General features: G+C 43.2%; 4 protein-coding genes across 6 annotated transcripts; 2 read left to right on the plus strand and 2 right to left on the minus strand.

The window, feature by feature from the left end:
* Window positions 1–229: 229 nt before the first annotated feature.
* ACOD1 (aconitate decarboxylase 1) lies at window positions 230–7958 on the plus strand. Its single transcript, XM_056329123.1, has 5 exons — window positions 230–652; window positions 2269–2430; window positions 3512–3601; window positions 5451–5656; window positions 6493–7958. Exons 1-5 carry the CDS (start codon window positions 641–643, stop codon window positions 7445–7447), a joined length of 1425 nt encoding a protein of 474 aa, XP_056185098.1. The 5' UTR covers window positions 230–640; the 3' UTR covers window positions 7448–7958.
* A 1169-nt stretch (window positions 7959–9127) lies between these two features.
* On the minus strand, window positions 9128–17868 carry LOC130144888 (glutamine amidotransferase-like class 1 domain-containing protein 3, mitochondrial). 2 transcript variants are annotated; one of them, XM_056329124.1, is made up of 6 exons: window positions 17813–17868; window positions 16512–16523; window positions 15782–15905; window positions 12853–13024; window positions 10735–10939; window positions 9128–9422 (listed from the first exon to the last, which is right to left on the minus strand). In XM_056329124.1, exons 1-6 carry the CDS (start codon window positions 17866–17868, stop codon window positions 9230–9232), a joined length of 762 nt encoding a protein of 253 aa, XP_056185099.1. In that variant the 3' UTR covers window positions 9128–9229. The 2 variants fall into 2 exon arrangements, with proteins under 2 accessions (XP_056185099.1, XP_056185100.1); XM_056329125.1 differs by lacking the exons at window positions 15782–15905; window positions 16512–16523; window positions 17813–17868 and adding an exon at window positions 14342–14523.
* A 3019-nt stretch (window positions 17869–20887) lies between these two features.
* On the plus strand, window positions 20888–28240 carry CLN5 (CLN5 intracellular trafficking protein). Its single transcript, XM_056327614.1, has 4 exons — window positions 20888–21046; window positions 22990–23155; window positions 24288–24513; window positions 27059–28240. Exons 1-4 carry the CDS (start codon window positions 20943–20945, stop codon window positions 27568–27570), a joined length of 1008 nt encoding a protein of 335 aa, XP_056183589.1. The 5' UTR covers window positions 20888–20942; the 3' UTR covers window positions 27571–28240.
* Window positions 28241–33827: 5587 nt separating this feature from the next.
* Window positions 33828–53418, minus strand: FBXL3 (F-box and leucine rich repeat protein 3). Of its 2 annotated transcripts, none has more exons than XM_056327612.1 (5): window positions 53278–53418; window positions 48751–49114; window positions 46252–46374; window positions 42773–42944; window positions 33828–36390 (listed from the first exon to the last, which is right to left on the minus strand). In XM_056327612.1, the coding sequence occupies exons 2-5, from the start codon at window positions 49111–49113 to the stop codon at window positions 35747–35749; spliced, it is 1302 nt and encodes a 433-aa protein (XP_056183587.1). In that variant the 5' UTR covers window position 49114; window positions 53278–53418; the 3' UTR covers window positions 33828–35746. The 2 variants fall into 2 exon arrangements, with proteins under 2 accessions (XP_056183587.1, XP_056183588.1); XM_056327613.1 differs by lacking the exon at window positions 53278–53418 and adding an exon at window positions 52854–53172.
* Window positions 53419–59638: the final 6220 nt, after the last annotated feature.

The raw sequence follows: 59638 nt of genomic DNA on the forward strand, positions 1-59638 counted from the left end.
AGAAATCATGGCCTCACATAGTGATTCACACTGTTAAAACACTACTAAATGCCAAGAGCTGCCTTAATGCAACTTATGGTCTGAAATTCACATTTCCTATGTCTGAATTGTATGTATTATAGAGGACACATACAGTGAAAGAAGAAAAAAAACCCAAACCAAAACAAGAGGTTGTTTAAGTTAAAACAGCCTTTGCCATCCTGTACTGGGTTGACAGCTCTTCCAGCCAGTGGAGTTATCCAGGGACTACTGCCATTCCCCAAGGTCAGCCTGACACACCTGATCACCTCTTCTCTCCATGCTACCAAATGTGAGACACTTAAATTAATAGATCAGCTTCTATCTGGTAATAAAATATCACATATATCCATTTACATGACATGTGAACCTGACTGACGGAATCCTATCACATGTGTCCCAGCAGTTTGTAGTACAGTTAGTCAGAGGAAAATTGAAAGTGAAGAAAAAGGAACATTTCCAGGCTGAGGAGGAAATGGGTAAGATGTTGAGCAAGAAAAAAGGCCTAATATTTCTTCCCCCGCCCCAGACATATGCACATAAATAAAGAGCGATTTCCCCTGCTCACTGGCTGTCACTTGCCTGCTGCATCTCTCTTGGGACCTCGAGCCATCCCTCCAAGATGTGGGCAAAGGTACTGTCTTGTTTCTTTGCACTGTAAGATGCACTTTTCTGCTTAAGCTTTTGTATCATCACTCTGTATGTTTCAGCAGGTGTACATCACACCATGGGATGTGTGGTTCACCTGCTTTAAACAACTTGTGTTCCTCAAGATAGTCCTAATGCTTTAGTACAAAGCTGAGTGAGAAACTTCTCTGAAATAAAGGGTACAATTCTGGTCACCATTGTTAGAAAAGAGTAATCCAATGTGAAAAACACAATGAAAAGCTACTGGCATAGTGGGGGTGAACCTGTATAATAAAGGAGGAGAGAGCAGCACAGCTTGTTTAACTTAGCAAAATTAAGGCCAAGCGTAAATATCATCACTCTGTGTGGATATGTGCAGGGGAGTAGAGGAAGGGGAAGGACAAGGGGAAATGGAAGGAGAGAATTTCCAAAGAGAGGGGGACGTTCAGAGCTATGTTCAGTAATGCCAGTATAAAAAAAAAAAAGCAAGTGTGTGTATAGACTGGTTGAAAATAATATATACTTTATAGGGGAAAGTTTCTAACGGTCAGAGAAGGGAAGGTCTAGATTAGTTTCTAATAGAGATATTAACAGCAGCTAACAACTGCAGCCAAGAAGCAGACTGAATCTGAATAATCATAGCATAGAATGGTTTGGGTTGGAAAGGACCTTAAAGATCACCTAGTTCCAATACACTGCCACGGGCAGGGACACCTTCCACCAGACCAGGTTGCTCAAAGTCCCATCCAGCCTGGCCTTGAGCACTGCCAGGGATGGGGCATCCACAGCTTCTTTGGGCAGCCTGTGCCAGTGCTTCACCACCCTCACAGTGAAGGATTTCTTCCTAATAACTAATCTAAATCTAAATCTAATGGGTCAATGCTCAACAGGAAAGCAAAAATAAAAAATTAGAAATATAATTCCCAGATCAGTGGGAGCCAGGAACAAGGAGCCACTGCTTTTCAAAGAGGTGAGAGCTCGTCTTGGAGAAAAGCTCAAACTCCAGCTGAGCATGAATTCTATGGGAGCTGGGAGATAGGAGCAAGGGGTGCAAGGTAGAGCTGCCAAGCTCAGCAAGATTTGGGGTAGTAAGTCTGCTACTCAGGGAAATTAAATCTTGCCTCCTTGTGTGGTAGTGGCTGCACTGGATTGAAATGACACTTTCCCACTGATTTCAATAGCAATAAATAGGTGCCATGGAAAGCTAGATTTTTTTGCTTCTCTTTTTTTTATATATGTGTGTGCGTGTGTGTGTAGAGATATAGCTATAAATACAGTTACAGATATCTTGTGGTGTTACATCACCTGCAGTGCTTACCCTCAAGGACTCAAGTCAGGGAGGAAGCAGCAGAAATACAGAACAGGCAAGGACACTGATGAAAGTATAAATAAAATATAAATAACTGTGGTATTTCTGGGAATAAAAAGAGGAAGAATGTAAAACTTAGTTTTGCTGATGCAATTCATGTAAGCAGGGGCAGGGCAACAGAAATGGCCAGCATGCTAAGCAGTAGCCCAAAAGTGAAAGAAAAAGAAAAAAAAAAAAAAGGGAAAAAAAGAGTTTTCTTTACATGAAGAGAAATATCTACTTCCTCTTTTGTTGGTTTTTTTTCCCCCTCCCAGACAATTACGGGAAATTTTGCTAATGTCATTTATGGTTTGAATGCAAACCACTTCACAGACCAAGTCATTCAGAGAAGTAAGCGAATGATTCTGGATACTCTTGGAGTGGGGCTTCTGGGTACCAGCACTGAGGTCTGCCACAAAGTGACACAGTACAGCAAGGTAAGTGTGACAATCATAGCTTACCCTAAGGTTTAGCTTTCAGAAAAGCAAGGGAAAACTTAGGTTATAAGGGGAAACTTTGTCATGGTGAAATTCTTTTGGAGATGGGAAGAGAGAGACAGTGTTATTCCCACTGGAGACAGGGAAACTTCATTGCTCGAGTTACTTTTCACTCTGGATGGGAAGAAGTCTGTGTAAGAGACTGGATGCTAAGATCCCCCACTGCAAACACAGTTAATTAAGGATGCTTTCTTTTCTTTCACCTGTAAGATTTTATTAAAAACATCCACATAGTAAACATCCCATATCACCAGACTTTCAAAATTAAGGAACTGTTAAAAGGATGGAGAGTTAGTAGCGGGTTACTTCCAATCCATAAAACATAATTGTTTTCTGATGTACATTGATCATATTTCCCCTCCACTCTTGCTCTCTTTAAGTTAGAGAAGTACTTGACCCTGAGAAGAAGCCTTCCCAACACAGTGCATCAATGAAGAGTTCATCCCACTGTTTTATCGGTCAGATCTGCCCGGTTGCACTCAGGCTCCAGAGCTCTGTGCACTAGTAAGACTCTGCACAGAGATTCCCCCCTTCCCAAACCCTGGTAGTTTATGCCCTTTTATTTCATTCCTTAAAGATCCCTTCATTGGCTAGAAGATCTGCTCAGCAAAAGGAAAGGAACAGCACCCTTTAGAGCGTGGAGATACCAGTTCTAGGAGGCCATGTATCATTTAATCATGGTCTTAGTAAAATGTAGAAAAGCAGAACCATTAACTGGAGATCTTCCCCAAGAAGGTGATGACAGTTCTGAGGGAACTGCTGATGGGTGGTGAGAAGGCCAGAGGCTGTGTGAAGGTATTGAATGGCCAGATGGATGGTGTTGGTCTGTCCCCTGAGGTCTGTTTGGGCAGAAAGGGACATAAGCCAACAGGAAACCAAATTTCTTTTCATACTTTCTGAAAGAACAATATAACATTTGGGTCCCAAGAGGGTATGGTCTGATCTGAGTTACATCAGGTATACAGCGCACATTTATTCTTGGGTTCAGGACTTTGAATTAATTGATGTCAATTTGTTTCAGATCTACAGCTCAGATATATCCAGTACCATCTGGGGCCACTTGGATTTCCGACTGCCTCCTCTGTATGCAGCCTTTGTGAATGGAGTGGCTGTAAGGGATGCTCTTTCATTTGCTCTTAAATCACACTAACTGATGCCATTCTTGCTCTAGAGAGAACAGAATGCTCCTAAAATCTTAGTTTGCTTTATTCTTCTGCCTGAAGCCTGCTACAAAATTTTCCTAGACTGTTCTCTTAATGTGTTTCAACTTTCTCCCAATGAGGCCAAGCTCAAGGTATGATATACATCTGATCCAACTCAACAGCATCCCTTACCTTAAATGTGGGACATGGGGCTGTTTTCAAAGGTCAGAACTCTACAGCTTGTTACAACTTTGCTACAGCTGCATTACAAAGAGGTACTCTTGCTCTCACTGATTTCACTGGGATCCAAATTTCATGCCAGCTGGCGAAGTATAGTTACAGAAAAACACAGATATAGACAGACGCACATATATATACATACACACATACAATATCAGAAGGCAATTTAATCTTCAGTTACACAGTTTTCAAAAGCCAATTATATATTTTGGACACATACTTTGTCATTAAAGCAATAGCTGACTCCCCAGGCATTTGTCTAAATTCTAAAAGCTGAAACCATTTGAAATTGAAAGATGCACAAGAGGTGGGGTAGACAAATTTGGCAATTATGCAAAACTAGGGAAGGTGACCAACCAAGGAAATGCTAATATTAAGCCTATCTAAATTAGTGTGACAACAGGATCAGAGGTCCAATTTGACACCTCATTTCCAATGTAGAGAAAATTACCTTGGAAATGAGATCTGGTACCTCTCAGCTCCTAGCAGTCCATGTAATATTCAAATCTGGCTGTTAGCATGTATATGATCATCTCAGTTTATGTCTCAGTCACACATCAATTCTAAGCACTTATTGATGACACCAGGAATGCAGCTTACCCAGTATTGGGCACAACTTTTGTCATCCTGCAGTGCAGAACAGCTTCCCAGCTGGCATCAAAGTTTTTCAAGGCAGGGACTGGGGAGCCTGACCACCTTCCCAGTTTGCTCTGAAGTAAGACATGGGTGAACAGGCATGAAAGTTCAGCTTTTGAAGCTTTATTGTATTATTAAAAATGCTGTCTGTCCCTGATGTTCTCAAGTTCTTGGGGGTTCTCGAAACTTGGCAGGGGGGAGGGTGGTATTGGCACAGTGTGACCAGCAGTACATTGCAGACACTCACTGGACTGCTGGGAGCAGTCTTCTATCAAAACAGCAGCTCTATGCCATGCAGGGAATGCCCAAAATCTGCCTGAGCACCTGGGCTCTGGGCATGGGAAGGAGGCAGCATCTCTCTGGATACTCTCAAGGGCTAATCAGCTTGTCCCAGTTTTAAGAATGTAGTTTTCTCCTATTCCCAGCAACCCCAGGGACTCTAGTTCCTCATATGATAGGTCTTGTTCCAATGTGCTGAAAATTCAGGATAAAGCCTTGTGTACATTGGCAGGCTGGTGCCTTCTGCCAGTGGATGGTTGCACTAGAGAAGTTCTGATGATACAGCTTTCAGTTAGCAGTAGGGATTCGACTGCTACAGTTTTAATGGTGGGAGCCCAAACAGCAGCATCAGTTGCAGTGCTGGGGAAGTGATTTCATTATGTTACACATAGTAAACATATACTGTTGTGGGTGAAGTGAAAATTCACTTGAAATAGAATGATACTCCTTTGAGGCAAGATTTGTATTGCATCGCTGCATCTCACGGAGCCATGTTAGCAGTAAAGGTCTTAAAAAGAAAAACTTTTGAAGTTTTGTTTTCTAAGGAATATCTAGTTCTTCAGTCCTTTTTCATACCAGTTACAGGAGTTTCATTTGGCTGAGCCAATCTTGCCATGTCAGAGTTTATTTCTGATGACAAGTCAAGGCTTCTCTTTCCATTAGGTACACTCAATGGATTTTGATGACACGTGGCACCCAGCCACACACCCATCTGGGGCTGTGCTCCCTGCCGTGATTGCACTCGCCGAGGCCTTCCCTCCGAAGAAAAAAATCTCAGGTCTTGATCTGCTCTTAGCTTTCAACGTGGGAATCGAAGTGCAAGGCAGGCTGCTGCACTTCTCCAATGAAGCCAGGAATATTCCAAAAAGGTACATAGAAATGCTTCAAGTAGAAAGCCGAGTGGAAGGGTTTTTTTCTTGGTGTTAGTACACTTAATTAAGTGCCAGTTAAAATATAAATGGCACAGTTAATCATATTTTCTGTTGTCTGCAAAATTAGGTTCATCTTAAATATAGATTTACATGACTGCTTAAGGCTTAGCTAATAAATTTGTGAAAGCATTGATCATTTTACAAGAAGGAGGTGATTACCTTCCTATTTACTAAAAATACTAAAAACAGCAGCAAAAGGGCAACGTTTAACAGCAGATACAATCATGTGTCACTTGCAAACTGGCTTGCTCTCGGCAGACAGGCGTCACTGGTGCTGGGCCCAGAGCAGAGCCCAAGACGATGGGGTGTGCTTAGGGGAAAGCCTAGAAGTGTGGGATTGGCTAGATGTCTTCTTGCTATTTTCTGTGCATTCCTTCTACCAGTTTTGCAAAACTAGTTCAGAATTAGAAAACTTGCCTCCCCTAACGTGTAATTTATAGATGGCTGTAGATTATTTACAGATAATTTACAGACGACTATGAACTGTGGTGGTTTTGCCACTATTCTGTTCAGTATGCCTTGAACTATGAGCAGTTCTAACATTTCAGTTGCTTTCTGCGGAGGAACTATGGTAAGCAGCGCTATTGCAGTTTAACTTGCTCCTGGGGAAAAGCAACATCTTTTTGTGTTAGGACCACACATGAATTCGGGATGTATGTTTCTTTATGATCCAATCTGTCTTCCACAGCAGTGGAAGGAAATGTGAGCTTGTGTATATACTGAATTCAGATGACTTTTTGAAATATGGTAAGGAAGATATTTTGTTTCCTCAGGTTCCACCCACCGACTGTGGTTGGTACAATGGGGAGTGCAGCAGCTTGTGCCAAACTGCTAGCTCTTGACCAGCTGAAATGTAAAAACGCCTTGGCTATTGCTGCCTCCTATGCAGGTGCCCCACTGGCTAATGCAGCAACCCAAACGAAGCCACTCCATGTTGGCAATGCTGCCAAGCATGGACTGGAAGCAGCTTGCTTGGCATCACAGGGCCTTCAAGGAAACAAACAGATCTTGGACATGGAGTCAGGGATAGGGGCCTTTTATACAGATTACAACCCACAGACTCTGCCAACCTTGCAGTCCTATCCCTGGCTGTTGGGCCAGCAAGATGTGGCCATCAAACGCTTTCCTGCTCATCTTGGAACGCACTGGGTGGCTGATGCAGCATCTTCTGTTAGGAGGAAGCTTGTGGAGAGCAGTGACAACTTGCTCCCCCTTGATAAAATAGAGAAAGTCACTCTCAAAGTCCCAGAAGTCAAATATGTGAACAGACCCAGCCCTACTTCAGAGCATGAAGCTCGACACTCCTTCCAGTTTGTTGCATGCTCTGCTTTGCTAGATGGCACCATGTCAGTCCAGTCCTTCACCAGTGAGAACATTCACCGGCCAGCCTTGCAGGAGCTCCTCTGCAAAACACAGCTGGAGCACCCTTCTGATAACACACCTAGCTTTGAGAGTCTTTACTGCGAAGTGAGTGTCACGCTTCGGGACAACACCACGATCAGTGACCGCTGCAATACATTCTACGGACACTGGAGGAAACCTCTGAAAAAGGAGGACTTGGAGAAAAAGTTTCAATCCAATGCCTCCACTGTCCTGCCTGCAGAAGCCACAGAAGGCATTATAGAGACTGTGTACAATCTGGAGAAAGTAGAGGACTGTTCTGTATTAAGTAGATTTTTATCAGGACAGTCAGCTAGAGAGCCTTCGCAGAAGCTGTGCTTCCTTTGAATGTTCCGACAGCTGGATGCTGTTCACAAAGCAGACACCAAACTCAGGACAAACTCTTACTTAGCGACTCAAGCACTTTTAATTGGACTACTGTAACACAAGAGCCATGTTCAGTCCAGTATTGTGGGTTTTGACTAAGTAAATACCTTAGCAATTATGTGCACAGCACAGGCTGAACAGAAGATCCATACTGGCACAGACGACTTGGATTATCTTTATACCTCTAGAAACAGAGCACTGCTTCCACGCAACACAAAAATTTCCCTGCTCTTCTGCCAAAAATATCTGTATGTCCTGCTTCCACTAATTAACTCCACAAAGAAAATCCAAATTCTGGAGGAGTATGGAAATGCTGTCTCCATCACTGTGAGAAGGCCAGCAAATATAAGTTTTTATATATTTACCTCTGTAGATTTAGCTCTGAAGCCTCCTTGAAGATGACACCCGCTACGTCTGAGCTTTGAAGTTTGTGCTAAAATAAATGTGTGCTAAAATAAATGTGCCACACAGAGCCGTAGCACTTGATATTCTGTAACATGTCAGATTTTGCTGTAAGGATTGGTCTGGCATTGATGAGGTAAAGGTTAGCGCCCTTCCTGATCATGCCAGCTGCTGAGCAAGAGGGAAAACTCAACACTCCCCATCATAAAAGCAGTTATGTCACAGTTCCATCTTTTCACTGCTCTGTGGTACAGGTTTGTTCCTGCTGTATTCCTGCTCCAGTTACAAGGCACTCGCTCAGCAAGACATGATTAGCACTAACGAGCAATGACACGTTCAGATTATTACTTCAGGCACTGCAAAGCATGAGCTACAGTACACTCGTGATGAGTGACAGAGACCTGTGAGCATCAGAATGCTTCTTACGGGGAGACAATTAAGTGTCCAAAGTGACAATCAACGTACCTTGATAATGAATTCTGGGAAATTTTAGTTCCTTCAGGAGTACAAAGCTGTGCCAGACTGCGCTTCTAAGAAAGGCTGACAACCTTTGTTTACATTTGGAAGATCACAGCACGTGTTCTAACATACATAAAACATACCTCCCTTAGGGCACCAAATTACATACGCAAAAGATCACAAAATAAAGATAATTCATTTTACTAAAAACTCACATTATTTATTAGAGCAAACCTGTGTATTTTCCACATACAAGGTATCCATTTGTGCTTAAGCCTCTGACTCTTGGTTTACAAAAAGTTGGTTTACCTAGAGGGCTCTGCAAAAATTTCAGAAGTCCATTAGTTACACTTGCTTAAAGATTTGCAAGGGAAGGAAAAAAAAAAACCAAACAACAAACCAACTAATAACCACATTCTTTTCTTTTTCCCTTCTGATTAGAAAGTAGAATTTAATTACCTATACTGAAGGTATACAGACTCATTTACAGCTATTTCATCTGTAATTATAGCTGGATAGGTAACACCAAATGTGAATTACTGATAACCATTAGTGATGTGATAAAACCCCATTGGACAAGGAGCGTTGCTGCACTATTTTATCAAGACTGAATATATTCAGATTCATGAGAAAAAAAAAGCAGAACACGCCCACCACAGCAACCTTCAACACATGCTTTCTATTTTAAAAGAGAAATAAATAGGATAAACTTAGCAATAACCATTTGAAGTACTACAGATTAAAAAAAAAAAACAAAACCAGAAAACCACACCAAGAACCGTGAATTTTAGCAGTTGCATTATTTTATTAATACAATCAAAGGAAGCTAAAAGCTTACGCTTAGTTAATTTGATTTCCTCATAGAAGTCTGTACTCTTCCAGTCAGGCAAGTTTCAGGACTTCTTGCACCATTGTTCCAATTCCATCAAAGATTTCATGCAGAGGAGCCTTGCACATGAAAGCACAGGTAGTAACTATTTTATTGGCTTTATCCACATGGGATTCATTTACATTTTTGCAAATGTGCTTACATCCAAGCTCTGCTATAGCAGATGCCGTTTCAGCATCAGGAAATCTGTAAATAAAAAGACTGTAATTAACATAAAGAGATGATACGGTCATAAAGTTCTGCCAACATAACTTGAATGAGAGAACTATAGTAATATTTAAGTGACTCTTTAGTTGAAGGTGACAAAGGAGTCAGACTGCCACTGTCAGGTTCTCCCATCCCCTACGGACACAAGTGATCTGATCTCTTTGAAAACAAGGTCTGAAATGCAAAGCCACGGTAATTCAGAAAGTACATTTCTGGTTTTAACCTTTCAGTAAGTTTACAAGATGATACCAAGTGCAGCCATAGCTGATCCTCAGAAGTCTGAGATATGTCAGCTGAACTTGCAGAAATGTTAGACCTTTTCCAACACCAGAATTCCACTGGGATTCTGCAGAGATTTTTTTATTTTTTTTTCCTGAGGATAAGGGAGGAACAAATGCGATCCCTCACTACTGCTGTTGCTATGAAATTCCACTCAGGAGTTACCAGGAGTGTACAATCCTTGAAGCAGCACTGACTTCTGCCAGGCCCTTTTCTCACCTGCCTCCCCTAAACTGGCCCCAAACCACTACCACCAGAAAAACTTCATTAAAACACCCTGAGCTGACAAAAGCCCACAGATGCAAGCTAAACAACCACTCAAATTACCACAAATTTTTGAATGCCAGCCGGACAGATGCCTGTTCTTCATTTGCACGTTTGTAATATGAACCATGGCCTTCAAAGGCACTGGGTAAGCAAATTCTGTATCTCACTTAGTGTAAGCTAAAATCTATCACTTAATTACCATGAATGTAATGTGAAAAAATAACTTTATATCCTTGGTCACCGGTGCATTTGCACAGCAGTGATTCTGTAAAAGTCACTTTGTTCTGTCACTTTTAGGGCTGACAGATGCCACATCCAGTGACTCATTAGCACACACACTGTACAATAAAGCCAGTGCAGGAACCCATGTCACCTTTGGCGGCTCAGAGCAATGGCTTAGGCAAGAGATAAGGCTATCTAAAATTTTCAGACTATTAGTTGTACTGTGTCTGTGTCTGTTGGTATTATACAACATATCACAGACCAATATATTTCTGAATTTAGGGATAAACTGTTCCTGTGTACTAGCACATAAGTCACCTGACCTCATGGATTCTGTCTGCCTGCCCTAAGAGCTCTGTGCCTACCACTATTATGCAAGTGAAAACTTGACGTAAGTGAAAAATGTCACTAATAAGTTACCCAAGGTTTACTGGCACCAGAGACCTCAGACTTTTGCACAGAAGACTGGCCATTTCCTAATCCTAATTCCCATATAAATTATCTTCATCCATTTTCTTCTTACCTTCCATCTACATTTTTATCTTGGCCGACTGTAACTTCACAACCAGGAAAGACTTTAGCTGCCAGAACTGGTGATATACAGCACAAACCAATGGGCTTTTTAGCACTGTGGAAAGCTTGGAGTGTGGAGTTTACATGTTCATTGACAGTACAGTTCTTGCCATCTGTAGCCCAGGAACACAGGTTCTTTGCTACACCAAAACCACCTAAAAAAAAAACAACCAAAAACCCATACCAAAAACAGAACAACCCCAAAAGCTCAAATGTAAGACATCACTAAAACGCATCACATTCAATATCAGACACAAGTTCTCATTTTTTTACAACATAATCTTGGCAGACGTAGGAATGTTAAGTTGCTATACTGACGGTTTTCAGCACGTGAAACATGATGAGTTTACGACGTTAAAAGTTCAACTGCACACTTTCTATACCACGTATGCTACACAGGCCAGAAAGCTTAATCTTGCTTCAATAACCAACAAACAGACAAATAGAAAACCTCACATCCATTTGCTAGTCACTGGAAAAGCTGCACCATCTGATATGCACCCCTCAATAAGCAAGAGAGAGGTAAGAAGAAAGACCAATGATAACTGAAAGTGATAACAAAAAGTATAAGAGCGTAATTCATGAGGCTAATGCAAACAGTGATTTGACCCTCTACAGTAATTCATTCTCAAGTTTTAGTTCTATACTTCAGCAATTAATAGAGTTTTTTTCCTCCCCTCAAATGATTTATGGACTTAAAAAAAAAGCCCCAAAAGTTTAACACAATAAGAACAAAATGGATATTACATAAAAAGGCAATGATAACATGCGATATTCTGAGACATACCACTCGTGAATGGTAACATAATTTCCTATTAAAAATAATGCTGGATGTGTCTTCCTAGAAATTAGTTATAACAATCCTTTACTTGCATTTAATCTTCATTTAAATGTACAAGCATATTATATTTTACAGCACCTGCATTTGCTGGATTTATAACCATCAAAATAGTCAAATTAAGAAGGTTATTAGTGTAACCATCCATTATACTTGATTCCTTACGGAATGTGCACAACATCAACTTTTCTACAATAAACAAACAGAAATTTCCACAAGTACTTCAATGAACAACATCAAGAAGCTTTGCATTTTTAATATTTTTCCTTTCACTCTTTGCTCACTTTCAAGTGTTATCTGGAATCTCTGAGGTAAGATTTTAATTTTCAAACTTAATAGGTTTCATTTCCCTCTAACAGTTATTACAGCAACCCCCCTGAGCCTGGGTTATAACAGCATGAAATTAACGTGGAAAATATTTGCTAGGCTCTACTCCCTGATCAGCTCTGATGTCACCCACGCGTTTTAGTGCTGGAAGTGTTTCTCCACGTTATACAGCCACCCTCTGCTGGCCTTACAACAAAAGACAGCGTAACAAAATTAACAGCGGGCACAGCCGTGAAGGCCGTCTTCAGCAGTACTATGAATACTCTGGAAACTGGTCTTCAGCGTCACAGTTGCCTCGTAACGCTTTGGCTTCTTCATTTCTAAAGTGATTACAATTACCTCTGTCTGAAAGGCAATTTTGTGGTCTATAAATAAAAAATTATCCATAAACATGTTTAGTATAACTTAATCAGCAGCAAACCAGATACATAATTAAAACAAAATGTACTCACATCTGACAGCGAATATAATCTATTTGGCAACCTGCTATACTGCCAACAATTTCAGAGGCCCTAAAACTAAGACACTGCCATGTCATATCAGGTTTGGGCCCTACTTTTGTACTCTGGTCAGTGTTCTTGTCCACAAAGAGGCACTGAAGTTTTCACAATCCTTAGAAAGAAGGAATAGTGTGATGTATAATTTGACACCACAAGAACGCTCTGGCATTTTAAATTAATAAACTATAAATTAATAAATAAACTGAGATGACCTGCCAGCCCATAAGAGCTTCCTAAAACATCTTCTCATCCTCAAAAGAAAGTAAAAGAAAACACCCACATACATCTCAAATTCAAGATGTAATTTATTCTCCAAATCGATTTAAAAATAAAAAAATAGCAGAAGCAAACCAGTTATTTGCAATTGAAAAAAACCCCACAATTTTCTTTTAAAAGCACCTACCAGGGAAAATGACTGCATCAAATTCACTAGCTTTCAGTTCAGCCAAATCCTGAATATTTCCTCTTGCCAATCTCGCACTTTCAACTAACACATTTCTCTTCTCTTCTGTTGGACTTCCTTTCAGGTGATTGACTACATCCTTTTGCTCAATATTGGGGGCAAATATCTTCACCTAGAACACAGAGACGAAGCAATTTTGTGAGTTTAAACAGAACTCATGCAGCCTGGTCACAAGAAAGATCATTTAATGAAATCAGGTTTTGTTCCTGAAGTCTCTTATCCAAGAGAAGTGGATTCCACAGGATGGATCTATCACATTAAATATCTGAAGTGACAGGTGGCATATTAGGACAGGTAAATCTAGTCATCCTCCCCATCCTATTCCTACAGCCTTTAGACAGAACTGCATTCTTGGCCAGCATTAAGCTTACCGACTTTGCTATGGCCTGCATTCCCTCTGCAGGTAACCCCAAGGACAAACAGAGCACTGTAATTTGTACCAGCAGCCTGACTGGACACACAGCTGAGTCTGAAGAAAGGCTACTCTTAACTATTATGGGACCAGAGTGCTAAAAAAGTTTTACAAAAAAAGTTTAAAAGATACAGATGCAAACCTTACAGCCATTTCCAGTGCAGACATTAGAGCTACTCGCTTTCCTAAGACACTGGTAGCAGGAAGGAAGAGCAAAACACGGAATAACATATTTTGATTAGGCACAATAGGGGAAAGCTGCATTAAAATGTCAAGCAAGCTCTGTGAAAGCTGTACCGCAAAGGCTGTCTTCACGTATCTGTTTTAAAGTTTGCCTGGCAGGCTTCTCAGCGCTCGCCACTTTAGTTCTCTTTAGAGAGGGCAGTTTCGTGCTAAATGTGGAGGTGCCGTTGTTACCGTCAGACACCCCTGTGCCGCTACACCCAGACACCCGCAGCCACGGGCACGACCCAGGCACACCCCACACCCTGGTCCGGGCTTCCCAGGGACTCCCCGTTACCGAAAAAGCCCAGAAACAGCTGGCACAAAACAAGCAGGTGAACCCGAGCGAGGGCGAGCGCCGGCCTTCCGCAGAACCGGCTGGACAGCAGAGCCGGCACGTTAACCGGGCCCCATCCCCGGCTCGGCGCAGCCTGGGGCGGGGGCGGGCAGCGGGCTGGGCCTCCTGCCGCTCCGCACGGCCGGCTGCCGCCCGCCGCCCCTGCCCGGGGACACTCACGTCTCGGGGAGGGGTATAAATACAGAAAAGGGAGGGGGTAAGATAAGGAGGGAGAGTACGGCTGAACAGACTTAGTGGCGTGCAGTGGTGAGAAGCGGGAGGAGCTCGGGTCCCACAAACCGTGGCCAGCGCCGGGCTTCGGCACAGGGCCTCGGCGGGGAGGGACGCAAAGAGATGGGGAGACGAACCCGGCCGCCCGCCGGGGAGCCTGTCGCACCCGGCTCCGCACAGCCGCCGCAGGGGGGCCGGGAGCCGGGCCCCGCCTGGCCGCCCCCTACCTCCGCGCCGCCGCGGCTGAGGTGCACCAGCGCCGCCGCGGCCTCGTGAATCTCGCTGCCATCGAAGACGCCGCAGCCGGCCAGAACCACGGCCACCCGCTTGCCCATGGCGGCCGCTGCCGAGCCCGGCTGCAGCCTGCTCACGCCACCGAACCCGGGCACCGCAGCACCCTCCCTCCTCCTCCTTCCTCCTGCTGCGCCTGCGCCGCTGGGCCCTGGCCCGGGCTCCGCGGCCTGCCCCCGGGCTGGCGGGGCCGCAGCCGCACCGTCCGCGGGCAGTTTTTCACGAGGTGCTCTCCCTCCTGCTTACAAAATGTGGGTGGGAATGAGTTTTAAACGTCGCAGAAATCTGGGGGGAAAAAGCATGAGACCTGCCTTTAGTTTTAAACGATGCAGGCTCAGGAGTCTTTTTTGGTCTCGTTTCTCGCCCGGCCCTCGAAGTGCTGTTATCTACCCATTGCGTTCCTGCAGCTTGTCTGAGGGCTGCTGTGCCACCAGCAGGGCCTTGCAGAGCCTCAGTGGTGTACCCCTGCAGCTGGTTCTTTGTTTTACACATAGGACTATAATGGTGTAATGAATATACTTTGAAAGCCAAGTGAAGTGGAGTGTGGGTAGAGGCCAGCGGTACTGATGGGCCCTGATGCTGTTTGTTTCCATGATAACCTTACTCGACAGACCCACACACATCTTTTGGCTCCCTTAACCTCATACTGCGTTGTGGGGAGCAGCTTCGTTTTACCAGGAAAACCAGTTTCTTTGGAAAACCAGCCTGCCTTTTCACCTGCTCCCAGCTTAGTCATCAAGGCATTGGCCTAGGAAATCAAGAGTTTCCTTGGCCCAAGGCAGCATTCACCTGTAGTCCCCTTCTTACACACACATGCCACGCCAGAGACCAGTTCTAGTCAATTTTAGCAAGATCTCTCAGCTCTCGGTCCTTCATTTTTCGTGGGCTGCTTCTCTTACAAGAAGAAACTTGGGCTTAATAATGAAAACATACACTTTTACGGGACCAGAGGGCTGAAAAGCTAGATTTTGTAGAAAAATGAGAGTGTCTTCAAAAAATCTGGAGCATGAGGGTTCTGCAGGGGACCCAACAGTGCATCAGCTGGGAAGCGCAAAAATGGCATATGAAAGCAAAGTCTCTGTAGCAAAATGCATTCAGCTATATACTGAGAGGTCAGGAGGCTGTGTGGGATAATGGATAGGGAGACTCTTGGACAGGAAAGGGCCAAGATAGGGAAACTCCCTGCTTAAAGGCAGACTGCTGTCTGCTGGGCAATCTTTGCTCCAAATGAATGTAGGGCTACAGCTCGGACTCCACCACAGCTCGCACTCTGTCTCTCAGGATTAAGAGCTGGACTGCAGTGCAGCTGCAGTTCATAATGCCCACAAGTGCTCAAAATGCTTGAGTTAGAGCTCTGTACAGCACCAAATCTTCACCTTACTCTCCAGATTGAGTAGGACCCCAGGGAAATTCCAGTGGAGCCATCTCAACCCAGAGAAATACAAAATATGTTTGGTGAGAGTGGAGTGGCAGTTCAGCATTCTTACTGGCATGGGACTCCTTAGGCGCATATGTAGGAGAGTGGGAAGGCTGGGTTGGGGATCAGGGACCTGAGAGTCTCCAGAATCCCACTAGAGTCCTCCTCAAGCTTGAATGCTAGGAGGATGCTGCTGTCTGGAAGGAGCTTCATTTCAGTGCATGTTTGGAGATACGAGCAGAGTCCCAGACTCCCCTGTGTGTTAGAGCCAGGGTTAATGTTAGAGCTAGGGAACTGAGCACCTTCAGAGCTAGAATTCCCCGCTTCTTTCTGTCCTGACTTACTGGCTAGTACTGTTCCTGGGTGGATCTGAATTGTCAGTAACCTCATCTCTAGCCTTGCTTCTGGTCCTGTCCCTTGGGTGGACCTCAGACTCACATTACAGGTAGCCCTTTTTCCTGGATGGACCTTGGACTTGATTGGGATTCCAATTCCCATCCCACTTCAGGTTCCCCCATGTCACATCTCTGTGACACCTCCATAACTGACCTGGCTCTGTTCCATGGTCTAGCTCCAGCTTGCTTATGCCATCTCCTGGCTTTGTGATCTTATCATGGCCCTCTGTATCTGCCTTAGGTCCATATTTTCATCCCAGGTCATGGCACATCCTTGCCCTGGCTCTGCATCACCCTGAAGTAGCCCTGTGATGACTCTTCTCTGGCCTGGGCCCACAAAAGCAAGTAGCAACAGGAGCATTTCACAAGCAGTACACCTCTGAAACCAGATCTTTGCAAGGTGAGAGTACAAACCCTGATGGGAGAAGAAGCTGCTGTGAAGGCCCAGAGTGCACTAGTAGCCCTATGATTACGCAGGCTAGCCTCAGCTGTGGCCTCCACCCGCACACCCTCTGGCCACAAACCCATGGGCTGCATGTAAACTTAGGCCTGGATGTCTGGAGATGGTACGAGATATGCTGTAGATGTGCATGTCCAGTCCTGTTTCTTGTCGTCCTGACACACAGGTCTTCCTGCACAGACCGTGAACCTGTGCTACAGGTAGTATTCTGCCTCCTGGATGGAACTTGGACACATCATAGGTAGCCCTGGGCTTGATTCTACCTTGCTGTTTCTGGGGCTGTTGCTGGATCCAGCCACTACTACATACCTGTTCCCATTGAGAAACTGCAGGACTGCAGTGTGGTCATTGATGTCACTGCCCTTGCCTGCACCATGGTCACCTCTGCTCCTGGGTTGTCCTCTCTTGCAAAGCAGCCCTACTCCTGCTGCTCCCTGACACCCCCAGAGATAGCATAAATGACAAAAGTTGCTGCCTGACTTCAGATAAACATCTGGGGAGTGGGGAAGAGGATCCACTGCTATGCAATGTGGCAGCATCAGAGTTAGGGTGCCAGGGCATGGTGAGGGCTGGCTGCTCTCCATGGGGAGCCTAGCATGATAAAAGGACAAGTGGAGGCTCAGTCCCACCCTCCCTGAGCAAGGTGAGCAGGGCAGCTCTGGTGATGGCAATGAAGTTCCACCAAGAGTCCAATCACTAGGCAAGTCCATAGTGATGAGGCAGATCCAAGGCCAAGCTGGGATGTCAGATGCATGAGTCAGGGTCTGCACCCATGGGGGTACATGTCTGGGCCCAGGCGTGGCTGCAGCATAGCTCAGGTGGGAGGCAAGAACCTTAGCTTAAAAGCAGCTCCCCATGAAAGGAGTAGGGAGACCCTGCTGAGGTGTCTCAGCAGAGCAGAAGCAATTTCTGGCTGTCCACACAACAGTTCTTGTCAGACTTTGAGCAACCAGCTACACACCCTGAAGGGGAGAAAGCATGTACTGTTCCCTTCAGGTTTCAAAGGGTTGAATTACAGCTCTGTCCTGGACCCCAAGCCTTTTCCTGCGGCTCAGGATTTGAGAAAGATATTTTCTCTAGTGGAAATCCTGCTCTGAAGGGCCTTAGTTGCCTAACAACATATTCTCATATTGGCTTAAATTTGACTTGAATAGTTCTTTGTATTTCACAGACTGCATCTGGTTGACTCATAAATTTACTGATCTCTACCCTGCAGCAGATACCAGAGAGTCCCTCCTAGCACAAAACTCATGATGAACTTCATTTGCATCCTTATTCCAGCCCTCATTCTATCTCTCAGGCTTCAGCAGAGCCCTCTGGAATTCCAGCTTGGAAATAAATAATTTCCCTCATTTGTCCCCTAAGCTGCTAGACAAAGCAGAAGCTGCCCTGCAGTTCCAAATGCTCACTGAGCTGCACACCTCTCCTGAAGCACAGTCCTCATCCTAGCTCTCAGGGTTAAGGAGGACATGAGGGGAACCCTTAGCCCTACCTTACATAGTCACAAAGCCCAGCCGTTCTCCTTTTCTGTAGAGAAAGACACGGCTTTCACCCCAACTCACAGTTCAGGTTGCATCTCAGGCTATATAGCAGAGCATAGGTGCAGAGGAGTCCTGTGAATAGCTCCTTTTTTCAAGATTTCTTTCATACTCCTCAAAGGCAAGAGGGTGGACCTCAGACTGATGAACTCCTGTCTTTCAGACTGGCTTCAATATGACTTCAGGTGACGTTTGTATTTCTCAGTGTGCATCCAGCTGACTCAATTGCTAACATACACCATTGTGAATATATATTAAAAAAACCCCACCAAGCTGCAAGCAGTAAAACTGCCAGCTGCGTAGTTTTGTTTGCTGTGATCCGTATATATAACTGTAATTTTCTGACTGAATGGCATATTGCTAGAATATAGGCTGGCAGATGTGCAGCTGAGCATGTAAACACCATCCAGAGGAGCCCATTTTTGTGAGATAGGAGCTGTTACTTCAGGTTCGCCAGCATCTTTGCTGTGACTATTACAGTGTGATGACTCACGTAGATGTTCAAACCCAAAGTAGCTGTTCAAAAATACAACTTTGGGCTGCAGCAGCAGGGTTGGTTTTCCCCTTTCCCTCTGTTCCTTCCATCCTGTCGCTTTCAAGGGCAGAGGTGGAGAAGGTACTGTTTTATAATGGGAAATCTCCAAGAGTCTTCTTCATTGTTTCAGGAAAATATTTGGTTTTCACTAATCAAAAGGAAATACTCCGGGAAATAAGAAAAAATTTAGGAATCTTGTCAAATCCAGACGTTGATCTTTGTAGCCAGTCTCAATCTTTCCTCTAAGCCTGCTAGTGGACAGAGACGCAGATCATCTCTGTGAGTTTATAAAGGGCACTTTGACATGTTTCTGGATAATAAACGAGACAGCCGCTGACTCAGAAATTGCTGATGTGAGCTTTTTAGCTGAAGTACATTTATTCACAAATCTATTAGTTGTTAATTTTCCATGTTAAAATATGGTTCACAACAAAACCTAGATTCTACGAGAAGAAAAAAAAAACAGTACTGTGCTGCAAAAATTTTGTATGGGATGCAATGAAGTGAGATATAAAAATGCTACTAAAATGAAAAAAAAAAATAAAATCAATAGCTTTACCATCTTAGTTATTTGACCTGACACCTTCAGCAACCACAGCAGTGCCTGCATGAGACTTAATAGTCCAAATTGTAAACTGAGCCAGGGCTAAGAACCAGTTCATAGTGTATTTCCAGTTTGGCTACTGAGCAGTTACAGTACCTTCATTATGTCATTTCACTTCCCTACATCTTGGTTTCATAGCAGGGATAAATTATGCTTCCATTATTTCATAAAGCACTTCTAGAGTTACACATCAAAATCTCTGAAACTAGGAGTTACGGATATATTCCACAGAAACACATACCTTTTTGAACAGATGAAAGAGCTGGCATCTTGTGCTACGCTCAAGCTAGGAAACACACATGAGTAATAGCACATGCTGTTTTATAAAGAACAAAACCAGAGCTTTACTTTAAAACAGACAGAAATAACCTGGATGAGATTGAATTGAAATATGGGAATATAGGTATGCGTAGATCATGCATACATGCATTAATATATAATGCTGAATGGCATGGATTTTAAATATAAGCAGTATAGAATCAGGCAGGAATGAAGTGAGATACAGAAATATTGCTGAAATGAAGGATTTTAATAGCTGTGCCATCTTATGGTTTTCTGAACACCTTTAGTACCTCCACCATTACCAAAACTGATATTCAGCAGCCTATCCTGCATTTTTATGTAGGATGCAGGGTTCTCCACCTCCAATTTTGTTTGAATACAGCCTAGCATGTAGTGCTGACTAGAGAACTGATTGTTCTTTAGGGGCTCGTATGCAATGAGTAGGGATATTTCTCTGGCTCCTGATAGCCAAAAGTCCACAGCACAGTTATTATTTACCCAGTGAAGAGCAAACGGCAGTGCTTTCACTGCAGATCCCAACCACCAAACTTAGCCTCCTGGACTCTGATGCCAGTGTAGCTGGTTTTGAACTCTGCAGAGCTGGAAAAAGCTGTGCTTATTCCAGGGATGATGCTGGCAAACTGGTCCTCACCGTTTCCCTTAGCCAGAGTTCATCTGCAAGATAGTTCTCGCTGTTGCCATAAAACCAAGAGAACAAACTGCTATATAATCCCCATAACGTTAAGTTTTTACAGACTGAATTTCAATTCTGAAATAGGTGGCAGGTATACAAGCTTGGCTTGGAAGCCCTGAAAAGCTTCAGACAAGACTTCTGGGCGGCCCAAAGGGGCTCAGGACTACGGGGTTCATGGCAGCAAAAGCCTTTCTGCCACGGGCGAGGCCGCACCTCTCCGTCCCGGGACCCAGGCCATCCCTCTCGGCGGGTTCTGGTTGTAAGGGCGGACATTTGCTGTGTGTTTTACGGTGGCTCTAAGGCAATGCTCATAACAACGTACTGGGCTGCTAACAAACGCTTCAGCTAAATTAAAAGAACGCGCAGCTGTCCGGGTCGCCAGAAAACTGAATTCGTAGTTCAGTGCAGTGATGTTTTTCAGGGATGAGTCACCCCACGCTCGCTTTTCCTCGGGAGGAGGAAGACACCCCGCGCCGGGCCAGGCCCCGCCGCGCAGCGCCGCCCTCCCGCCCGGGCTGGCCGCGCCACGGCCGAGCTCGCCGGGCCCCGTGGGCGGGCGCGGGGGCGGCCCCTTCCCGCCCAGCCTCCCGCAGCCCCGCAGGCCGCGCCGCCATGGGCTGCCGGCCGCTCCTCCTGCTGCTGCTGGCGGCGGCTTGCGGGCCCTGCTTCCCGGAGGGGCTCCGCGCCCCTCAGCGGCGGTGGCCGGTGCCTTACAGGTGAGTGGCCGGGGAGGGGGCCCGGCCGGCGGGGGAGGCACGTCCCCCCGGCCGCCCGCGCCTAACCGCCCGCCTCTTCCAAGGGCCGCCACCTTTCCCTTTGTTTTGTTTGTTTAATGTTTAGACTAAAAAGGCTGTGCATAGTTTTCTCTTTTTCATCACGGGGGTATTTGTCGCTGTAGGGTGTTTGGTGTACTTCGCTCGCAGGTGTGGGGGAACGGGCGTGCCGGGCCTAGGGCAGCGCCCGCGCTGCCGGCGGTGGGATTGCAGCCCCCGGGAGTGACGGCCCTCGCTTGGAAGGTGCGCCTTTAATTCCCGTTCTAGCAGAAAGCTGCGATCAGGAAGTTGGGCTAGGATTTATTTTAGTTTATTAAATCTAAATTTCATACTTCTGTTCGTGATACGAACTGGTATAAATCCCGTTTGCTGCTCCGGAGCTGCCTCAGCCCCAAGGGCCTGGTGGCGCTGGGGAAGGCACAGGCGGGGACGCTGCCACGTTTTCCTGAGGCGAATCGCTCAGGCTTTGGCAGTGCTGGGGAGAAGGGCCCCCTCAGGAGAAGGGCTAGGCTTGTGCGTGTATTTTGTGCAGGCTTGCTGTTTGCCAAGGGAGGTGTTAGCAGTGTTTAACTGCTATCGAGTGCAAGCCTGAAGTTTAGAGAGCCTGTTGCATAATTCCCAGCAGTTAGATTTTTATCTGGGGGTGCCTGAAGGAGCTGATCTTGCAGTCCGGAATCGTCTGGATTTTCCAGCAAATTCAGTAGTTGCAAGGCTGGGTCTCAGGTTCGTCAAAATTGGAGCCTGTTAGTGTGAAACACTCGGAAATGTGGCATTTTAATGCTTCTTAATGTGCTTGTTATTTTCTTGTCACAGGCAAGGTGCAGTGGGAGGGGAAATTGAAAATGAAAGGTGTGCAATTAAGAAACAGGACTTAAATGTGTGGCTGGCATAAGTCTTTGTTTTCTATAACTGTGTGTCCTTTTTCCAGCCATACTGGGTTTTTTTTTTTTTTCTTTCACACCACCCCAGGCAAAATAAAGGCAGATACACTGAAGTACCAGCAAGCCTGGAGAAGTCCACAGGCAAAATAAATCTCATCAGGGCTACTGGCCTCACTATGGCTCAGGGAGTCATGTGTCCTTGAGTCATCTCATGGCTTGAGTACATTTGCCATTGAGTAGCCCTGCACGAGTGAGTGTGTTAGACTCTGAGGCTGTGCTCTGGGCAAGCTGTGTAAGCCAAGCTGTCTTGGTAACAGGAACATAAGAACCTTGTTTTAAGTGACATACAGTGAGTCAGTCTGAAGGAAGTTGGGAAAGGAAGACTTGTCAGAAAGGTCTTTTGCTGTTTGTATATAGTATGATATGTAAGCTGTTCAGTTTTTGAGGTTTAATAGGAGTGATGAATGGAAACAGTGATCCTAGCTAGGTTCTTAGACCTCTTTATCTAAAGTAGCATAGAGGAACAGCATATTTTTTCCCTGATGTTGGCAGTGTTCTAGAGTAAAAATAGCTCCATCTGGGGAGCTTGTACTGTGGAATAGTTTCCCAGAGCAAACCAGTCAATCCTTGTGTAGAGAAACCACTAGGAGAATGTTTTTGAGGCAGATCTCAAACTGTCCTCTACCCACCATCTATGTGTCTCTCATGTTGTGACTGTAAGTGACCCTTTGTAATATGCATCATTTCTGCACCTTCACTACCCAGTACTGTGTACAACACGACTTGCATTTTTGTGTCATTAAGTCCTGTTTCTACAAATGTGCACCTTGGCAGCCTTACGAACTTACATACACTGAGTGTTGCAGTGTCTGGATCACACAATCTGTCTTTGGTGGTGGCTGGACACTTGAGTTCTCCCACTCAGGCCCTTAGGAAGCCATGAGACAGTTACTCCAGCCATGAAGCTGTACTTAAAATTCTCAGTGCTTCTCTTTCTCAACGCAGGCGCTTTGATTACCGTCCAAAAACTGATCCTTACTGCCAAGCTCGTTACACCTTCTGTCCCACTGGCTCTGCCATTCCAGTTATGAAAGAAGAGGATGTCATTGAAGTGTATCGGTTACAGGCTCCAGTATGGGAATTCAAATACGGGGACCTGCTAGGACATTTGGTGAGGTGATGCTTTTGTTTAACAAAGTTATACTGGCAAATTCAGCTGAATTCAACAGCAGTTGTCAAGAATGGGTGCTGTAAGGTTGGGATATGCCTGTATGGAGGAGTATTGGAGCACACAAGCTAGGCTATCTATAGGAAAGATATCCAAAGAGCAGTAAGTTTCAAACAAAAGTAACAGAATTTAGCTCAGCTAAAGAAAAGAACATAACCAGCACTGTCAGTGGGTTTGAATGTGTTCCCTTATGAAGCTGCGTATTGGAGTGTTTTGTACACACATACCACTATGTTTTGGGTGTCTTTTTTTTCTGCACTAAGACTGCATCAAGGACATATATTTATTTGTCTCCTACTATCAGATGAAATGCTTGCTTAGTGTATTAACTCTGCTGTTGTCAAACACATAAATTTTCATGAACGTGGTTATCTGTCAGGAGTGGATAGCTAGCTGGTCAGAACTGTGGGTGATGGGGAGTTGGTTGCTTTCTTGAATGTTGTGATAAGCCTCCATTCATGGAGTCATGCAAACATGAAAGACTGTCAGCTTTAGTAATATTTATAACTGTAGCAGCATAATTAAGCTTCAAAGCATGATCCCTAATGAATAAAGAAATACTAATGTACATGAAATAGGAACATCAAAACCAAGCACATAGACTGAAAACTAGAAATAGCTTCAAATATCATTGTTTCTGTTGTTAAACTAAGGTTGAATTTATGTATTTGCTATGCAGTTTTTCCAAAGAAATACTTCCATTCCTTTTGTGGATTTCATTACTAAGATCTGTTTTCAGTAATTCAGTTCTGCTCTTTATTTCTTTGATGCCCCTGTGAGGTTAAGCAAGCTTGAGTTTTGGTGATGAGCTCCCACTGAGTACCTGTCTCCAAATAAATGAATTTACAATGGGTGGATAGACAATCACTGAGACAGTGTGACTCTGATAAAAGTGTGATACAATCTAGTATGTTGTCCATCAATGCTGCTGAATCCAAGATGTTACAGAAACCTCTTCCTTTTTTCTCGCCCTGTTACACAACAGCTCCCAAGTGTCTTATCTTCTGTACAAGTCAAACTGAAGTAATTTTTATGGTAAAGGTTTTTTGTGGTGTTTTTATTTTTTCTTTTCCAGAAAATTATGCATGATGCTGTGGGTTTCAAGAGCTCTCTAACGGGCAAAAACTACACAATGGAGTGGTATGAGCTCTTCCAGCTTGGGAACTGCACATTTCCACATCTCCGGCCTGACATGGATGCACCGTTCTGGTGTAACCAGGGAGCTGCCTGCTTTTATGAGGGAATAGATGATGCACACTGGAAGGAAAACGGAACGTTAGTTCTTGTGACCACAATATCAGGTAGATTTCAGATGCTTTGGATAGTGCTAAATACATTGAAATATAGAGTCAGCCTTGTCTTCATGTAAAGCAGAATCTTTTAATTTATGTTTTGTAGGTTATTCGCAATGTTAGTCGCAGATGCTGATTTCTTTCAAACTGAAATTCTATCCCTGCACACTCTTTAATACAGAAAGTGATATGAGGCTGCTGGCTTTTGATCAACACACACTGGAGAGTTGTTAAATGAGAGTCATTTGGTGTTGCTGTACAAAACCACTTGAGTCTCTTGAGTGTAAAAATAGCAAAACAGCTTATACAGAACCATTATGCACTCTTTTGACATGGCTTCACCAAAACAAAACCTTCTATTGTGAAGTGGCAGATGACTGCTGAGATAGAAAAACTGCCGAAAATGTGTAAATTGCTGAGCAAACAAGGCGTATTTAGAAATAGTCTCAAATATAAAAATAATAATCTCTATTTCCGTCTCCCCCGCTGTGTCATAAAAACTGTGCAGATGTCCCCAGTAATAGGTCTGTCTCGTATGTTGTAGAACAAAACCAGGATTTACACCGCTAAATACATGGGTGATCACCAGAATAGCTTCCTGGTGTACACTGAACACTGAAATGCTAAAATAAAGAGGTCATTTAAATACAGTGAATGACTTATGAACAGTCTGCTGAGGACTTGGAGAGTTGCATTTTGTGTGACCAAACCCCCTTACTCTTGGAAGCTGGCATAATGTAAAAGGCACAATGGAGAGTCAGATTGCAGCTGGTGTGGTGTGGTGCTTTATGTTTGCCCACTTCTACCTTTAGCAGCTTTGCTGGACTCAGTCTCTAGACAATCTGTGCAGGGCTGCTATGAAATTCTAGGCTGTTCTTTAAGCAATGAAATAGCAGAGCTGCTTTCCTGTTTATGACTGAAGTCTTTGATGCCTGATATGATTGGATTCTTTTGTACAAATACCAAGTTCAATATTTTCATGGAGTTGTGGAAATTTTAATGCTTCCTGCCTGTGTGGATTATTTGATGCCTAAGAAAGGTGAGGAGCTTTGTGGAGGTGTTGTTACAGTCTTCCTTGCCTCTCTTGCTTCCTGTTTCCATGAAACTTGAAGGAAGGTGGCATCTCTGAGGGTTTTGAATTGTCTGAATTTGACTAGGAATCTGAAAGTCACTGTGGAATAGGATGAATGGATGCAAACAGATGGACAGCATCATGAGCTGAACTTGGTTCTTTCAGAGAGCAGGCAAAAAGTATCCCATCTTGTAGGAGAAGGTTTTAACATAGGAAACAGCTGGACCCACTTTGCCCTTGTGAGATCCTATAAAGCTGTTTGTCAGCAGTGTCAGAGACCACAGTGAAGCAACCTCTTTTCTAGAGCCCATCGGCCAGGTTAATGTTACTAAGGGGTGTGTTGCTTCTGTGGAACTAGGGCAGGAGTATCCAAAGTCTGATTTTTGATTGTCTAGGCAGATTATCGTGAAACCATGCATTAACCTGTAATATCTATGTTTAATTTAAGATGTTAAGTCCAGAACTTATATTAAGTCCATCTCAGTCTTGTGAGGAGAGATAAACCCTTTTCAGTAACATGCCTTACAGAATACACACTAGGAAGATAATTGGGTAGGAGTTGGAGAAGATGCTTAGAACACTGTCACAATTGCAAGCTGTTGTCTGCCTGTGCCCTTTGACATATCACACAAGAAGAATCTGCAAAATTTGGTCATGCTGTGAATGTGAGGTCCTAGGTGGATCTGAGTCACAGATGGTTGTACCCTGTGCCATGACTGAGGAAAGAAAGACGGGAGGAGCTAGACTGAGGTGCAATGCTAACTAGGATTGTGGGAAAAACAAAAGAAAGAAAATTAGCCCTGTGCTTTAGCTCTGTTTTGGGGAGGCAGATGCATCACCCATAGGGAGCTACTAGAGATATGGGCTGAGTTAGAGATGTCTTCCTCATTCCAATTGTGAAATCACCATCACCAGAATACTCCAAACACATATTCTAAATAAAAAAGTATTCCTTAAGGTCTTGAAGTTTACTGGTCTTTACATCCCACTCATATTATTTGGCTCAGTTCAACTTTGCTGGCTGAGGGGCTGCTAAAACAGCAGGGTGTCTCAGTCTAAAGTTTGTTTTGTGGAGAGACATGACAGCTTCTGCCCTGATTTGCTGAATTTAGTTAAAACTTGAGAAAGTGCGGAAATGCCTGTTGCACTAGTGAGTGCTTTGTCAGCCTATCTGGTAGGTTGTACTACCTGCCCTGTTTGTCTACATGGATAAAACAAAAGGGGAACATCGTGGTTCTTTGATGTTTGGATGTTCTGGCATAGTAGCAGGAAATGCAACAGGAGAAGGAATTGCAGTTTAAGTAACTTAGTTATAAATGTTTATTCAGTGGTGTATCATTTCTCCCTCCAGCCTAAGCCTTGTGTCTTAGTATGGTTAGGTAATGTTGTAGGTAAACTTTTTGCAGAACCTGGAAGTAGATGGAAAATATTTTGAGTCATGTATTTCTTACCTTGTTTCTGTAATACTTTCATTTCTTACAGGAACCATGTTTAATGAAATGGCAAAATGGGTAAAATACGACAATGAGACTGGCATTTACTATGAGACCTGGACAGTTCAAGCAAGTCCTGACAAACAATCAGTAGTTTGGTTTGAATCTTATGAATGCTCAAAATTTATACTGAGAACGTACCAGAAGCTAGCTGACTTAGGAGCTGTATTTAAGAAGGTACAAACAAACTATACAAGCATAATTTTATTCAGTGGAGAACCTGTTTATTTGGGAAATGAAACATCTATTTTTGGACCACTAGGAAACGAGACATTGGCAACAGCTATAAGAGACTTCTACTATCCGTTCAAACCTCATCGGACAGTAGGAGAGTTTTTTGTGGATCTTTTAAAAATAATCGATCGTGTCATCTTGAATCATCAGTTTTACCTCTTCTACAACTTGGAATACTGGTTTTTACCTATGAAGTTCCCTTATCTCAAAATAATTTATGAAGAGGTCCCTTTACCTGTTGGAAGCAAAACATCCTTTGGTGTGTAGTTGCTTACTGAAGAGCCGAACTTGCCCTTATGTCAGAATATCCTGAAGGATTTTGGACTGCTACTGTGATGGTATTATAGTGTATGTTTCATTGCTGACTGTAAAAGTGTTGTGGTGGGAAGGCTTTGCTAGACCACATGAAAGACTATGCCTTTTTTTCTTATTACCTGTGTAACACATTCATGAATGCTTCAGCATCTCTGGCTTGGCCAGCTTCTGTGTAACCATGGGTAGCTGCTGCCTGAAAGTAGGCTGGTGTGGTGCCGCTTGGCTGAACTCTGCAGTGCCAGAGGGTGACTGGGAGGCAGCCCCCCTGCTCTGGTTTCGGGTGCTCCCTGCATACACGGCCATGTGGTGGCAGATAGCACCTGGCCACCGGCAGGGTTGGGACAAGCATTACAAGGACCTTCTGGTCTGACCAGCTCAGCCAATCTGTGTGTTGGAGGTAACAAACCTGGGTGCCTAGATGTGCCCAGTTCCCTCAACGTGTGCCTTAGGTTGGTGGTTTTGTATTTCTTTGGTCTGTACAACTGGGACCTATGAAGTGTACTCTGGTTCATGACAGTGGGAAGGGGCAGTCAATCTACTAGAGGATAGCATGGGTGGTATCTTTTCACCACTTTGCAGCCTTCACCTGCACTGTAAACACAATACAGATGGCTCTTCCTAAGGCTTGTGTGTGTTTTCTAGCACAGATAGAAGGCAAACAGCCTGTTTTGATGTCAACTTGAATGCATAATTGTGTTCTAGTGGTCTCCTGCCTTAAAGTCTGCTTGAGGCTTTAGTTAGGTCAGTTTCATAGAAGTCATGTTTATATAATTTTAAGTTTTTTTAAAAAGCATAGAACCCTTAACATGAAAAAAGCAATGACAGTTTGTGGGGTATATCAAAGTCACAGTTAAAAATTCACGCTTTGTCACAGATTTGCTGTAAAAAGTGATTGCAGCCCCTTACTGGCAGTGGTGCTTCCAGTAACGGTGCTGTGCCAGCAGCCATGCGCTCAAGCCCTGTTACAGGCTATGCCTAGAGCAGCTTGGACACTGTTCTTTTTAAACCCAACTGACGAAAGCCAAGGGAACACCAGCATTCTGGAGACCAGCAAGGTGCCTATATGCAAAAAATACACCTGCAGCAGCATAATCGTCTCCAAATGTATGCGGCTCACTTTGTTGTTGTTGTGCTTGGTTTTTTTTAAACTAGTTGCAGAATGAGTTGCGCTCCTGAGGTTATCACTGCACCATGGCTAAGCAGTAACACAGGAACCCCACACTGCAGTGTCATTTGGCTTGAGCCAAATTAATAGCCTGCTGCAGCCAAAGAGGAGAGGGCACTGTGATTTGATTGAAATCATAAGAATGGCAGAAAATTAACCTTTTTAAAAGTCACTAAAATGGATCAGTTGAATTGCATTCTCATGTAATGGGATGAGCATGAAAGCTAGTGCGAGGGGAATGAGGTGATGAGAGCTGCTACTTAGTTCTACTGTGATGTGAAACTTCATCTTCTGCCTCAACTTGAAAGACCGTTAATCTTTGCAGCCAAATTTATGAGCCCTTGCTTTAGCCAGCTGAGCTTTGGATTCTTCAGAGTACCCACCAAGAAGGTAATCCAGGAGGCACCAGAGAAAATAAAGGGGTGCAGCAAGCCTGTCCACAGAAGGTACATTCTTGTTGATGCGTGTTTTTATGACTTCGAAACCCTCAGCATTGTTGAACCTACGTTATCTTCTGAGGAAAAAGCCTCAACCTCAAAACCAGCGTCCAGAGCTCTGAAAGGGAAATAGGATCGTGGAACCAAGCCAGCAGAAGCCCCAAAGGCTTCTTCTTTCTCACTTGCTGAAAAGCTAGTAATACTGATACAGCTGGAGACCTTTCAGAGCCTGAAGCAGATGCAGTGGTGGGGTAGGTCTCTGCTCAGCCTGATGGGCTGTTCATGCACTGTAACAGTATTTTGTCATCTTCATGTGGAACACAGGGAGCCTACGCACCACAGTCACTCTTCCCCGAATAGTTGGAAGTATTCTGTAACGCGCAGTAGCTGAATCCCACATGTCAAAGCTGCCTTGTGCAGCTTGTAACGATCAAAAAGGTGGGTATTTGTGGACCGGTAGTATCTAGAGACATGCAACAACTGACACAGGTGACTGGTTGCAGAGGTAACACCTTAAAGAACCCGATCAAAAATAGCGGATGTCTGTATGAAAGTAGTAATCGGTTTTCATGTCTGTGGTCAAACGTAACTGCCTGGTTCTGTCATCAGTACAAGTTTATAATATCCTGGGCTTTTTGTACCTAAATAACAGTCCTTCTCACTTTCCCTGTATCATCTGTACAATCTGCTTAATTTAGCATGTTTTACTCTAACCCTAATACTCTGGATGGTACAGGGGGTTGCTTCAAGGAGAAGCAGATACATCCTAGCATGTATTAGTTGCAAGTTAGAAGACAGTAAATTTCTGGCAACAAGAAAAGACAAAGACAACTGGACAGTTATTTGCCAAGGATCCTGCATCCCTTCCAGGCAGAAGCAGAAGGAAGCAGCTGTTGGAGACAGAGTCTGCGAGAGTATTCAGTAGTAGGTCACACTGGTGACCGTTTGACCATTCCTTCATGCAGCCATGTGTGTATATGCAAGTCTGTTTCATGTTTTGAACTCCATCCTCAGTTTAAAGCTACTGGTTAGGTGCTGTTGTTGAAGTGGACTCATTATTGCACTGGAAGTAGTTTCACTAGGATTTAGATGGAAGTTATCGAGTGTAGTGCTGTCCTGTAGGCAGAATCCAGAATCCTTGAGTTAGGCATATAGACTTAGATTCAAAATAATACCGAGGTGATGAGCAGGCTCCTTTTGTTAGACAAGCCCAGAACAGAACCATAAGGATTACACTTTTGTCACTTAAATAGTGAATGTTTGTGACATCTAACAGCTTGTGTATGCCTGATAATCTGTAGTTTTTTGTGTCTGAAAACAAAATTTATCGTTTTACTTAGCTCAAGCATTTGAGGTGGATGTCTTCCTGCCAGAAGTTACATTGGGGGCCAGGCATAATAGGATCACACCTAGCATTTCACTCACAGCCAGCTAGTGTTAGGACTTGCCGGATGGTAGGAACCAGGGGACAGTCCTAACTGCTGGGCTCAAGGACACGCTCTGACTTTCTCTTTTACCTGGCTCCACTGAACGTGTCACCGAGCTGTTACTCATGCTTTGAATAGAGGAATTACCGGTCACTTCAGACTGTGCTTGGTTCCGCTGCCTGCTTTTACACATTGCCGTTAAGGGTAATAATACACAATCATTCTGTAATACAAACATTTCCAAGTCTGCACAGGGGTCTTGCACAAAACTGCTTAACTTTTATACCACTGCGCTGCTGAGGGCTAACCCGCACTGCGCTCCAGGAGGGTTCTCAAGCGACGCAGTTCCTGGCTTGTCACACGCGAAGGTCCAATACAGCGTGTGGCTGCTGTTCCCCAAAGGGCTGTGCAGCACAGCTGGTATGACTGCTTTCTGCCTTCCCCCTCACAAATGTTCTGGAAAAGGAGAGCTGCTGCCTTCAGGATTGTAACTTGGGATGGTGTCACCAATTTTGAGGTTCCTCTGGTTTGGAAGTCACCAAAACTAGGAAATAATTTGAAAAGCAGAGTGGGCTTCTGCTCTTCCACTTACAACGGAGCCGTAACTGGTGGAGCTATGCTTTAGACTTCCCACAGCCCCCCTGCCATCAGCTGCTGGTTGCAAATCATAAAATTAGATAGTGGCCTTACCAGCCACCTAGGGAACATCATATTTTCAGTCTAGGGAAAATTAACAGAATGAGAAGAATCCTCTCCCATGTCACATCACACTTAAAATTCAGTATTAATGGTAGACTCAGTCTGTGGGGTTCTGCGATTAAAAACTGTTACGAAGCAGATGCCTGCAAGGAATTTTTCAGCTGATACCATGCCTTGAACAGTTAGAGCAAAGCATGGCCTCCTGAAACAATTTATCTTGGAGGGTTCATACCACCATTGAGTCAGCATCCCTTGGAAGTGCTTGATGCTGTAGTCCATGGGAGAAGCGATTGTTCTAAAGCCTGCCTCTTTCCTGCTGCATTAAGGCTGTTGCATGTGCAGAGAACAGCTTTTGGGTGCCTAAGCCTCCAAGGGAACAAAGAAAGGATCCAGCCATCAGGTCCACAGGACTTCCAGGCCACCTACTTGCTTACTGTCAAAAGACTTCTGCTACGGAATTAGGAAATCAACCCTTTTCCTCCTTTCCCTCACCCCCAACACTAAAGCATTTGTTTGGGGGATGGTTGAGGGTGGTACTGTCTCTTAAATCTTGCCTTTTGAGGATAAAGCAGCAAAACTGGTATAATGCTGCGTGCACCAAAGTTCTTGTCTTACTAATGTTTAAACCAGGTTTTGAGATCCAGGCTGCCTGGCTGCCAGTTCATCGACTTCAATCTGGATTACACGGTTCTTCATCTTACATCCACACAACAGACAAAGTACAAAGAATCACAAGCCTTTCTCCTTACTCTTGTAACCATGACAGCTGATCTTCATGCAGGATCATCCTAAAATAGGAAACTAGGAGTTTTCTGTCATGCTGCAGGACTGGAAGGAACAGATACATTCCTCTAAAAGGTCCAGAGCTGTCCCGGTTCCTCAGCATTTTGCAAGGAAACACTATCTTACAAAAGCACAGGTGGAAGACAGAGCAGAAAACATGCCCGCAGCCTGTTTCAAAGCATATGAATGACACCAGCCAGCAGTGGATGTGATTCTACAAGAAAAACCTAACAAAAAATGAACATACAGAACACCTAAGGTTAATTGTGGTTTCACTGTCCCAGCGTTAATACTAGTAGACTTCGATCGTGTCTCCAAGGAACTTGTTTCTACAGCACCTGTATTTTAGGAAAATGAATTCAGTTTGTCGTCTAAACACAGATGCTGAAATTCCGAGTGCCTTTAAGATTTCACAAGTTTCCTCATTAAATCAGTGCTCCAGTTTTAGATACAGCAGCAGCACTTTTACCATTGCATGTGCAGCCAGCTAGACTGGCCAGAGATGAAGACAGATCTCTCTGAAGTAACGTAACAAAGTTCAGGCTGTAGTCAGGCCAACTCCAAATATAAAGAGGCCCAGCTGAACCCTGCTTTAAATTCACAGGAAGGTAATTTGGCACACATGAAAATTTTAACAATTGGAATAAGTATAGCAATTTTTACTTACACGGTTAGATCTTTGCATAGTGTTAGTGAAAGCTTCTGACTAAGAAATCCCACTTAAATTCACAAGTTTTTAGCTTTGGGTAAATTGCATGAAACTACAAAGTTAATGTAAACAGCTACTCTTAATTCACACACCTTTTCACTTCTGATATATTATCTCATGGTAAACTAGTGTAACTGGTTAGGATTATCCCAGCTGTTTAGCATCAACAGCTTTCAAGATTAATTTTGTATCAAAAACCCGAAATGATGTAGCACTTGTTTTCAGAAGTAAGACTTGTGACTGCACACATTAACAACTCCTACCCAAAACTGGACAACCAAGCCAACGCTGGGTTTTCTTCTGACAACAGCAAGAAGTAAAGGTGAACCCAGGGAAAATTATCTTACACAGCTATAAAACACTCATGTTCATGTTTCTAGTGAACTTTTTACCACTTGTGTCACAGATTAATAATAAAGAAGTAATTTGTTCCAAACGTGTAAAGGCAAAATAAGAATTGCACAAGACTTGCCAAAAAGGAGCATTGTAGTTTTTACTGAGGCTACTTAGAATCCAGGGTTGCTTGGGAAGTTTGTTCTATAGCTGGATTATTTGAGCGAAGGATGCTGTAATTGGTTCAATGGATAAAGACTGCTGACCTCCAGTGGGGGAGACAACTGCTTCCAAGCAGTTTTCTTATCACTGAACATTTTGATAGCCATTACAATACTGTGTTGCATTTATGAAGGCCTTTTTGAAGTCTAAACAACAAAACAGAGAGACTGCCTCAGAAAAGGCTGGCCACGTACCTGGCTGGGGAAGCAGTTTCATTACAACTAAGCATAAAGCCTTCAGCTGCCGACATGTCCCCCACCTCAGGGTCTGACAGAGGTTTGTCTGTGAAAAGCAGAACACAGGGTTTCACGGATGTCAATTCCGGAAGTGAGGGGACTCTGGTATTTAGGTTGCATCTTGCCTTTCAGTTACTCCCGCTACCACAGCGGTAAGCAGGAGACCAACACACACTGCCAACATCAGGACACCAGCAGTCAAGGTCCAAAGAGGTTTTATCTGCATTACTAGTGAGATTACTTCACACATTTAGTGAAAACGTTCTCTTCCCCAGATTACTAGCGTTACTCAACCTTTACCGTGCAGGCAATTCTGAGAGTCAGAATATAAAAAACACTGAGCTTTTTTACTTTTACAGACTAAATATATTGACACCTTTTATGCAAATAAAAGCAAATTAGTGTTACATTAGTTTAATAAATTCTAATACAAAACCCATGTATTTAATAAAATGCAATCTTTAAATCAAAGCTCTACAGAAACATACAATTCCCCTATAAAGATGTCCAGTCCTCTGAACACTGTTTGCTCAAAATATAATTATGAACTTAAATATGCTCATAAGTGTATTACACTTGAACTATACATTTGGATAAACATCACTGAAATCAGAAATTAAGACGATCTATTGCCAGCACTAGCTGTACAGCTCGAATGAGAAACCACCACCCCTGTGTGCAGCACAGCCCACCGCTGGCACAGCTTTGCCTTGCTGATGGCTCACCATCACCTTTCAAATGCATTCAGCAGCCACGCAATACTTTAGTGTTACCAATCAATAAAGTAAAAAAGAACGTAACTGTTGGCGGTCAGAAATGAAGTCACAAGCCACATCCAGATCACAGGCAACACGCTGCCTACGCCACTTACAGACTAAAAACTTTCTTTAATAAAACTGATTTACCAAATACTCAAAACAAGTTTTTGCCTATTGCTCTACTTCACACAAGTCTACTGCTTTAGGTTTTTAAATACTATGAAATGATCAAACTAGCTGAATTAAAGGTATACAAAATGATCATCTATCAAACATTCACTTTATACATAAACGTTTCTGAAACAGATTTACAGTATACAATCAGTTTATACAGCTTAAGCAACTGTTACAATGTCATTTCTCTCAAACTGAAAGCAGCCAAAAGGTCTAAGGTTTTGTTAAAAGGTTCTTGGTCACCATTCAAATTTTGACTTCCTTGTCTCACACCGTTGGCATCCATGTCATCACATTTAACACTGCAGGGTTTATTTTATAAACTATACATTATTCCATCTAACCGTATGCTGCAAAACCAGTTAATGTGCTAGAAAAGCTCATTAACTCCAATATTTTTAAATACAATGTATCTACATTTTTTCCCCAGAATGCTTTCGCTTCCTGAGCTAGACAAAATACCTTAAAACAGGTTTAGACACAGATCTGAGACCCCATAAGCAAACTATATTAAAATGCATAGAGGGGGGAAAAAAACACACCACTTCTGGTAGCTCACACTACTGTCTGTCTGCATGCTAAATACATTTTAGAGATGGATCTAATAATCTGTTGAATAAGGTAGCAAACAATATTTTAATTGTCCAAACTATATTATTGTGTATTGCTCTTGCCTTTTATGACTTTTATAAAAAGAACATGTACATTTAACAGCCTACTAGATACTCAGCTAAATGACTGGATTTAGAAATGCTATAGTCTGCAACAGAAGCATGCAATCTCCGTGGGGTTTCGTTTGTTTCCTAAGATCAAATTGATCATGTTCAATACTAGTATCTGAATCAGAGAAGGACAGCATATTAAACTGGTATTTTGGAGGTACATTTCAGTTATATTAAATACATCTTTTTATTTCCATAGAAGTCTGAGGTCACTGTTGATGAAAAAGAACAAATCTAAACCAGATTTTTGTTTGGATGAAAATGGGTTTTAGAGCTATCCATGATTTCTATTTTTGAATCTGGGTTTCAAATAATTTTTGAATTAAAAATTAATTTTCTAATCAAACAATGAAGTAACTTACAGTAAAAACTATAGTATTAAATAAGCTTATATAGTAAATTGCAATATGGTAAGCTTGGGTTTAAGGTGCTATTCCATCCGTCTTGAAGTCTTTTAAGGACTTTACCATGTAGGCATCATGTCCGGGAACCAGACTCTACCGAGATGCTTTGAAACTTCCCAATGAATCTGCTCTAAGCTGTATTTCTGATCAGGAATCAAAACTTCCTCCATAATAGAAAGCTGGGAGAGACGACCACCACACATCTTCACAAACTCAACAAAGGCACTGCAAGAGACTTCACATTCTCCTAGGCCAACGGCGGACAGATACTTGCAACGTTCTGCAATACGGATCAGCTCCTCATCCAGTGGCCGTAATCCATTGGCGCACACAACCAGTTCAACTAACCGAGGACACGTCATCCCAACGCGGCCAAGTACGTCTTTGCTTACCGATCTTCCAAAGTAAAGGTGAGTGACGGGTATTTCGTAACGAAAGAACGGGTCAAACTCTTCTTCATACAAGAAAAAGTACATGACTAAATTTACTTTAGGAGAATGCTTGATGAAAGCGTCCCAGCTGCTCTTTTGAATCGTGTGGAACTGAGTCTGTCCTGGATTTTCACTGACAACATCAATGCGCAAGTGTTCTAACCTGACATGTTTTTCAGAAGACAAAGCAAGCAGAAGCTCATCGCTCAGCAGGTGGTAGTTCAGCGCCAGCTCGCGTAAGCCGTGACACTGGTCAGCCACACAGAGGATACCTGGGAAAAGAGAACATTATGAAAGGGGTTACACAGATAAATACACTAATAACGAGAAACCCAAGTGTGAATTTGTTGATGCATGTCAAGAGCGTGCAAAGACCAGGTATTTCAACATGCAACCAAGACCTAACATCGAAACAAAATCATACTGAACAACCAGAGCACGAATCTCTTCCATATTAGGATGATCTTGTGACTTCCTTGTACCCACACAGTAAGATACACATACACTGTGTGACTATATCGCTATTTTGCTAGGGAAACTTAAAGAAGTTAACACGTTGCATTGTATACTTCCCTGTGGGAGTTGATTCTCACGTGATCAGTATATAAATAGCATACTCTGACCATTCTGCCTTGTTGTAAGACCAACATATACTCAACTTCATCCTTGTAAAAGGAGCTTACTCATAACAATATGAGTTTGTCCCTAGCCTGCTCTGAAAAAACTGCACTCTCCCTCTGTGGCTGACAAAGCAACCATGAACTAAATTCATCACCTGCAGAAAGCAAAGGTAAATTGAATGCTGGATTTTAATTAAATACAGAAGTTGTTGCTGTCAGCATTTGTTCTTTCTAGCAAAGTATAAATACTTAAATTTGGAAAAGAAACAGCAAATGAAAAAAGAGGGAAACCACTAAAAATTCATAGCAGCAATTGCTATAGCAATGATTTTCAGATTCTCCTTTTAATGAGTCAATTTAACTTGCTGCTCATGGAAGACAAAGACATTAACAAAAAGAATTCAGTTCTGTCTTTAAGGTTTCCACTCATCCTACCTGCAGATACAAGCAATGGTACCACACTGGTAACAGTACTAAAAAAACCCAACAAAACAATAAAAAAAAAACATTAAAAAAAAAAGAATACAGTCTTCCGCATTTCATGTGACTGAGAAAACTGCGTAAAATTTGGGATATGGTCTTCCATTAACACAGGAGATGAGAACAGTGTTTAATATGGAACTGAAAAACCTGAGCTCAGTCCACTATAGCTTTAAAGCAATGGGAAGAAATACAGAAAGACATAAGCTGTTTTAAGATGCAGTTATTAAACTCAAAAGAGGAGCCTATACTGAGCCTAAAAACACTTGAAAACAAATTACTGTAAAAATACTGCATGAATATTTACACCAAGAAAAGATGTATTTTTCACCCGAGGACCTGCAAGGACACATGCATCAGCAGCTTTTCTAACAGTACCAAATATTGTAATTTTAAATAAAGAAGTTACAGATTAAAATTAAAAAAACCCAGAATATAGGTTAACATAATTTTAACCCAACTCTTACTGTAACTATTTCCTGTAAAACCAGTGTATATATGTAAGCATACTCATTATTTCATTGGGGGACAAAGGGATGGAATCCAAGGTGAAGGGAACATACAGATTTATTGGGGTTTAAGATAGGAGTACAAAATTAGAACAACTGCAAACTTCTGTGTACCTTCTACACGTGCCAGAGACAATTTCCTGCCCTTAAATCATAGCACAGTTATTCTTACAGCAACACTCCCATAAGGGCTACTAGGACCACTCCCTTTAAGCAGCCTTAGGCACGCTGCTTCGCAACACCTGGGTCTGTTGACACAGGAAATATTTCAGATTCATGCACATTGTCTCATCACCAGTTTCCAAAAACAACTCACTACAAATTTAGCATCCAAACCAGCTTGTTGTCCAAACTGCCATCCTTCAAGAAGTCTTTGTTAACTTTATAAAGGTACATTATTGACTGGTGCGAGGCGAAAAGGGAAGAACTGGGGTTCAGCTGGCTGCAATTTTTTAGGGGCCTGGGCCTGGACATCCTCATCACACACTGTCAATGAAATTACATAACCTGCATATAGCAACTGACAATGAATGCAGTGCAGATCGTTACCGGAGGGGCTGCCTGGAGCCCGTGCTGTTCACAACATCCCTCAGCACTGCCCAAACCTTTGTGTCACCGAAAAGTACATCGTTCTGATATCATACAGCACAGATCCGCATCAAAATTACCCCTCTGCTAAACTGCTGATGCAGACTCATCCTACATCCGCCCTTCTCCCCCACCCCCCATTCCAAGAGGAGCAACAACCCTCCCACCCCTAAAGCACAGCAGAAACACAGCCTTTATGGAAGTGCTTTCAGTTCCCTCTGTTCCAATAGCTAATAGTTCAGGTAATAAACAGCAGCACATCAATGTGGATTTTAAAATAACCGTTATTTTGTTTTACAAGGTACTGCTGCAGTTCTAATGCAAGTTAAAGTTCAGAGGGGAAAGAGCAATCAGAAGAAACTTCACACATGCTCACCAAGATCAGAAATACATCGCTGCCTTTGTCTGTCCAGCCCAAACTCAAACATGCCTCTCTACCTTTGTACGGTAAATTAGGAATTATTCAGAGCATCCTTTGGAAGCAATTCACAGTTTGACATCAATCTTTTCCCTTTATCCCTGCAGTGGTGGACTCTGTCTCTTCCACTACTTGCATTACTCTTCTCTGTCCTTCAATAACACATTTCCTGAGAACTAATCTGGTAATGAGCACTACCCTACCTCCCCACCCCCACCTCCTGCAATTTGAAGGCATGTTATACCATTTTAAGTGCAGGTATAAGTAGTTAGTTTTGCATAACTCATGGCCCTTTTGGTTCAATTAAAGTTCTTCCACTTCTATAGCAGCCTACTCATTACAATATTCCCATCAGAAAAAAAAATGCAGGGAAGTCTCAGTGCTCAAAAAGATCTCATTCTCCTTCAAGAGTCTTTATTTTGGCAGCCTGCCTGCTCTTGAAGCCAACTATCCACATATTGGTGCATTTCTTTCATTCCACTGCTGTGCATTGACCCTGGCTGGCGGGCAGGTGCCCACCAAAGCCACTCCATCACTCCCCTCCTCAGCCAGGCAGGGGAGAGAAACTGTAACCGAAGGGTTGAGATAACGGCAGGGAGATCACTCACCAATTACCATCATGGGCAAAACAGACTCAACTTGGGGAAATTATTTTAATTACTTACCAATCAAATCAGAGTACGATAATGAGAAATAAAACTAAATTTTAAAACACCTTCCCCCCACCCTTCCCCTCTTCCCAGGCTCAGCTTCACTCCCAAATTCTCTACCTTCTCTACCCGAGTGGCACAGGGGGACAGGGACCAGGGGCTGCGGTCAGTCCCTCACACGCTGTCTCTGCCGCTCCCCCCCCTCAGCAGGAGGCTCCTCACACTCTGCTCCGGCTCCAGCCTGGGGTCCCCCCCGGCAGACAGCCCTCCATGAACTTCTCCCACACGAGCCCTTCCCACGGGCTGCAGTCCTTCCCACCCTGCCCCAGCGTGGGTCCCTTCCCCGGGGTGCAGCCCTTCAGGCACAGGCTGCTCCAGCGTGGGTCCCCCGCGGGGTCACAAGCCCGGCCAGCAAACCTGCTCCAGCCTGGGCTCCTCTCTCCAGGGAGCCACGGGTCCTGCCAGGAGCCTGCTCCAGCGCGGGCTGCCCACTGGTCACAGCCCCCTTTGGGCGCATCCACCTGCTGCGGTGTGGGGTCCTCCACGGGCTGCAGGTGGGGGTCTGCTCCGCCACTGACCTCCACGGGCTGCAGGTGGGGGTCTGCTCCGCCACTGACCTCCACGGGCTGCAGGTGGGGGTCTGCTCCGCCACTGACCTCCACGGGCTGCAGGTGGGGGTCTGCTCCGCCACTGACCTCCACGGGCTGCAGGTGGGGGTCTGCTCCGCCACTGACCTCCACGGGCTGCAGGTGGGGGTCTGCTCCGCCACTGACCTCCACGGGCTGCAGGTGGGGGTCTGCTCCGCCACTGACCTCCACGGGCTGCAGGTGGGGGTCTGCTCCGCCACTGACCTCCACGGGCTGCAGGGCACAGCCTGGCTCACCGCAGGCTTCACCATGGGCTGCAGGGGAATCTCTGCTCCAGAACCTGGAGCGTCTTCTGCCCCTCCTTCACTGACCCTGGCGTCTGCAGGGCTGTGCCTCTCATAGTCTCACTCCTCTGTCCAGCTGCTGTTGCACAGGATTTTTCCCCTCCTTCTTCAATAAATTATCCCAGGGGCACTACCACGATTGCTGATGGGCTTGGCATTGCCCAGCAGCAGGTCCGTCTTGGAGCCAGCTGACATTGGCTCCATCAGACACAGGAGAAGCTTCTAGCAGATTCTCACAGAAGCGACCTCTGTAGCCCTGGCCCGACTACCAAACCTTTGTCACACAAACCCAATACATCCACTTTTTTCTCTGTCTCAGGGTACATTCCTACCCAAATTAAGCAATCAAATTCTCTTGCCATTTACTTAGCACTCTTCTGTTTTTTTCACTAATGCATCTGCTCCCATTCTATTCACCTCCACTCCATGAAGGACGATAGCAGTTGGGCTTCTTGTTCCTTAAACAGGTGTTACCATTTCCTACCCATTGTTCCTTCGATTAAAAACATTGTACAAGATATATCAACCAGTATACACCAGTCAAAGAACTTTGTAAACTGATGCCCCCTCCCAAATTATCAAGTGTATGATGTTCCATAAAACCTTCTGGCAAGGACTAGCCACAAGCCAGCAAAGTCTGCTAGAGCTGACAGTTTACACTTGGATCCAAGTCCAAGGAAATTACTCTCTCTGCCCAGCTACACTCCTGCTGGAGCCTCTTCCTCTCAACAGACACATTATGGCTCCTGTACTCAGACACAACGATTCTCAAACAAGATTTTAAGTCAGGAAAACCAGTCACTCAAGCCCATTTAAGCAACCCCCTTTACAAAGGGCTTACAAAGCTTTGAAGGAAGTAACATTCCAGTTCACATGCTGAACACTTTGCTAGACAAATCTGCTACAAAACAAACCTGCACTTGCAGGACTTCCTTATATAAAACCAAACACAAGGTTTTGTCTGAGAGCTGCGACTGCAAAAGGTATTAAGTTTGTGTTTTGTTTTTTATCACTGCAGTAACACGCTCTCTGCCACAGTACGATTTTCCCCACATACCAAAGTCCTGCTGGTGAATTTTACATATAATATACCCAATATTTACACTTGCGATATAATTGCATGAAAAAACTACAGTAGTTTCTACTCATCCTCAGAAGAACTGAACTATGTTGCCAGCATCTCATTTACAATTTGTCTTCCATTTCTCAGTGAAAAACCGTAAGTGTTGATGGGCTGTGAATCAATCTTAAACTTCTTGTGTATAATTCCTCCACAAACATTAATCCTATGAACTCCAACAATCTTCAGTGATTTCATTCTGATACAAGCTGTTTTCATTCTTGCTACAAACACGCTTAGTGTTAATGAAGTTGGTAATGAAGTTCCACCATTTGGTAATGCTGGAAGTCCTGCACAGCTCAGTCTCATCTCCCCTTTGCTGACGCTGTCTACATTTATTCTCCAGCAAAAGATAAAACTGCTTTCTTTCAGAACTACTTTCATAATCCATGACTTTGCAACACTCAAAACCTATACATAATGAACATCAGAAAAGAAACTCATGTTCCAAAAAGTCTAATTATACTGGAATACTTAAATAGTCATTTTAGAAGTAGTGCGCTATGAAGTTTGATAAAGTTCTAGAAGAGGTTGGATATTTGTCCTGAACAGACATGCACTATTCTATTATTAGCTCAGCAGTCACTCTGCCAGTAGTAGGATGGATGGATTGGCAACCAGTTGAGTTAGTATTTTATTCAGTGACAGCTGCTGTAGATACATTCATTGTCGCTCTCACCCCACCCCTGTTTTTTCAGGTCTTTACTGGTTTCAGACAGAATTTAATGCTGTCCCAGTTCTGGCTGGGGTAGAGTTAATTTTCTCCTCACTAGCTGGTACAATGCTGTGTTTTGTATTTGGTATGAGAATAACGTTGATACCACACTGATGTTTTAGTTGCTGCTAAGTAGTGCTTACTCTAACTCAAGGACTTTAAGCTCCCCCAGTGAGCAAGTGCACAGGAAGCTGGGAGGGAGCATAACCAGGACAGCTGGCCTGAACTAGCCAAAGGGATATTTCATATATCATGAACACCATGATCAGTATATAAAGCTGGTGAAAGAAGGGGGGCACGTTCCCAGTTATACATGCTGGAGCCCTGCTTTCCTGGAGATGGCTGAACACCTGCCTGCTGATGGGAAGTGATGAACGAATTCTTTGTTTTGCTCTGCTTGCATGTGGTGGCTTTTGTTCTATTAAATTGTCTTTATCTCAACCCATGCGTTTTACCTTTTTCCCCCCTGATTCTCCTCTCCATCCTGCTGGGGGCAGAGGGGGAGAATGTGAGTGAGCGGCTGTGTGGTACTTAGTTGCCAGCTGGGGTTAAACCATGACAAATGTATACACTGAAAACACAACAAAACCACAAAACAAAACCCCCAAAACACATTAGCTTACCTGCTGGAGAAACATGAGGACAACTGCTCATTTTCAACAGTTTGAGCGTGTCGCTGTTGTTAGCCACTAGCACTTTAAGAGATGGATCATCTACTGGTGTATCATCAATCTTAAGTGAAGAGAGTGATTTGGAGTTTACAAAAACCACTGTCAGTGCAGAAATAAAGTGAGACTGGAAAAAAAAAAAGAGAAACAATAGTATCTGAAATAAAAATCTCAATGCTTCTACAACAGTCCTAGTATTCTTTCACTTATTGACAGCATTTGCTGAAAGAGCAATCTTTTGATACTTTTAATACTGCATAATTAAAAATACTAAAAATTGGCATATTTTTGAGTAGAGGAAGTATAATAATTTTTTGCTATCAATTTATGCATTTGGCAAATCAGAATGTCTAACATTAAACATAAATCAAGAACCTGACCCGAGACAATCCCAACTTAAATCTGTAGGAAGACCGCAAGCAAAGAGAAAGCCTAGAAGCCCTAATTTTGAGGATTATTTGCAAGTCACACTCTAAAACAGGGGTCCTCAAACTTTTTAAACAGGGGGCCGGCACGTGGATTAAGTGGCAGTCATCTGTGGCTGCTTGGTTTCCCCCCCCCCCCCGCCCCCCCCCTGCCGGGGGTGGGGTGGGGGTGGGGCAGGGACGTTCTGTAAATACCGGGGCCGGATTGAGGACCCTGGGGGGCTGTATCCGGCCCGCAGGCCGTAGTTTGAGGACCCCTGCTCTAAAAGAAGCATCTTCTTGAACAGGAATTCCCACATAGTGAGTTGTGCTGTATCGGTGAGATGCAAACACAACCAAGAGTGGCAACTCCATCCTGTTAAAATGTGCCCAAAGCCAAGTGATACCACTGCCTGCCTACCATCCACAAAGAGTATTTAGGGTTTGAGTGCATTTATCTCTGATAACTAACTGGAGCAGTCCAAACAGAGCCAAGGAGCAGGTGATCAATTAGTTACTGATTAAGCAGCATAGATAATGCAGGTCCAGTGCTCAAGGTTGCTCCTCAGCATTTTTATGTAACCACTGAAACTTACACCAAAGATAGAGCCCAAGATGTTAACTTGAGAAATGCAGACTGGGGAGCGGATACAGCACTGCTTGTAGAAATCACCAGTGGTATGAAGGAAGTGAGTAATAATTTCTTCCAAGACTGACTGAATAGAAGACTTTAAAAAAAGTACTTCCTCCATGCACTACATTACATACCCCACAAAACTACCTGCTACTTTGATTTCAATACTGTTCCACTCTGAGCCACATTCACATGTAGAATCCTGAATACAGATATTTGCTCATTCTTATGTACTGTTTGTGGTTTTCGCTAAAACTCACTCACAATTAGATTTAGAAGAGGAATTGACAGTTTATGTTGATGTGAAAATATTAAAGTCAGCTCACGCAAATGGGAACAAAAAGTTCAAATCAGAATCATTAGGCATTTTGGCTTTAGGGACCACTCCCAACTATACTGACAACATGCTGATTATATATGTTATGTACAGAAGAAAAGGTGCTTTAATATTTCCATTCTGTATTCCAAAAGTTAGTACTGTGTTTTTATTCTCTATATTTAGAATGTAATTCCCTTTGCTAAGAAGGCTGTTAAATAGAAAGGCAAAGAAAGTTAACCATGTTTACAAAACCACGTAATTTGAAATCACAGTTTGAAGAGCTACCAAAGACAGGCAACATCCCAAAATGTAAAAGCTGGTGACTTAATGCCTTTTCCATATTGCCACATATGTAGCCTACAGTATGATTCTTTAAAAGATTATGTAGAATGTGCTTAGCAAAAGACTAGGCAACACAAAGCTAAGTGCTATTTACAAATATTTGTCATGTTGAAATCAGAAGGGCACCGATGAAGATAGCACAAAGTAGTTCAGAATTCCCATACAGAATGATAAAAAAAATAATTAAAAAAAGTGTAGTGTTAAACATTTTTCAGATCCATTTATCTTTGCCTGCTTCTCATCAATGGCCCTGTTACTAATGGCTTCCCACAAGAGCTTATTCATTGTCCAATTCAATTCTTTAGTTTCATTAGTGGTCCAAGAAAATTTGAAAAACATTGCCGGTCCTATATGCCAGTGACAGTATTAATGGAGTGGTAAACATCAAAAGGCAAATTATGCCTAGAGTTGATTTTGGCTCATTTAGAATATATATTTTTAAAGGCCACATGTGAACCTATTGGGAACAAAAAAAAAAAAAAAAAAAAAAAAAAAAGAGAAAGCCTGGATTTTAGAAGCCTTGAAGCTGAGTAAGGCCATGCAAATAACTACTCAGGAAGCTGAACAGGACCATAACATACCCCTCCAGTGAAAACTAGTCCCGAGTGCTGTTTTAGCTTTCTCACTAAGAAATAATATACAAGAGCTGAAAGGACAAAGTATTTCTAACACACTGAGTCTGTGGATTGTTTTAACTACATTCAGATTTTCTTATAGTCACATCTCAAAGCACATCAAAAAAGGAAAAAACATGCAGAAACTAGTTAAAGATCTGGAAAGCCTCTTTGAATATTAAGGATTAAAAATACATATTCAAGAGAACTACATGATGCATCTGTGATCACTGCTAAGGATAGTAATTGATAATCCTTCTGTAGCTAACCTTGCTTAAACCTATAGCCTGCTTCCTCTCCTCGGGCTGTCCCTATTTCTTCTGTGTCCTTGTTGCCATCATCAGCAATGACATCACTGAGATCCAGCTAATAGTCTAGTTGAATCCAGTCCACATGTATGTGAAGGACCAGATACAAGAATTGAGGCTGTGAGACATTCGAGATGTCACTGCCATAAAACAGTCCAAGTTACCCCAAAACTCTCTTGCTCCTCAGCAATAATACACTTCTACCTCACTAGCAGGAATTCCTGTTTAGAAGCACACATAAGAGATCTACTGTCTTCCAGATCAGATGCCTTCTAACAAAATGTAAATTTCGGTAAGCATGCAATGTAAAAATCTGACAAAGTTTCAGAAATACAGTGCACGCTGCCTAAGAATCTGACACTTGACTGTGTGGCATGAATTATTGAAAATCACGATCATATTGCTTTCTGAAGAGTGCTCATTGATAATACAACCCCTACAGCAAGTTCACATGGATTAAACCCTCCCACTCATTCAATTGTAATAGCCCCCTAAACATCACCCACGGTACAATGACACAGACAGGAATTATCTAGCCTCCTGACTTGCATCATGCTGCTCAGTACCACATTGAGGTCAGTAGACAGGAGGACTTGGAAGAACAAGGTCAGGACTAACTTCTCACATGGTGCAGAGAATAAGTTAACCATTTTAGTACATCATCTCAGTTCCTCCCTTTAATAGAGCCCAGCAAAAACAGTTATCTTTACCAAAGATCCATATTCTTCCAACAAAACTTTTCATAAAGTTAACAGAAATACACTATGAAACACTGCAATACTTTGCTATAGAAAAATATACATATTTAAATACCTTTGGTAAATCCATGAAGCTTGGCCGGGCAGTTGAAATTAGCCCAAGTGTTTTCAGAGAGCAATTCACCAGCTGTGATAAAATATCACAAGCTGCTTCTGCAGATTCCTTGCTACTGTCCACCTTAAAACAAAACAGATTTATTGTCCAAAATACACTGCATCACACATAGTCTTTACAAAAGAGCGAAGCAGAGTAGATGTACTTTTAACATTTTTTTCACTTTACCTTCTGAAATTCCTCACTGGGAATCCATCAATGTAATTCTTTTTTCCCCCAAAAAAAGTACATGCCAAAAATCCGAGACAATTTACTAGAAATTTACCATTCTCCTAAACACTTTGATAAAATCTAGCACAGTGAGGGGTCACCTAAACAGTTTGTTCCCAGATACTCAATCCACATCAAATACTAGGAAGCAGAGGTTCATTTGGGTCTGGAGCCTACCCCACTTCCTCTTTACATTCCTCCTTATAAAAACGCATGAATTCTATAAACATTTTACTGTCTGAGAAAGCTGCTTCCTCCTACAGTGACTCAGCTCATAACACAGAGCTGCTGGATGGTTAAGTCCATTGTGATACGAACCTAAATAACTAGGCCTTCATCATTAATACCACAACAGATATGCAACGGATACACTGGGAACAAAAAAATATCTTAATTAGCCTGCTTGTTACACAACCAAATCACTTAATGTGCCTTCAGTGGATTTCCTTCAACGGTCAGATGTGTTTTCTGAATGATTTCTTATTGTTCTGTTATTATTCTCTATCTATTACAGTAGGCATGACAGCTTTGCAAATCTACAGAACAGCAAAAAGCTTGATCAGAAGACCAATTTTAAGTCTACCATAAGATATGCAACCTTCCCACCAACTGATCCAAGTCCAACAAATCTTCATTTTCTGCTTGAACACAAGCTGAAAAACCTTATTTCCGACAATCCAATCTTTCTTTGCCTACAAAAGAAAAACCCCAAGTTTTCAGCCTTGACAGAGCAACAGTCAATGTTACAGCCACTTCCTTGTGATTATCCTTGCTCCTTACTATTTCCTGCAATCTACTCTTCATGCTGCAACACCAAAGGGACAGTTCAAGGAACAATGTGGGTATCACCCCACCAGCGAAGAGCATCTGAAATCCTTCAAAATGACTTGATGCAAAGCAATGTAGAGGGGAGACAGACAGTGGAAGGCCATCTCAATACTGCTATAAATTTCCTTTATTTGGACACTGATAAACCCTGCAGACCTTGTGGTAACAGTTTGTATCTGATACTGCACCAAGCTGTAGCAATACATGTGATCAGGCAGAGGTCTGCAGCTACCCACATGCTGATGATTCCCTACATTAAAACTGCCAGATCTCAGAAACAAACAACTAGCGTGTCCACCTTGCTGTAGGAGTAATTTTCTTTCCCAACTGGTAACATAGCTGATGCATATGCAGCTGTGACTGTTTCACAGCACTCTTCTAAAACACAGTGATATGTAAACCAATGTTAAAGGTTTTCATCTGCTGAAAGTAATTCCATGATGTTAACAAAGCCAGTTCTCACCAGATGGTATTTCTTAGCCAAGCACAATCAGTAGATATACCATCCTTTGCAAAACCCACATACTTTTTCAGCTGACTGAAATGCAGCTGTGCTGAGTAGATGCCATTACACAGACAATCCCATACAATTTAGTACTAAAATTGATAGCTGCTTAATAGTAGTACTGAAGTCACTCTCTGTGCACTACATGTTTTCTAACGATGAATATTAGATCCAAGTCCGTACAGGATGTGAACTGGAGAAACACTCAATGTATGCATCCTGATCAAACTTAATTCTGAAGCAGATACCCACACATACAGTAGTATCAGAGCTGAAGTCGTTCTGCCAGTTCACTGAGGCTTAATTTTAGACAGCTAAAATGCTACAAGAAAAGAGAAAAAACCAAAAACCTACACCAAACAAAAAAATCTCCACCTAATGGAATTAAGGCAATGAAACGGTATGTTCAGGACTGTTATTCCAAGTTCTTGTCCTGAAAACATACTCACAAAAACAAATGCAATGGGAGGTAACCTCCATATCTATATGCCCATTTAGAGAACCCATTTCTTCAGTAAACTAGGCCTGAAAACAAGGCCTACGACACTGAGAGCTGCCAGATTTCTTTTTAAATAACTGACAATCCTAATCACAAATATATCATCATAAGCCTCTCCTAACACTTAGTAATACTCTTTAATTTTCAGCATGCTAAAATGTTTTGATCATAGTTGTCAATTACCACTTATCATCAGTATTTCTATTACCAACTTTAATTAAATCATACTTTTCATGCTTTTATATTTATATAGATGAATCATCAAAACTGTCTCAAGAGTACCAGAGCTATTTCCTTAAAATATTCCAAATAAAATGCAGTAAAGAAAAAATAACCAAGTTTAACAACTGCTTTTATTTTTATAAAGATACTTTTAAAAGCCTATAAAATACACTACCTTGAAGCTTACATACTGCAGGTGATTGGAATGCCTCTTTATTATTTGCTTGATTAGTTCAGGATGTGTAGCCCTCAAGTAAGATGTAGCTGGCTGATTCAGTTCAAACTCAAAACACCTCCAGAGATCAGGCATATGAAACACTTGGTTCCAGCTTCGGCAGACCTGGGACGCATGAGCACGATCCAAAAGGGGCAAGTACTGAAACACCTGCAGGATAATGTCTTGAAGCAGGTTCGCCCAGTCAGGACTCTGCACAACTATGGTCTTCTCATCGATAACCTTGTGTCTCTTGGATTCTTTCTCAGTTGTCTCTTCAGATGAACTGTTGTTTGCCTCATTAGTTTTCCTTCCTCGTTTCATTCTATAAAAACAATACAAAAATGTTTTCCATATATTGTGTAAATATAACAGAGCTGAGAAGAACAGTATTAATAGGAAACTATGGAGGTAAAAAAGCATGTTTTCTGTAGTCACACTTTTACAGAGGGTTTTTTTCAGGGAAAGAAAAAGCCCAATGAATTTGAAGTGGTAGTCTAAAAATACCATTACCCTCTAAAGAGATATCTTTAATATTACTTAACAATTAACAGTGCTGATTCATTCATAACAGTCACTCCCCTTTCAGCATTTCAATTTGGTGTTTGAAAACACTTTGAACCTAATTTGTTTTACTATTTTGTTGAGTAACAATCTACTTTCCTACTAATGGGAAGATGCTCTTCTAAACAATTCTGTGACCACTGACAGCATATTGCTGTCCCAGTCCTATTTACCAAAAACAACACTTGAAACTGTGGAAGGCAAAAGTCAAGCAAGAAACTAAACAATGAGGTATGTATGTTTGCAGGCATTGCATCTCACAGATGTTCTATCTGTCCAATTAATTTTTATACCCAGACAGGAAGAACCTGTATTTTTCTAAATGTATGTATTTTTTAAAAAAAGGTTACTTCAAAATGCATCTATTTTAAATCACTATTCTTAAAAACATATTTCATTAAAAGCACTGGTGTGCTTTTGTTCCTCCAACTAACTAGTAAATAGGGATTATGAAAGGTTTCCAGTGAGTCTGGAAGTTTCAAGCCACAAAAAAAGTTTACAGAAGAGTCAGCAAACTTTCTTCAAAATCATACTAAATTCAGCAGAGATGAGGCAAAAGGTTATCTCATTCTCAGTAGCATATACTTCTTCCATAGCGGTCTCACTTACACAAGTTCTATCTTGTATCACATTATTAAAGAGGAAAAAAACTCCACCACTACATACATCTGAAATAAATCTAGTACTGGATTTTGATCAAAGCGTGGTCTTTTGTACATGCCAGCTTACAACTGAATTTAGCAACCAATCATTTATTTCTAAAAGCCTCAATGGCATGCACACCATGTCCTAAAGGGTTCTGAACGAGATCTCACACTGGAGTACAATACACTGAATTCTAATCTGTAAAAAGCTAAGAGAATCCAGGGGTGGTATAAGCACCCCCCCAGCCCCCCTGATTTCTACAAGATAAACATGGACTTCATACACAGTGAAATCATTCTGGTTTAACATTCAAGTACAATTACACATGTAAGATTATCATATACCCCGTTCACTTGGGACCAGGACAATGAACTTACTCTGCTATGTACTGCAACTAAGTACAAGTCTTGGTTTTTAAAAAAGTGTAATACACTAGATATACAAGTGAAAAATTATACTGTTTATCATTCAATGCGTCACAGATTATTTTCTCAAAGCCAGCATGTCCTTAACTATCTTTAAAAGGCTTTAATCCTGCCTATTCACATGACAAAAGCAAGCTATCACGCGTTGAAAGCAAAACGCTACTGGGTAAAAATCGCTACTTGCTTGGTGAGAACTACTTACTGTGACTCACAGCTCATGATTATGAGCCTATGCAAAACATGACTCCTGTGCTGAAACGAGCTTTCTATTCAAGAGAGAGTTCTGTGGCTGAGCCACTAACTTCACTGGTACAGAAGAGAAGCAAGAAAACTGAATAATGACTTAGAACCATCTGCAACTAACAAAAAGATGAAGGAACTGGATTTTGCAACCATGAAAACTGAATAATTAAATTTAAAACTAATAAAGGATTAGTTTTCAAATCCACTGTAAACCGGTCATGTTTGTGTTTGAGATAAAAAGCATAGTCCAAGAATATTACTTCTAATAAGCTAGTCTGAAATGAAACATTCCTTTAAACTTTAGGCCAAACAGATATTCCAAACAATGAGGTTATAGTGAGCAACCAGCATACGCAAGCTGTTCACTTGCCAAATTTGGGATAGCGAGTTTGATGTCTTTAAGTCTTTCCAAAGCCATCTCTTGTTAAGCTGTAAAAAACTACATAAGGTAACTGTTAGACTTGACTCTTCAAGCCTTCCTTTACAGAGATCCTGCCTCATCTTTTGTTAATAAGATAATATATGTGCATGAATTTCTAGTTAGGTAGGCTACTTTTATCATGGTATTAGGGAGTCAAGTTCTGGATTTTCTCATTGCATTATAGGGGCTACTGTGCATGGACAGTAGAGCTGATGCACATATATACAGCACACTTACTACAACCGCTCTTTTCATAGACACAGGCACTAGATCAAACACGTTTTTACTTTTTTTAAGAAAAGAAGTGAGCTGCCACTGTCAAAACTGTATGAATTCTTCAGCTGGAAGAATCTCTGAGATACGGCTGACAAAAGCGGCCCAGGTCATCAACAGCCAACTTAAAAGATGCACCTGTGAGCTAACTTTGGTGAGTTCTGAGTAGTTAATATGTGCTGGTTACGGATCAAAAGCCACTCTTGAAGTTGTGTGGTACTATCCCAAGTTTTTATAGCCATTTAGAGCCAATGAAAAAAAGACAATACAGCCATCACTAAAACTATACTGAGGATGAATTTCAGCTGACAGTCTTTCTTGAAAGTAAGATGTTATGTGTTTTAAGTGCCATGGCTTGAAAAGTAGGGGATGGGAAAAGACATTTCCAGACAGCTTTTTGTTTACTGACATCTCAAATGCTCCTGTAATGGAAAGGAGAGAGTAAACATAAGTTTTCAAAAATATCTCCTTGTGGAACTTCTTCCAAAGAGCTGGGGGGGGGGGGGGGTAAGTCTAAGCTCAAGACTAAATAATGTTTTTTAAGATTTCAATGACTATTTGTAATCTAATTTCTAAGTAATTTGTTCATTTGGTTTTTTTCATCTCTTTCAGAATCTGAAGTACTGGAATACCTTTTTAAAAACATAACTGATTTCAACCCCTTAACATGCTTAACAATAAAAAAACTCCACAAATTGAAAGAATGCAGATTTGCCTACAAAAGTTTGCAAAGTCATCTACAAATTATTTATAAAAAAAATAAAGCCACTGAGGAGAGTAAATCTTTCTGCAAATTTCACACAGAAACAGGCAAATGCAATTAAGGCAGTTCACTTTGTTTTATGTATCTGATAGTCTGAAGATCTAACCATTTTAAATCCAAGGCCAACAGAAATAACTTCTCAATGAGGAAGACGATGCAAAATTCTATTCTAGCATATTACTGCATAGGCACAGCCTATTTTTCAAACAACGATTGCTTATCACTTCTTACAATGCCTGAACCATTAATCTTGCTTTTAACTCTCCCTGACATACTCAGGACACACTTATCACTGGTCGGTTTTCCAAATTGCTGCTATAACCAACTTTCCTTTAAAATCTAAGATCGTGACAGGAAGGGGAGAAAAAACCCCAGCAAACAAAAAAAAAACCACAAACCCCCAAGGAAAATACCCAGGTCTACCAGGACAGAAAGACGCGTGAAATCAGGATGCCTGACTCCTAAAGATTTTCCAAGTAAACTACTCAACCTACTATAACAACTTCTTTCTGAATCTGTGAACTCCGCAGCTGGGCGCAGCCCACGCTACCTCGCAGGCAGTATGGTCATGTTCAACCATAAATCACACAGTTCAGTCACAAAGTGGGAGGAGAAGCAAAGCACATGCTCAGCGTTGTTTTTGTTGCCGAGTAAGGTTGCAGACAGAACACAATGGCAGTTTAAAAAAAAAAAAAAAAAAAAAAGACCAAACCCAAACAAACAAACAAACCCCTAACAACCGTTCGCGGCTGCTGATAACGCTTTCCCATGGAGAAGCCTCAGGGCGCTCGCTGTCTGACACCTCCAGTAAGGCTCTTCCAGAAAGGAACGCGCTAATGGGGGGCGCCCAGACATGAACCGAACCCCTAATCGCCCCGAACCGCGAGTTCTGCCGAGAACGACGAGGGGTTTCCCATTTACTACCGTTTGTACCAGGCGGCTGCGACGCAGCGACACCCTATAAACACGGAGGGACAGGTTTTAAGTCCCGCTGCTCCCGGAGAAGCTTCACCTCAGGGTCGGCTCCCTCCGGCTCAGCGCGGCGCCCCGCTGCCCCCGCTGCTCGGACCCCGCTCTCCGCCCCGCACGGCAGCGCGGCCGCGGGCCTGGGGAAGGTCCTGCTGCGCCGCCGCCCCCCCCTTCCAGCCCTTCACCTGGCGGCTCCCTGCTGCGCTCCGCATTAACCGGGACTCGGGCCGCACTGGCGCCTCCGCTCTGGCCACATCAGCTCCCTCCACCGAAGCCGACCCCAGCGCTTCCGTCCCGTCCAGCCCGCGTCGCTCCCTCCCTCCCTGTTTACTTCCCAGCAGCGGAAGCGACGCACACCAGGCAAAATGGCGGCGGGCGGGATGCGGGGTGGTGCGTCCCCCCCCCCTCGCCCCCCCGCGCGCCGGAGCTGCCCGCCGTCATGGCCGCCCTGCCGCCGCCTGTGCCGCCCGGTCCCGCCGGGAGCAGCGGCCGCGGGGACAGCTGGCTCGCCCTGCCGCCCTCGTCCCGCCTCCCCGCTGCCTCCTGGCTCGATTTGCGGCGCCTCACCGGGCCGCCGCGGCGGCTGGCTGCTGCGCGGCGGGGCGGCAGGGCCCGGGCTGCGGGCAGGCCTCCCCCTCAGGTGCGGGGCGGCCGGGAAGTGGAGGAGTGGGGTCTCGACGAGACACCGGGGTGATACTGGCACAGAGGAGCTGGGTCCTCATCGCTGACAGAGCCGGTTTCCTCAGTAGTTTGAAAGCCCTGTGCCAGGCTAGCCTGAGGAGTGAATGTAATGGAGAAGGCAGACAATCAATGCTTGGTGGGCCCAGCAGGCACTGGGAACGAAGTGCTTGGGATATTGCTAGGCAAAGAATAAGAAGTGATGTGTGACAGTCCCCATGGGCTGCAGATGCCTTGTTAACAGCGTGTCCCCCTGGCACGCGGCTCAGGTTGGTGAGATTCCCCAAAATTAACTTTAATTGTTTACTTGTTGGAAGTGATAAGAAATAAATTCCTGCCCCACTGTTTAATTTCAAGCTAGTGGGTTTTGATCCCAGTTGCTATCACTAAGTTTGATGGAAACGGCCAGATATGATCTGGTGCTCTCCCCTGTCTTGAAATGGCTTTGAAACAGGGTAATAGTTTTTCAGTGATCATTCAAATGGCACCATCCCTGAGTTCTTAGAGAAGCACTTTATATAAAAGAACCCTTCCACAGCATTTTCTTGTGTACTTCAAGTCTGTTAAAAAAGCATCAAAAAGAACTTTTTTTTTTTTCCTTTCTTTAAGTTCTAGGTCTAGTTGCTTGAGATTATTGGCGGGGGGGGGGGGGGGGGAGGGAATGACTTGCATAGAAACAGGAATGTTTTCCAGTGAGAAATGTCCATTTTAATTTTGAACATGTATGAGAGAATAATCTCTTTTTCTCCACTTTGAAATGTCTTGAGATATTTACTACAGCTCAGCCAGTATAGTTCTGTGTGTATTTATAAACCTACATCCAGCTTTCAGCTTTTCAAGAAATGCAACAAAAGTCTGGAAGTAAGAAGTGGCTTATCGCCTCACCTTGAGCAGAGAAATGAACATCTCAGACACACTTGCAGTATCAAATATGTGACTGTGTAACTTGTTCTGTTACATGGAATAGCTACACAAACCTTGGTAAATAATGAGGTGTGTTTATGGCTGAAGCCAATACTGTCGAGAAAACTGAAATAACTGTTTTGCTGAACCCACCTGGAAACATTCGGTGTCATCTATTCTTGCTATTTAGGAATTGTGCTTTCAGCACCATGTTCCAATTCATTGCTGGTTCTTTAAAGGTGGGAAGATAACAGCCCCCAATTACAGTTCCTAGTAAGGACATGTTATGTTTGCACGTATATAACTTGCAAACTGCTGGAGATGCAGGAGAGGTAGGTAGCCTCTGACTGCAAAGAGTTGACCCAGACCTGGGCCCAGTACATAGGGAGGAGGAACTATTGTTTATCAGCGCATGTAGAGCAAGCAGCCACCATTTCTCCTGGTCACATCCCTTATTGTTTTCAGGCAGCATTATGCTGATGATGTAATGTAACTGATCTGTGTCATGCTAAGTCAGTAGTAGAGGAATGAAGGCAGTGGGTTGATTAGCATTGATAACATGCAGCTGTGGCCTTGCCTCGAAGGCAGTGGGTTGATTGACATGGATGATGTGCAGCTGTAGCCCGTTCCTGCTAAGTGGTTAAATAGCCCTGAGGATTGTGGGAGAGGTGCTCAGTTGGAGGAGGAGTAGTGTGGTCTGACCTCTGGAGGAAGGGGAAATGCCATCAACAGTAGAATTTGACCAAAGGTAAAAAAAACCTTGCTGCAGTCTACTAGTTTGTGCTGCAACAAGTAGAAATGTCTTTTTGCCAAGATTAATGCTCTGATTGCATTCTGGTGTCTGCAGGAAAAAAATTGGAACATCTTGTGGCAAAAAAAAAAAAAAGTATTTTCTGGTTCTGCGTAGAAGTCTTGGGAGGTGTAACAGCTGCAATCTTGTTTTGAGGTAACATTATTTTAAAACATCTACTGTGTTACCTGAGCTTAGATGTATTGACTTACTGGGGGAGACTTCTTACAGTGCCTTGCAGTTTTATTTTGTTGCCTGGTATTTGGAGCAAACAAAGTTTGCTTTGATGCCTGTACCTTTATTTGTTTTGCTGGAATTACTTGTGTATGTTTTAGGCACACTGAGTGTAGGATGAGATGAGAATAAGTGCAGAAGGAGCTCTCTGCATCCTGCTATTTGGGGACATAGCAGCCAAAATCAGCACAAAAGGCAGCTGCAACTCTGCGCTTGGAGCCAAATCAGGGCCTGGATACAATGCAGAGTGCTGCCAACAGTGTCTTTGGTGTCTGTTGGCAAAGCATGAGAAGTTGGGAGTTTACCAGAACTGAATAAAAGAAAACCTATGCCCTTACCTGGTAGGTAAAGCCATGCTGTTTGTCCAGCTCTTTGACTGTGAGGTAGCTGGCACTGAGATAGGTGGTAGCGTGTGAAGAAGTGTCGAAGTAAAGGTCCAGAGACAGTACTCAGAAGTCTGGGCTGGTCTGTGAAAGAGCTCTATTGCTGCCGGCCGTGGCAGGGCACCTCGATGCTTTAGTTAGCTTGAAAATATTTGAACAGGTGTATCTTCATTAGGTGGTTTCTCTGCCTTACTTACCACTTAACTAGCAGCAGATGAGTTTTTGAGAAAGGAGTATTTTAAATTATGAAGGTGAAATTACTTTTACTTGTGTAGACTTCTAACAGTACCAGAAAAAGTCCAGGGGCCTGTACTGGGCCCTGGTATGCAAAACCAAGACTACTGAGGAAACTGCCTTGTATCTTTTATTTTTCCAAAAGAGAAGGAGAAGCTCTCTGAAGTTTCAGTCTTTCTAGTAGGAGAGTCACTCACAGCAGAGATTTGAAGCCGCCCTTGCTATGATCATGTGAAGATGAGGAACAGCCCACAGACACCCTTCTGTGCCAGGAGAATGATAGCCAGGAACAGCCTAGCATCTAAAAGGAGACCTCACCACATCAGGCTGAGGTTGTGCAGGTACATCTCTTCCTGTTTCAGCTGATGGGCTACCTGCCTGATGAAGGTTGCAAATGCAGGGTCTTGGTTGTAAATGCTACAGCTTCTAGCACTGAAAGTCTCACCTGTGCTTATTTTCTGGCTATGTTCAGGAGGCTCTGAAGCAGTCATGCAGCAGCTGTACTCTGCCCTGATCAGCCTGGCTTGTGTCTGGCTGGGGGAAAATAATAGAAGCAGTTGGAAGAAAGTTAAGTAACAGTAGAATAGACCAGTTCCAGCTATGATGACAGTATGTGAGGCTTACAGGGCATGAGTAGCCCACTCCAATTTAATGAAAGTACAAGCTGTGAAAAATACGGGGAGATAAGTGTGATGAGTCAGTGGCTGAAGGACCTGTTCTAGGCTGCCTGTGACAATCTTACTCCTCAGCAGACTGTACTGAAAAAAAAACCCAGGAAAACAGAACTTGTTCTTTAACAATGCTAAATTAATTAATCATTTTCCAGCAGTAGATTTAATTAGGGAAACTTACAGTTTTATTCTCTTAAGTCTATACAGGAAGATTTTCTAGGGGGAGGGAAGTTCTTACACTGTTAGAATACTTATTTTATCAGTCCCTAATACTGTATATATTATCTACCACAAACAATACCTTATAGAACAGGAGCTGAAACTCGACTGTTTCTTAAAAAGTGGCCACAAGTAAAATGATTCTTAAAACAGAGGGCCTCATGGCCACAGGAAAATAAAAAGATCAAACTAGGGATGACAACAGGGTAGTGTGTTGCCTGCAACAGGCTCGTTACTTGATACTGTTGCTCATGCTTCCATAAAAGCTGGAGATAATTGCTTCAAAAGGTTCCTCAAACCTCACTCTCTAGGTATTATTTCTGTCTCTGGAGTCTATAGTGATTCTTTCCAGATAAATGACTCTGATGTTTGCTTCATTGGTAAAAGCTATCATACCACTCTGCTATATTCTGTAAGATTACATAGTAAAAATTGCTATTTGCTGGAGCATCTGTGGTACAGGAGTATCCTGGTGTGGTTTTGGTTAGTAGTTCCATACAAATGGGCTGAACATGCTGAGCCATGCAAACACCAGCAGATGACAACCAAACATTTCTATAGCGGGAACCATGGATCACCAGCTGACAGGAGAACATTATTGCTGGAAAGGGGTAGCACCATCTCATGGATAGGCTGACCTGACAACATGCTGGTAGAGTAGCTTTTTGGTTTTTCTGTGTTCTGTGGGTCTCCCTGCAAATTGGTTCAGCTGTCTCTGCTAGTGAGTGAGGACTTGATTAGCAAGCTAGCAGTCGTAAAAATTCCCAGACTTATTGCTAAGAGGGGTCTGGCATTTGTATTAGGATTGGCCTTGGTACCAAGGCACTGAAGGAGGGTACCTTATGTGGCATGTGAAATGGGTCCTGCATAGATACCCTAATGCTGGTTTTCAAATATAGGTCCAGGACCTTGTTTCTAACTCTTGTATCCCAGCACTGGAGGCAAAACCTAGATGTTATTCACCAATTCCCTGAATGTAAGAGCATGCTGGAAGAACAGATCCAATGTCCTGCCAGACCATCACCTGGTCCATCCTCAAGCAGAGAGCGCCTCCCATACCAAGGAGTGGTGCTCACTCATGCAGCTAGCCACAACACTACTTTGAAGCCAAGCTACAAGCAGGTAGCAGCATGGGGGATTCATGCAAAAGGAAGAAGTTTGGCTAAAGGGCACAGCCCTGATTGACCCTCAGTGGTGCAGTGTGCTTTTCTGTGGTCTCAGGTGGGGCACTGATGGGCTGCAAGTAGAGCTAGGGGTTCAGGGGCTACCTGCAGCGCTGCTGTCGCTGCCAGATGGGGCTTCTGCAGGCTTGCTTGTTCCTCTGCCACGTGTAATCGAGGAAGTCCATGGGTGCAGCCTTCTGTTGGTGACTGTACTGATGTCAGAAAAAACTGGAGCTGTAAATAATTGACCCATGGATGCTACATTTGTTGTTCTGGTATTCTTTCCTTGTAGAGCCTGTTTATTGTCTGGTTTGACTTGCAGATAGGTGATGTGCACTAGGTAGAAGACAAAGTGCAAGTAGTGACCAATGGAAACAGTGCTTTGTGCATATCAGCTGTTATACCAGTATCCAGGGAGGATGGCGCAACTGGTTATCCCAGTGGGCTGCGGAAAGGAGTGAGAATGTAGAAGCAGTGCCGTGACGGTGATAGCAAATGGCGCTGCGTGTGCTGCTCAATGGCTATCCCAAAGCAATGCCTCAAGTACCATTTAAGGTTTCAGCAGCCAAACCTCCTATTGGGTACTACATGGGAAGAAACGGTTACACCCAGAGTGACTGAATTTTAACTAGCAGTAGACAGCCTACACGAAACCTTGTGGCAAGAGCACAGAGCGCCATCTCGGGTGCCTCCTCTGTCCCAACAGACTGTGGATGTTGCCATTACTTGGGAAAACTCATTGGCGAGCTGGCAGGGGACATCTTTGGGTGATTATCAATGACTCATTGATGCTCCATAGTGCCTGATTGTTGTGCTGTTGATTGTAATCAGTTTGTTGTTTTGTATTTGGTTGCATCTGTTTAGGTATCTCTGGTGAAGAGTCTGCCACCGGGCATGCTTGGTAGTGCAAGTTCTTCACTACTAGACCTCAGCATTGAGAGCAGGGGGCGTGACAACGCAGCCCTTCTAGTATCCCTTATGCTGAGGGACATGGGGCACCTGTGGTACAGCTACTACAGTCTGTCACCTGCAGTGTTTGGCATGGGGTAAGGAAGGGGCTGTGGCAAAAACCTACAAAGTCTGTTATATCCTGATTGGCCAGGTGGTCCTAAAGCTTCCTAGCTAGCCTCTGTTTAGGTGAAATGATGAACTAACGCAGTATGATGTGATTAACAAAAAATGTTTTGTAAGGACCAAGATTTTCAGGCCCTGGTGATGAGTGGTTAACTGTCTGTACCTTGTTAACTTTTACTGTTCATTTTGTGCTCAGT

The sequence above is a fragment of the Falco biarmicus genome, chromosome 2 (genome assembly GCF_023638135.1).
Source record: "Falco biarmicus isolate bFalBia1 chromosome 2, bFalBia1.pri, whole genome shotgun sequence".
Lineage (NCBI taxonomy): Eukaryota > Metazoa > Chordata > Aves > Falconiformes > Falconidae > Falco > Falco biarmicus.

Bases quoted from the DNA above. Each gene is read 5' to 3' on its own strand.
- ACOD1 (XM_056329123.1), top strand. The intron at 2,431-3,511 runs GTAAGTGTGACA...AATTTGTTTCAG, and splicing joins AAGTGACACAGTACAGCAAG to ATCTACAGCTCAGATATATC. The intron at 5,657-6,492 runs GTACATAGAAAT...TTGTTTCCTCAG, and splicing joins GCCAGGAATATTCCAAAAAG to GTTCCACCCACCGACTGTGG.
- LOC130144888 (XM_056329124.1), bottom strand. From the start codon at position 17,868: ATGAGTCAACCAGATGCAGTCTGTGAAATACAAAGAACTATTCAAGTC. The intron at 10,940-12,852 runs GTAGGTGCTTTT...TTTTTTTTTTAG, and splicing joins TGATGCAGTCATTTTCCCTG to GTGGTTTTGGTGTAGCAAAG. The intron at 9,423-10,734 runs GTAAGAAGAAAA...TTTTATTTACAG, and splicing joins GATAAAAATGTAGATGGAAG to ATTTCCTGATGCTGAAACGG.
- CLN5 (XM_056327614.1), top strand. From the start codon at position 20,943: ATGGGCTGCCGGCCGCTCCTCCTGCTGCTGCTGGCGGCGGCTTGCGGG. The intron at 21,047-22,989 runs GTGAGTGGCCGG...TTCTCAACGCAG, and splicing joins CGGTGGCCGGTGCCTTACAG to GCGCTTTGATTACCGTCCAA. The intron at 23,156-24,287 runs GTGAGGTGATGC...TTTCTTTTCCAG, and splicing joins GGGACCTGCTAGGACATTTG to AAAATTATGCATGATGCTGT.
- FBXL3 (XM_056327612.1), bottom strand. From the start codon at position 49,113: ATGAAACGAGGAAGGAAAACTAATGAGGCAAACAACAGTTCATCTGAA. The intron at 46,375-48,750 runs GTAGTGTATTTT...TTTTGTTTTAAG, and splicing joins TGCAGTATGTAAGCTTCAAG to GTGGACAGTAGCAAGGAATC. The intron at 42,945-46,251 runs GTATTTAAATAT...TTTTTTTTCCAG, and splicing joins GCTTCATGGATTTACCAAAG to TCTCACTTTATTTCTGCACT.